Source organism: Petromyzon marinus, unplaced genomic scaffold (genome assembly GCF_048934315.1).
Source record: "Petromyzon marinus isolate PM22_M1 ecotype Great Lakes invasive population unplaced genomic scaffold, UKy_Petmar_22M1.pri1.0 PM_G_Scaffold_96, whole genome shotgun sequence".
Taxonomy (NCBI): Eukaryota; Metazoa; Chordata; class Hyperoartia; order Petromyzontiformes; family Petromyzontidae; genus Petromyzon; species Petromyzon marinus.
This window is the reverse complement of record NW_027423053.1, coordinates 159,399-231,487: the sequence shown is the minus strand read 5'-3', so window position 1 is coordinate 231,487 and position 72,089 is coordinate 159,399. Positions and strand designations below refer to the sequence as shown.

The 72,089-nt window shown below is 51.8% G+C and overlaps 2 protein-coding genes and 1 long non-coding RNA gene across 4 annotated transcripts in view; 2 read left to right on the top strand and 1 right to left on the bottom strand.

Annotated features, from left to right (window-relative positions):
- Positions 1–23,589: 23,589 nt before the first annotated feature.
- LOC142922445 (uncharacterized) lies at positions 23,590–36,888 on the bottom strand. Of its 2 annotated transcripts, none has more exons than XM_076063245.1 (7): positions 36,737–36,888; positions 35,850–35,970; positions 35,281–35,471; positions 32,813–33,195; positions 30,757–30,919; positions 25,970–26,128; positions 23,590–24,653 (listed from the first exon to the last, which is right to left on the bottom strand). In XM_076063245.1, the coding sequence occupies exons 1-7, from the start codon at positions 36,825–36,827 to the stop codon at positions 24,406–24,408; spliced, it is 1,356 nt and encodes a 451-aa protein (XP_075919360.1). In that variant the 5' UTR covers positions 36,828–36,888; the 3' UTR covers positions 23,590–24,405. The 2 variants fall into 2 exon arrangements, with proteins under 2 accessions (XP_075919360.1, XP_075919361.1); XM_076063246.1 differs by having other exon boundaries at positions 25,970–26,395; positions 36,737–36,887.
- Positions 36,889–50,119: 13,231 nt separating this feature from the next.
- Positions 50,120–55,034, top strand: LOC142922444 (uncharacterized). Its single transcript, XR_012940059.1, has 3 exons — positions 50,120–50,681; positions 51,618–51,959; positions 54,330–55,034. It is a non-coding gene; the product is annotated as an uncharacterized LOC142922444 (long non-coding RNA).
- A 14,272-nt stretch (positions 55,035–69,306) lies between these two features.
- The window catches only part of LOC142922443 (volume-regulated anion channel subunit LRRC8E-like), a 16,624-nt gene continuing 13,841 nt past the window's right edge, over positions 69,307–72,089 (top strand). The window contains exon 1 of the mRNA XM_076063244.1: positions 69,307–69,610. The gene's annotated coding sequence lies outside the window, so the exon portion shown is untranslated. The remainder of the gene's footprint in view (positions 69,611–72,089) is intronic.

Genomic DNA, 72,089 nt, shown 5'->3' with positions numbered 1-72,089 from the left:
GTGGTGGTGATGTTGTTAGTGATGGTGATGTTGGTGGTGGTGGTGATGTTGGTGGTGGTGATGGTGGTAGTGATGGTGGTGGTGATGTTGGTGATGGTGGTGGTGGTGATGGTGGTGATGTTGGTGGTGATGTTGGTGGTAGTGGTGATGGTGGTGGTGATGTTGGTGGTGGTGATGTTGGTGGTGGTGATGTTGGTAGTGGTGATGTTGGTGGTGGTGGTGATGTTGGGGGTGGTGATGTTGGTGGTGGTGATGTTGGTGGTGATGTTGGTGGTGGTGATGTTGGTGGTGGTGGGGATGTTGGTGGTAATGTTGGTGGTGGTGATGGTGGTGGTGATGTTGGTGGTTGTGGTGGTGGTGTTGGTGGTGGTGGTGATGTTCGTGGTGGTGGTGGTGATGTTGGTGGTGATGTTGGTGGTGGTGATGGTGGTGGTGATGGTGGTGATGTTGGTGGTGATGTTGGTGGTGGTGGTGATGTTGGTGGTGGTGCGGATGTTAGTGGTGGTGATGTTGGTGGTGGTGGTGAGTTTGGTGGTGGTGATGGTGATGTTGGTGGTGGTGATGGTGCTCTTGGTGGTGGTGGTGATGTTGGTGGTGGTGATGTTGGTGGTGGTGATGTTGGTGGTGATGGTGATGTTTGTGGTGGTGATGTTGGTGGTGGTGGTGATGTTGGTGGTGGTGATGTTGTTGGTGGTGGTGATGCCGGTGGTGGTGATGGTGGTGGTGATGTTGGTGGTGATGGTGGTGGATGGAGCGTTTGCGTGAACTAAATATAAATGACGGTGTCAAAAATCATTACATGAAAGTATTTGGCCTTTAACAGGTAGCAAAGCGTTTATTTGCAAGTCAATTTAACAAATTGCACGAACGTGAACGACACAAAAACGTGTCGTAACGTGACTGATCAAACATCACGAAACGTCTGAGGCCTGCGCCAAAAACAATGTCCACACTCCCGGTCAATGTGCGCCGTCTAATCTGGGAAACGGGGGCATTACAGGAGAAAGGTAAAATTTAATTTAACAACAACAACAATAATAATATATGGACAAGTTCGGCAGGCCGGATTAAGAAGCCCAACGGGCCGTCCTTTTCCCACGTCTGGCCCAGCCCGTGTAGAGACGGAGCTACGGGATCGCTTCGTGACGCAGGAGTGAAGTGTAACGTGGCCCTGGCAGTACCGAGAGCGACTAACGAGGGGGGTGCCCTTCACCCCGCAGCGGATAGACCACGGCTGAGGCTGATGACGGACCGGTTGAGGCTCACGGCATTCCTCTGAGGCCGAATGAATCAGCCTCACCCCCCTCCGCTGCACTCCGGGCTCTCACGTAATGTATCCTGTACACGTGAGACTGTGCACAATATCGAATCGAACGTCTCTGAATGTGGATTCAACTGTTGCCGGTTCCAACGTGCAAGCCTCATCTCCCCTCTTACACCAGGCACTGCCTCCGTGCGCTCTGCGCCGCAGGAGCCGAAGCTTTCTGATCGAAGCAGCGAGTTGACCTTCTCCTTGTGTAGAGGTCAACCCTCGATTCGTCATTTGCTTCGCCTTCTCTTGCTGCCTCCAAGATCTGGAACTTACTTCCCTCAACCATCTGTCCACGTCCAAGCTAAATATATTTCCTCCTCTTCTCTGCCTATGGCCGTCTCTCTCTTAAAATACCGGACAAATATCACGCCTCGTTGTTACCGGTTAGGTGCACGCGTCTGTTGTGGTATAGCGTCGTGAGATTCGGTTGTATGTAGATGCTCTCTAAATTAAAAATCGTGTTAACTTATTCTGTACAAGCTACACCACTGTCGTCATGTATAATTATCACACACACACACCACTCGCGCTATTCGCCACGGCAGAGTTAATCGTGTAGGCAATGTCACAACAGTAGCGCAGCTACCGACCTACTCACCTACAAAGAGTGCAATATAGCTAGGAGCTGATATGATTAGTCGATTAAGTGAATTGACTAAACTTATAACTTTTGTGTGCATGTATGTTGTTGAACTTCTTTCACGCTGTACGGTAGTTAACCGTGCCAATCAGAGGTGTGGGGGAAGGACAAAAGACTAAACACAAAAAGCAGTTAAATTTTGATTTAAAGCTTCCGTGACTGCAGTAATTCATATTCTTAGCTCTTTCGGTAAAGTCACGTTGAAGGGAAACAATAAAATAATAAAATATAGCTAGGAGCTGATATGCAACGGTCGTTGGTTTTTCACACCTGATGATGACCGTTTGCGTTATGGTCGAAATGTCGTGAGAATTTTTATTGTTTTATATATATTTTATTATTTTATTGTTTCCCTTCAACGTGACTTTACCGAAAGAGCTAAGAATACGAAAAGCAGTTCTAAAGAAATGAGTTTTAAATCTATATTTGATTAAAAAACAGCGACCATTTCAGCATCACGCTTCCCGAAGGTAGGAAACCCCCTACAAGCCACGCCCAGCATGATACAACAGATTATGCCGCGCCCATAACCTCCCATCCAGTGGCACATATGCGGACAATTTTTAAAAAAACTAATTGCTATCCAATTTGTCGAGTAATGAAACCGATATATTTGGTTGAGTGATCGACGACTTGAGAAATATGATGATATCCCAGCTCATTATAACTGCGGTCATTTAAGAGATGGTCAAAGCAAAATTCATCACCAATTCATGACACAAATTTATAAATTCTTATATATATGAAATATTTTACTTAATTAAAACCATGCGATATTATTTCTTTCGTTATTGAGCTGCGTGAATTGTAAAACATGCACTCCATTGATTTAAAATATCCGTTTAAAAATTGTATCCTTTTAGCAACTTGATCAAAACCTATTTACGATTTCGCATCTTCATGAGATCAAAGATGAATCGGCCCACTCTGAAACACAAGCAAAATGAATATCTGAATATGAATGGCGTGACCAAATAAAACATATGCTGGATCGTTTTGGTGAATGCTACACTAACAACAATAATAATTTCTATACAACGTCTGGCTCGCGTAATTACTCTGTGTGGTTCATAAGGTGGGGCGTGTGCTGCTTTGATGATGGCAATTCAACCCCCGACCCACCACCCTCCCCAACAACTCGCTCCAACCATTCTGCGGTCATGATTTGGGACTGTGATTCCATTTGCAAGTAAACTCACATTTCAACAATGAGGATTTGAAAGCATTAAGCATTAGATCTGTCTGCATGTTTGCTCTGTTGTAAAGATGATCCAATATGAACACAATTGTAGTACAACAGCTCTGTTGCTGTTAGGGACCTAACAATGTTGAAAACTGGCCAAAATTGATTAAACGGCCCACTCATGGTCCAGAGTAGAACTCGGTACCACCTAAGGTAGCAAGACTTCAGTCGTACCCATTTATTTGGATGGAAAATGAAAGTAAATTACTTGATAGTCTCACTCATTGCATTTGTTTATCACTGGCCACGTAGAGAAATTGAAACTGCTCAATGTAGGCCACCTCACGTGGTACCGACAAAGGAGACATCTCATGGGCTATGAAAAAATAAGAATAGGTTGTATCCTTTCTGGCAATAAAACAGATCTTAAGATTCATTGAAGAAGGTTTCTGTTTGGTGTTTGAACATCTAAACACTCGTTTTGTTGCCAAAAAAGGATCAAATCTATTCTTATTTTGTCATACTTTGATACCGACAAAACGGTCTCATTTTGAAGCGTCTCATGGACTATTGGATGGGGAGTAAAAAACCGGCGCTAAAAGTCAGTGCCGACCTCTCCTGTCGTGCCCAGTGACGTCATCACGGGCGAAGTTCACCGCGCGAAGTCAAACGCCGCTCGAAACGCAAAATCATCGCTCGGTGAACATTTCCGAGGACAAACAAACGCATGCCGGGAACCGTGTGGGTTTGTGTTTCTTGTCTCCTCTGTGCAATGTGGGGGAGGGCTTGATCCAGGAGTGGATTGACAAAAGCGCTGTATGCATACTGCACAGGCTACGCTAACGTCACATTTAGGCCCATGGACCGAACAAACGCGTCTCTCCTTCTCCATCCGTCTCCACTCTCTCTCTCTTCCTCTCTTCACTGCTGGCCTGTAGGTTTGGGCCGAGCGAGTTCCTGCCGGGGATTTGGCTTTTCAGGAGCTGATTCCCCCCGTGGCTTTGTCGGCACGAGGCGACCGCGCGGAGTGTCAAGGGCTCCACCGGGCCCCAAGCCGCTGCCCCAGCACCACGGTAGTAGCCAAACCACCGGTGCTCGGCATGGCCTGCATGAAGGTCCTGCTGGACCTCATGTTGCGCACGGGGTACAACATTGTGCAGGAGAACGGACAGAGGAAGTTCGGACCACCGCCCGACTGGCAGGGGCCCCCTCCCGCCCATGGCTGCGAGGTGTTTCTGGGGAGGATCCCGCACGACCTCTACGAGGATGAGCTGGTGCCCGTGCTTGAGACGGTGGGGAAGCTCTACCAGCTCCGCCTCATGATGGGTTATAGCGGAGAGACCCGCGGCTATGCGTTCGCTACCTACGCGACGCTCGCCCAAGCCACGGATGCCATCAAGAAACTCGACAAGGTAGAGATCCGTCCCGGACGCCGCATTGCAGTCTGCATCAGCGTGGACAATCGCCGCCTCTTCATTGGGGGGCTGCCAATGGACAAGAAGCGAGCGGAGGTGATGATGGCGATGAGCGGTGCCACGAAGGGCGTGGTGGACGTCAAAATGAGCGTTTGTCGCTGGGACAAAACCCTCAACCGAGGCTACGCGTTCATCGAGTACGGGAGCCATCGCGCAGCCGCCATGGCCCGGAAGAAGCTCCTTCGAATCAACTTCCGGCCATGGGGCCGGACCATCAAGGCGGAGTGGGACACGGCGGCTGCGGCCGCGGCGGCGGCAATGGAAGACGAGGACGAGATGGAGGCGGCGGTGCCAGACCTGCTGCAGCCGGAGTGCACGGGCACCGGCAAAGCCGCACACAGCCAATTTGAGGGCTGGGGGGCACGCACGCGGCTGTGGTGGGTACCTTTTCCACCTGCGGCCCATGCCCATTGCTCTCGAGGCGCTGCCGGAGGCGGCCATGCTGTCGTGGGAGGTGCGGCTGCGGATGCTGTGCCGGACCGCTGGCGTCAGCTACCCAATCTTCGAGCTGCACGCTCACTCGGAGCCCGGGATGCCCGTGGGCCTCCTCTATAAGGTGTCGGTTCCCGGGGTGGGAGAAGGCGCCATCATCTTCCCCAAATTTCTGAGCTCAAGCGTGGAGGGAGCACGGGAGGTGGCGTGCCAGCTCGCCTACAACATCCTCACCAAGGCGAATCCTCCTGGCGGTGGTGGTGATTGGCGGTGGTGGTGATGGTGGTGGTGGTGATGGCGGTGGTGCCGGGCTGCACTGTGGTCACCGGACAACGTCGAGCGGCGGCAGCATCAGCGGCGTCGTCGTCCCACGGCCGCTGCTGTCCCGTGAGCGACAGGGCGCTTCCGTGGCCGCTGGCGGTGGCGGCACCATAAAGGGCGAGGAGGAGGAGGTGGTGGTGATGGAGGGGGAGGGCGATGAAAAGGAGGAGGTGGATGAGAAGGAGGAGGTGGATGAGAAGATGGATGAGAAGGAGGCGGTGGATGAAAAGGAGGAGGTGGATGAGAAGGAGGAGGTTGATGAGAAGGTGGATGAGAATGTGGATGAGGAGGCGGTGGATGAGAAGGATGAGGGGAAGGTGGTTGAGTAGAAGGACGAGGTGGAGGGTGACTTTGTGTGGTGGTTTATAACCACCACCCCCTGCTCCGATGCCATTCCCACACGGGAGGGGGGCAGCCGTGGCTCCCCCTCACACTTGGAACCAGGTACATACACAAATACATACACACATACACAATATACATGCACACATATAAACACATACACAAATACATGCACACATAAACACATACACAATATACATACACACATATAAACACAAACACAAATACATACACACAAACACATACACAATATACATACACACACATAAACACATACACAAATACATACACACATAAACACATACACAATATACATACACACATATAAACACATACACAAATACATACACATATAAACATACACACATATACATACACATATATACATACACACATATACATACACACATATATACATACGCATATATACATACACACATATACATACACACACAAATACATACACACATAAACACATACACAATATACATACACACATATAAACACACATATACATACATATACATACACATATATACATACGCACATATATACATACACACATATATACATACACAACAACAACCGCCATTCGCCACTAAGTGGCGGTGACGTCACCACGACGCTTGTGCCAGGCTATGTGCACCCTGAGGCCACGTGAAGTGTCGAACGCCCGCTGGCAGGAGGTCACGGGGCAGACCCAGGTGCCACGGGTCGACTGACTGAGATGACTGGCTGATGCACCACCTGTGCCCCCTACTGTGCCAACCTGCTGTGCTTTAGCCACCCGGCACTCCGCTCGTTGTTCTGAGCGTCGCTCCTCCGTCCTCCGTTGTTGTTGGAGGGCGACTGCCTCCAACTGCCCAGTAGCATCCTTCACGAACCTCCTCCACAGAGGCCGATCTTGACACCGCTGGTACCAGTCATCGGCAAGTCCACTCAGCTCCACGTCCTCCTGTACCGCATCACTCCATCTCTTCTCTAGCCCGTGCCGCGCCCGCTTAGCCCCCTCAATCCGGCCAAACAAAAGCTGTTTTGGCATGCGGTGGCTGGGCATGCGGGCTACATGACCCAGCCATCGCAGCCTTGCCTGCCGGAGGAGCTCACCGATGGGACCCTGCCCAGATCTTTCAAGGATTTGTGAGCTCCTCACACAATCCAGTCTGGTTAAACCCAGGATGGATCGTAGGCAGGCCAGCCTAAATGTTTCTAACCGGCGAAGATGTTCCATTAGAGGGGTCCATGTTTCGCAAGCGTAGAGAAGGGAGGGAATGACCGTGGCCGAGAAGACCTGAAGCTTAGTGCGGAGCGACAGACCAGGTAGCTTCCACACAGCGTTACGCAACCGATGAAAAGATATTGCCGCTCGACTGATTCGGAGTGAGACCTCTGCTGTTAAACTGGAGCCAGTCATAAGCACACTGCCCAGGTATGGGAAACTCTCCACTCTCTCCACAACTGCCCCATCATCGATTGGGAGTTGTGGGGATGGAGTGTCCGATGGTACAAAATACCCAGGCAGGTGCTTAGTTTTGGTGGGGCTGATGGTAAGGCCCCACCTCTTAGTGGCACGTTCCAGTCTCAGCAGCAGCGTCTCCAACTCCTCCTCTGACTGTGCAGCTATTACCAAATCATCAGCATACATAACGTGGTTGAGCAATAGGGAGCCATCCCTTGACCGCACCCGGGCATCGATTAGCCTCCCATTATATCTGTACCATATGGAGATTCCCCCGGTACAGCTATTGAAGGCTTCACGAACTACGTGGTCAAAATAGATGTTAAATAATGTGGGAGCCAGAGGACATCCCTGTCGCACCCCAAGGTGTACAGGGAATGGCTCTGACTCCCGGCCACGTAGTTTTACCCGAGCCCGCTCACCATCATTAAGGTCCTTAATGATCGTGAGCAGAGGGTCAGGTACTCCAAAAGCACGAAGAACGACCCAGAGCGCAGGCCTACTGATGGTATCATAGGCCTTGACCAGGTCAATAAAGCAGAGATGTAGGTCTTGTTGGAATTCCCTACACCTCTGCTGTAGCAGACGGACAGAAAATCTGGCATCCGTGCAGGACCGCCCTTTCCTGAAACCGCATTGGGGCTCCGCAAGCCTCTCCTCAGCATGCCTGGCAAGGCGATGCTGAATAATCCTTGCCAGGACCTTTCCCGGCACACTGAGGAGTGAGATGCCCCTGTAGTTGTTACAGTCTGTGCGGTCCCCCTTCTTAAAAAGGGGGACCACCAGGGCATCCTTCCAATCCTGCGGAACCCGTCCAGTGGTCCAGACTGTTGTTATGATGTCATATAGGGCAGTATGTGCACAAACGCCACCCTCCCTCAGCATTTCGCTTGGGAGATCATCTCTGCCCGCTGCCTTTCCTGGTTTCAGACTCCGGATCGCCTTCAATACTTCCTCAGCAGATGGCACCTCAGCCAGCCACTCACAGGGGGTGACTTCTTCCAATATTTGAGGCACCGCAGCCTCAGCAGGGTCATCCTCACCTTGTGCCACGATGTTTTCCTGGCTGTGGGATTTTCCCTCCCCCAGGACCTCACAGAAATGCTCAGCAAATCTGCGAACCTGTTCCTGGGGGTCGGAGATTGGATCACCGTTTTTTCCCCTAATGATGGTAATAGGTGTGGCACTGCAGGTTACTTTTTTGATGGAGTTAAATAGAGATTTGTGATCACGGGCCACTGAGGCAGACTCCATCTCCTCAGCAACCCGCGACCACCACCCATCCTTGCAGCGCCTCACGGCTCTCCGAACCTCCGAGTGAAGGCTGCGGTAAGCCTCCTCATTCTCTGACGTGGGATTCTGTAGCCGATGACAGTGGGCCTGTCGCTTTTTCTCAACCATCCTGAACACCTCCTCTGTCAGCCAGGGTCTCTGGGGAGGTCTGGACCGCGTACCCAAAGCAGCCATTGCAGCTGCATGAGTCACAGTCCTAAACCTTGCCCATTTACCCTCGACATCAGGAGGAGTCGGGGACGATGCCAATCCCAGCCGCAAGCGATGATGAAATTCTCACTTGCAACTTTCATCAGATAATTGAGACCAGGCCACTTTATGTTGGAATGGGGTCCTGGGTGTACACCCACCACCGGAGTGGAAGAATGGCAGGGGCATCTTACAGATGACTAGTCGATGGTCAGAGGCCAGATCAGCTCCACGGTAGGTCCTGGTGTCAAGGACATGGGCTCGCATTTGCTGGTCCGTCACTATGTAGTCCAGCAGATGTTCTTGCTTGGACCCGGCATGCATCCATGATGTTGTGTGGATGCGCCGATGCCGGAACAGCGTGTTGGTAATTACAAGCCCATGGGCTGCACAAAAATCTAGCAGCCTCCCTCCACGGATGTTCGTCTTCGGTGGGGGCATAAGTAACGACCACCACTCCTCGCCTCCAGTTGATGGGAAGGCGAGCCCAAAGTAGCCTGGGGCTTAGAGCTTCCCACACCTCACCCGCACGCTCCCACGCCCCCTTCATTCTTTTGTTCAAAAGAAGAGCCACACCCTGTTGTTTGGCAGTCTCCACCCCTCATGGTGGCAGGAGCCAGAGCCGGTCCACCGGACCTCCTGAATGCCACAGAAATCCAGGTGGTACTGGTCCAACTCCCGATAGAGGAGTGGCAGCCTCTCCTCCACAGTGAGCATTCGAACATGCCACGTGGCCACACGTAGTGGCTTTACGTTGTTTCTGGAGGAACCCCGAGGGTAGAGATTCAATCTCCTGGCTGGCCACGTGGAATGTTCGAACATTCGCTGCGGAGGAGATGCTGCCACTCCCCTATCGCAAGGTGGCCCGGCACTGCCTGCATCTCTGCCGTATTTGGGAGGTCCGGTAGACTGGCGCTGGCTCCTGCCACCATGAGGGGTGGCAGCATCAGTTGTCTTGGGCTCTGGCTTTGTTCTTCGTGCTATTGGACTCTCTGCTCACGATCATTAAGCACCTTCATGATGGTGGGCTGGCCCGGGTAAAACTACGCGGCTGGGAGTTAGAGCCATTCCCTATTCACCTTGGGGTGCGACAGGGATGTCCTCTGGTTCCCACATTATTTAACATCTATTTCAGCCACGTAGTTCGTGAAACCTTCAATGGCTGTACCGGAGGAATTACCATCAGCCCGACCAAAACTAAGCACCTGCCTGGGTTCATTCTTTGGTTCTTTCGGTAAAGTCACGTAGAATGAGAACAAAATAATAAATTGATAAAATAAAATAACGCAATAAAATTCTCATGACGTTTTGGCCACAACACAAGCGGCCTTCATCAGGTGAAGGGACGAGACTGTCTGGAGGACAGCGCTGGAGCGAACACAGCCAAGCTCAGACCGCGACCTTTAAGCTGTGTGAGAAGAAACAGAGTGCCTTGACAAAGGAATTAGCATAGAATTTAGCATTGAAATAGCTGAGTGATTAGCTTGTGAGTTGTCACAGAAATGGCTATGTTAAAGTCAAAGCATACACATTCACAGAGGCACCTAGTGCAAATCAAACAGGAGAATTTAGTATTGAAATAACTGAGGGATTAGCTTGTGACTGGTCAAAGAAATAGTTATGTTAAAGTCAAAGCCTACACATGTACAGATGCACCTAGTACAAATCAAACAGGAGAATTTAGCATTGAAATAACTGAGTGATTAGCTTGTGACTGGTCACAGAAATGGCTATGTTAAAGTCAAAGCCTACACATCTGAACTATTAACAGTAACTTGGTATACACTACACTATATAATGAATACTACATAGTAAACCAATAAAAAACTAAAATATAAATTACCTCAATGTTATCAATAAACTCTATATATTCTCCAATCAGCTAAGCTACCAACAATAAGTCGTTATATATCACAATGCTATATGGCGAAAAAATGGGTGGATTCTTACCCTCAACTTTAGCACCACGGATAGCTACGAGCCCCGTTCAGACGGACGAGTTCATCCATGGTCGGAACGGAGGAGGGGGAGAGAGACAGCTGCGAGGCGCTGTTATACTCCATGTTGTAAACCATACCATTTACCGTGGTGTGAGAGGTATTAAGAGTCAATGCCAGCGAAAGAGCTGCGGTCTGAAGGTCATCGTAAAATACAATTAATTAAGAACGGAAATGGTTTAAAACATCTTTCCAATGGTTACTAAGCCAGAATCCATCTTCTCGGTTGAAATTGTCTCTGTGCTTGTATATGTGAATGGCTTCATGAACGAATCTCTCATGGTAGCCGGTTGGTTTGCAAAGAACCTCCGTCTTGGAAAAGTCAATGTCATGTGAGCCCACTGAATTATAACAGTGATCTGCCACGGCAGAGGAGTTCGTTCTACCGTGTTTCAATTCTGCTTTATGTTCGCGGATGCGGTCCGAGATATGTCGTTTGGTTTCTCCAATGTAGCTACTACCACAGAGGCACTTTAGTTTGTAAACGCCCGGGTACTGTATGTCTGGAACAGCATCTTTTACAGATGGAACCAGATCACGGATTTTATGTACTGTGTTGAATCGGACCTGGATCTTGTGTTTATTCAGGATTTTGGAGATCTTTTTAGTGACCACTGCAATGTAGGGTAAGGTGATGGTTTTGAGTGGCTCCACAAGAGGATCCTTCTTCATGACTGGAGTGATGGCTTTGCGGATTGTGTAGTCGGAGCAACCATTAGCCCTGCGAGTCTGGTGTGCGTGCTTGAATTCACTGGTAATGTGTTCCTGGACGGAAATGCATTGGGCTCTATGGTATAGAGTCTTGATGAGGGAGTTCTTCTGGGATGGATGGTAGTGGGAATCCGGTTTCAAGTAAGCATCTGTATTTACACTAACCTCTGCTGCTGCAACTTCTCTCAATGCAAAACAAATTCTAGCTAGAACTTGCTTCGCTCTTATCTCGGAAAAAATCAGACTTACACGCACCGAACTCGATCAGTTAGACAAGACACTCTACAAATCACACTTAACATTGACAGCAACAATGTCTACATCGGATTGGGAACATGTAGACAATATGACTACCTCTTCAGCTGCCACTATGTCGACCAAATGTAGGGACAATTTGATTTGCAAATTCAATTACCTCCAGCAAAAATCGGATCCACACACCGAAAAGATAGACGTCAACAAAGTCGTAATTAATCGCATAGAGTCTTGATGAGGGAGTTCTTCTGGGATGGATGGTGGTGAGAATCCGGTTTCAAGTAAGCATCTGTATGGGTAGCTTTCCTGTAGACAGAGGGGCTCATTGAACCATCATGTCTCCTTTTAATTAAGACATCCAAAAAGGGTAGTTTGCCATCTTTTTCGACTTCCATGGTAAATCTGATGGCTGGGTGTATGGAATTGATGTGGTCGCGGAATTGGTCTAGAGCAGGCTGGCCATGTGGCCAGATGAAAAAAGTGTCATCCACGTACCTCTTCCATAAGATCGGGCGTAGAGTGGCAGTCTGGATGGCGTCAGTTTCAAATTTTTCCATGAATACGTTGGCTACAACCGGAGATAGGGGGGAGCCCATTGGGGTGCCCTCAGTTTGTTTGTAGAAAGTTCTATTCCAGGTGAAGTATGTGTTGGTTAAGCAATGTCTCACCAGAGAGGGTACATCAGTATGCAGTCCTTGATGAACCAGGTCTTCAATGATAGCGATGGTGTCAGGTACCGAGACTTTGGTGAACAAGGACATCACATCAAAACTGACAAGCAGGTCGTCTGGGGACAGGGAAATGCCTTTGATTGTCGATACCAGGTGAGTAGCATTTAGTACCGCAGAGGTGTTTTTTTCCAGTGAAAGGTCGCAGTATATCAGCAAGAAAACGTGGCAGTTTATAGGTGGGGGAGTTGATAGTAGAGACGATGGGACGAAGGGGTGCATCTTCTTTGTGTATCTTTGGAAGGCCATATAATCTTCGTGGTCTGGCAGCAGAGGGTTTCAACGAGAACTGTTTGGTCTGATCAATTAATGCTGTTGAATCAGAGATGATTTTGTTCGTTTTGGTAACCAGGCTGTTGGTGGGATCTCTTTATTTTTGCATAGCTGCCATCGTTGAGTGGTTCTTGAATTTTGTTGTTATATGCTGTTTTGTCCATGATGACAGTGCCATTGCCCTTGTCGGCTGAGAGGATGACAATATCATCTCTCTTTTTTAATTGAGATAATTCAAAGCGTTCATCTTTGCTGATGTTGCTGGGTGGCAACTTAGCGTTTTGGAGGGTTGCAGCGATTTCAGATCTTGCTATGTCTGCAGAGATGTGACTCAAGCCCTTGAGTGCAACGTCAACATGGACAATCATATCATTAACCGGTATGTGTCTCGGTGTCACAGCAAAGTTTAAACCTTTAGCTAAAACGGATTTCAGACCATCAGAAATGGAACTGTTACTGTGATTAATTACGACTTTGTTGACGTCTATCTTTTCGGTGTGTGGATCCGATTTTTTGTTGGAGAGGTGATTGAATTTGGAAATCTAATTGTCCCTACATTTGGTCGACATAGTGGCAGCCGAAGAGGTAGTCATATTGTCTACATGTTCCCAATCCGATGTAGACATTGTTGCTGTCAATGTTAAGTGTGATTTGTAGAGTGTCTTGTCTAACTGATCGAGTTCGGTGCGTGTAAGTCTGATTTTTTCCGAGATAAGAGCGAAGCAAGTTCTAGCTAGAATTCGTTTTGCATTGAGAGAAGTTGCAGCAGCAGAGGTTAGTGTAAATACAGATGCTTACTTGAAACCGAATTCCCACCACCATCCATCCCAGAAGAACTCCCTCATCAAGACTCTATACCATAGAGCCCAATGCATTTCCGTCCAGGAACACATTACCAGTGAACTCAAGCACGTACACCAGGCTCGCAGGGCTAATGGTTGCTCCGACTACACAATCCGCAAAGCCATCACTCCAGTCATGAAGAAGGATCCTCTTGTGGAGCCACTCAAAACCATCACCTTACCCTACATTGCAGGGGTCACTAAAAAGATCTCCAAAATCCTGAATAAACACAAGATCCAGGTCCGATTCAACACAGTACATAAAATCCATGATCTGGTTCCATCTGTAAAAGTTGCTGTTCCAGACATACAGTACCCGGGCGTTTACAAACTAAAGTGCCTCTGTGGTAGTAGCTACATTGGAGAAACCAAACGACATATCTTTGACCGCATCCACGAACATAAAGCAGACTTCAAACACGGTAGAACGAACTCCTCTGCCGTGGCATATCACTGTTATAATTCAGTGGGCTCACATGACATTGACTTTTCCAAGACGGAGGTTCTTTGCAAACCAACCGGCTACCATGAGAGATTCGTTCATGAGGCCATTCACATATACAAGCACAAAGACAATTTCAACCGAGAAGATGGATTCTGGCTTAGTAACCATTGGAAAGATGTTTTAAACCATTTCCGTTCTTAATTAATTGTATTTTATGATGACCTTCAGACCGCAGCTCTTTCGCTGGCATTGACTCTTAATACCTCTCACACCACGGTAAATGGTATGGTTTACAACATGGAGTATAACAGCGCCTCGCAGCTGTCTCTCTCCCCCTCCTCCATTCCGACCATGGATGAACTCGTCCGTCTGAACGGGGCTCGTAGCTATGCGTGGTGCTAAACTTGAGGGTAAGAATCCACCCATTTTTTCGCCATATAGCATTGTGATATATAACGACTTATTGTTGGTAGCTTAGCTGATTGGAGAATCTATAGAGTTTATTGATAACATTGAGGTAAATTTTGATTTAAAGCTTTCGTGACTGCAGTAATTCATATTCTTAGTTTTTTCGGTAAAGTCACGTTGAAGAGAAACAACAAAATAACAATATATATAAAACAATAAAAAATTCTCACGACGTTTCGACCATAACTCAAACGGTCATCATCAGGTATGTTGGTTTGCATAAATTTATTTTTAAACGGCACATTTATTTATTTATAAAAAACGTTGGCGTCACGCGTAGCGATTTGGCAGTTTGCCCAGGACTAGTCCATCTATTTTTTTTTTGAAAAGAGGAGGGGGGAGACGAAATTTTTTATAATGTATGCTGTCTGAAAGCCACTGTAAGCGTGAACAATCAATTAAGAACTGAAATGGTTTATCAAATCTTTCCAATGATTGCTAAGATAGAATCCATCTTCTCGGTTGAAATTGTCTCTGTGTTTGTTATTGTGGATAGCCTCATGAACGAATCTCTCATGGAAGCCAGATGGCTTACAAAGAACCTCCGTTTTGGAAAAGTCAATGGCATGTGAGCCTACTGAATTAGAACAATGATCTGCTACGGCCGAGGTGTTGGTCCTACCGTGTTTAAGGTCTGCTTTATGTTCACGAATGCGGTCCGAGACATGGCGTTTGGTTTCTCCAATGTAACTACTACCACAGAGGCAACTTAGTTTGTAGACACCAGGGTATTGTATGTCCGGAATCACATCTTTTACAGACGGAACCAGATCACGGATTTTATGTAATGTGTTGAAACGGACCTGGATCTTGTGTTTATTCAAGATTTTGGAGATCTTTTTTGTGATCCCAGCAATGTAGGGTAAAGTGATGGTTTTGAAAGGCTCCTCAAGAGGGTTCTTCTTCATGGTTTGAGTGATAGCTTTGCGGATTGTATAGTCGGAGTAACCATTAGCCCTAAGAGCTTGGTGTACGTGCTTGAGTTCACTGCTTATGTGTTCCTGGTCGGATATGCATTGGGCTCTATGATACAGAGTCTTGATGAGAGAATTCTTCTGTGATGGATGGTGGTGGGAATCCGGTTTCAGATAAGCATCCGTATGGGTAGCTTTCCTGTAGACAGAGTGGCTCATTGAACCATCAGGTCTCTTTTTAATTAGGACATCCAAAAAAGGTATCTTGCCATCTATTTCGACTTCCATGGTAAATCTGATGGCTGGGTGTATGGAATTGATGTGGTCGAAGAATTGGTCTAGAGCAGGCCGGCCATGTGGCCAGATGACAAAAGTGTCATCCACGTACCTCTTCCATAAGGTTGGGCGCAGAGTGGCAGTCTGGATGGCGTCAGTCTCAAATTTCTCCATGAAAATGTTAGCTATAACTGGAGAAAGGGGGGAGCCCATTGGGGTGCCCTCAGTTTGTTTGTAGAAAGTTCCATTCCAAGTGAAGTATGTATTGGTTAAACAGTGTCTCACCAAGGGGGGTACCTCAGTGTTTAGTCCTTGATGAACCAAGTCTTCAATGATTGCAATGGTGTCAGGTACAGGAACCTTGGTGAATAAGGAAACTACATCAAAACTGACAAGCAGGTCGTCTGGGGACAGGGAAATACCCTTGATTGTCGATACCAGGTGAGTAGAATTTTGTACCGCAGAGGTGGTCTTTCCAGTGAAAGGACGCAGGATTTCAGACAAAAAACGAGCTAGTTTGTAGGTGGGGGAGCTGATAGTAGAGACTATGGGACGAAGAGGTGTATCAACTTTATGTATTTTTGGTAAGCCGTATAATCTTGGTGGCCTGGCAGCAGAAGGTTTCAACGAAAACTGTTTAGATTGATCAATTAATGCGGTTGAATCAGAAATTATTTTGTTGGTTTGTGTGACGAGGCTGTTGGTGGGATCTCTTTTTATTTTTGTATAACTACCATCGTCGAGTAATTCTTTAATTTTGTTGTTGTATTCTATTTTATCCATGATGACAGTAGCATTGCCTTTGTCAGCTGAGAGGACTACAATATCATTCCTCTTTTTTAATTTATATAATTCAAAACACTCATCTTTGCTGAGGTTGCTAGCTGGCATCTTAGCGTTTTTGAGGGTTGCAGCGATTTCAGATCTTGCTACGTCTGCAGCGATGTGACCCAGGCCCCTGAGAGCAACGTCTACTTGGGCAATTATATCATTAACTGGTATGTGTTTAGGTGTGACTGCAAAGTTTAGACCTTTAGCTAAAACGGATTTCAGACCATCGGAAATAGAACTGTTACTGCGATTAATTACGACTTTATTAACGTCTAACTTTTTGGTATGTGGGTCCGGTCTTTTGTTGAAGAGGAGGTTAAATTTGGAAATCAGGTTTTCCTTACATTTGGTCGACATAGTAGCAGCTGAAGAGGCAGTCATATTGTCTACATGTTCCCAATCCGATGTGGACATTATTGCCGTCAATGATAAGTGTGATTTGTAGAGTGTCTTGTCTAACTGATCTAGTTCTGTGCGTATAAGTCTGATTTTTTCTGAGATAAGAGCTAAGCTAGTTTTGAAAAGAATTCGTTTCGCATTAGAAGAAGTTACAGCAGCAGAGGTCAGTGTAAATGCGATTGGTATTACCCCAGAGTTGCGGCATCTCTTCAGGAAGGTGAGAGACTCGATCAGCTGAGCTTTCTTATCCCGGAGTTTGTTGAAGGATCTTAAAGTTATTCAGTAGGCTCACATGCCATTGACTTTTCCAAGACGGAGGTTCTTTGTAAGCCATCTGGCTTCCTTGAGAGATTCGTTCATGAGGCTATCCACATATACAAACACAGAGACAATTTCAACCGAGAAGATGGATTCTATCTTAGCAATCATTGGAAAGATTTGATAAACCATTTCAGTTCTTAATTGATTGTTCACGCTTACAGTGGCTTTCAGACAGCATACATTATAAAAAATTTCGTCTCCCCCCTCCTCTTTTAAAAAAAAAATAGATGGACTAGTCCTGGGCAAACTGCCAAATCGCTGCGCGTGACGCCAACGTTTTTTATAAATAAATAAATGTGCCGTTTAAAAATAAATTTATGCAAACCAACATACCTGATGATGACCATTTGAGTTATGGTCGAAACGTCGTGAGAATTTTTTTATTGTTTTATATATATTGTTATTTTGTTGTTTCTCTTCAACGTGACTTTACCGAAAAAACTAAGAATATGAATTACTGCAGTCACGAAAGCTTTAAATCAAAATTTAATCGCCTCTACGGGGAGGGTTTTCACATAACTTTAAGATTCTTCAACAAACTCCGGGATAAGAAAGCTCAGCTGATCGAGTCTCTCACCTTCCTGAAGAGATGCCGCGACTCTGGGGTAATACCAATCGCATTTACACTGACCTCTGCTGCTGTAACTTCTTCTAATGTGAAACGAATTCTTTTCAAAACTAGCTTAGCTCTTATCTCAGAAAAAATCAGACTTATACGCACAGAACTAGATCAGTTAGACAAGACACTCTACAAATCACACTTATCATTGACGGCAATAATGTCCACATCGGATTGGGAACATGTAGACAATATGACTGCCTCTTCAGCTGCTACTATGTCGACCAAATGTAAGGAAAACCTGATTTCCAAATTTAACCTCCTCTTCAACAAAAGACCGGACCCACATACCAAAAAGTTAGACGTTAATAAAGTCGTAATTAATCGCAGTAACAGTTCTATTTCCGATGGTCTGAAATCCGTTTTAGCTAAAGGTCTAAACTTTGCAGTCACACCTAAACACATACCAGTTAATTATATAATTGCCCAAGTAGACGTTGCTCTCAGGGGCCTGGGTCACATCGCTGCAGACGTAGCAAGATCTGAAATCGCTGCAACCCTCAAAAACGCTAAGATGCCAGCTAGCAACCTCAGCAAAGATGAGCGTTTTGAATTATATAAATTAAAAAAGAGGAATGATATTGTAGTCCTCTCAGCTGACAAAGGCAATGCTACTGTCATCATGGATAAAATAGAATACAACAACAAAATTAAAGAATTACTCGACGATGGTAGTTATACAAAAATAAAAAGAGATCCCACCAACAGCCTCGTCACACAAACCAACAAAATAATTTCTGATTCAACCGCATTAATTGATCAATCTAAACAGTTTTCGTTGAAACCTTCTGCTGCCAGGCCACCAAGATTATACGGCTTACCAAAAATACATAAAGTTGATACACCTCTTCGTCCCATAGTCTCTACTATCAGCTCCCCCACCTACAAACTAGCTCGTTTTTTGTCTGAAATCCTGCGTCCTTTCACTGGAAAGACCACCTCTGCGGTACAAAATGCTACTCACCTGGTATCGACAATCAAGGGTATTTCCCTGTCCCCAGACGACCTGCTTGTCAGTTTTGATGTAGTTTCCTTATTCACCAAGGTTCCTGTACCTGACACCATTGCAATCATTGAAGACTTGGTTCATCAAGGACTAAACACTGAGGTACCCCCCCTGGTGAGACACTGTTTAACCAATACATACTTCACTTGGAATGGAACTTTCTACAAACAGACTGAGGGCACCCCAATGGGCTCCCCCCTTTCTCCAGTTATAGCTAACATTTTCATGGAGAAATTTGAGACTGACGCCATCCAGACTGCCACTCTGCGCCCAACCTTATGGAAGAGGTACGTGGATGACACTTTTGTCATCTGGCCACATGGCCGGCCTGATCTAGACCAATTCTTCGACCACATCAATTCCATACACCCAGCCATCAGATTTACCATGGAAGTCGAAATAGATGGCAAGATACCTTTTTTGGATGTCCTAATTAAAAAGAGACCTGATGGTTCAATGAGCCACTCTGTCTACAGGAAAGCTACCCATACAGATGCTTATCTGAAACCGGATTCCCACCACCATCCATCACAGAAGAATTATCTCATCAAGACTCTGTATCATAGAGCCCAATGCATATCCGACCAGGAACACATAAGCAGTGAACTCAAGCACGTACACCAAGCTCTTAGGGCTAATGGTTACTCCGACTATACAATCCGCAAAGCTATCACTCAAACCATGAAGAAGAACCCTCTTGAGGAGCCTTTCAAAACCATCACTTTACCCTACATTGCTGGGATCACAAAAAAGATCTCCAAAATCTTGAATAAACACAAGATCCAGGTCCGTTTCAACACATTACATAAAATCCGTGATCTGGTTCCATCTGTAAAAGATGTGATTCCGGACATACAATACCCTGGTGTCTACAAACTAAGTTGCCTCTGTGGTAGTAGTTACATTGGAGAAACCAAACGCCATGTCTCGGACCGCATTCGTGAACATAAAGCAGACCTTAAACACGGTAGGACCAACACCTCGGCCGTAGCAGATCATTGTTCTAATTCAGTAGGCTCACATGCCATTGACTTTTCCAAGACGGAGGTTCTTTGTAAGCCATCTGGCTTCTATGAGAGATTCGTTCATGAGGCTATCCACATATACAAACACAGAGACAATTTCAACCGAGAAGATGGATTCTATCTTAGCAATCATTGGAAAGATTTGATAAACCATTTCAGTTCTTAATTGATTGTTCACGCTTACAGTGGCTTTCAGACAGCATACATTATAAAAAAATTCGTCTCCCCCCTCCTCTTTTAAAAAAAAAATAGATGGACTAGTCCTGGGCAAACTGCCAAATCGCTGCGCGTGACGCCAACGTTTTTTATAAATAAATAAATGTGCCGTTTAAAAATAAATTTATGCAAACCAACATACCTGATGATGACCGTTTGAGTTATGGTCGAAACGTCGTGAGAATTTTTTATTGTTTTATATATATTGTTATTTTGTTGTTTCTCTTCAACGTGACTTTACCGAAAAAAACTAAGAATATAACATTGAGGTAGTTTATATTTTAGTTTTTTTATTGGTTTACTATATAGCATTCATTATATAGTGTAGTGTATACTCAGTTACTGTTAATAGCTCAGATGTGTAGGCTTTGACTTTAACATAGCCATTTCTGTGACCAGTCACAAGCTAATCACTCAGTTATTTCAATGCTTAATTCTCCTGTTTGATTTGTACTAGGTGCCTCTCTGAATGTGTATGCTTTGACTTTAACATAGCCATTTCTGTGACCAGTCACAAGCTAATCACTCAGCTATTTCAATGCTAAATTCTATGCTAATTCCTTTGTCAAGGGGTGCCTCTGTGGATGTGTATGCTTTGACTTTAACATAGCCATTTCTGTGACCAGTCACAAGCTAATCACTCAGCTATTTCAATGCTAAATTCTATGCTAATTCCTTTGTCAAGGGGTGCCTCTGTGGATGTGTATGCTTTGACTTTAACATAGCCATTTCTGTGACCAGTCACAAGCTAATCACTCAGCTATTTCAATGCTAAATTCTATGCTAATTCCTTTGTCAAGGCGCTCTGTTTCTTCTCACACAGCTTAAAGGTCACGGTCTGAGCTTGGCAGTGTTCGCTCCAGCGCTGTCCTCCAGACAGTCTCGTCCCTTCACCTGATGAAGGCCGCTTGTGTTGTGGCCGAAACGTCGTGAGAATTTTATTGTGTTATTTTATTTTATCAATTTATTATTATGTTCTCATTCTATGTGACTTTACCGAAAGAACCAAAGAAGAGGAATCCTTGCAGTCACGAAAGCTTTAAATCAAAACCTGCATGGGTATTTTGTGCCACCAAACACTCCACCCCCCGTTGTTGATGAAGCAGATGTTGAGAGAGTGGAGAGTTTTCCATACCTGGGCAGTGTGCTCATGACCGGCTCTGGTTTGACAGCAGAGGTCTCGCTCAGAATCGGTCGACCGGCATTACGAGAAGAGACGGAGTGCTGTTGGATTTGGAGCTGAGTGTCTCAATCGGTCTCTGTGGAGGAGGCTCGTGTAGGAATCTGCTACTGGGCAGTTGGAGGCAGGCGCCCTCCGTAAGTTCCGTTCGGCACTTCACGTGGCCTTAACGTGCACACAGCCTGGCACAATCGCCGTGGTAACGTCACGGCCACTTAGTGGCGAATGGCGGTTGTGTTTGGAGATCTGAAGTGTAGCAGTTAGCGCTACGCTGCACCACGAACCTGACGACCCAAGTTCGATTCCCACTCGCATCCAACATCGGTGACGATTATTTGAACCGGTCTAGGGCCTCCCCTAGGTCGACTCCGCCTCAAATGAGTTCCTGGTGCGGTGTGTAAACATCGCCACTGGGGAGACAAAGGCGGCTGGGCGTTGTGTTGGCCACCCACCCCCTTCGTGTGCCATGCCGGCCTTCATAGGTGCTCGCTAACAGCACTTGCCCCAACGGTCTGTTAAGGCTACACGGGGGATCTTTGTCTTTTTGCGACCCGGTGAGTGTGTGCAGCAAGTGTCTCTGCTGGGCGTATCAGAAGGCAACGAAAATAAGGACAACTTGGCAGTCACACAGACACAGTGACACACATGCGCAGAGACAGACACACATGCAGAGACACAGACACACACGCAGAGACACATAAACACACACGCAGAGACATAGACACACACAGACACATGCAGAGACAGACACCGATACAGACACATAAACACAGATACATGCAGACACACGCAGAGACACACACACACCGATACAGACACACACAGACACACACATAGACACACGCAGAGACAGGCGTGTGTTTGTTGGGATGGTTAAAACAAAGCATTGTTGTTGTGTTTGTTGTTGTTGTTGGGGAGTTTTTGGTGTTTTCACTTTGGGAGTTCATAGATGAGAGATGTAAACATCTCTAATAAATACATCAGTCAGTGGGTTCATAATGGCCATGTCAGAGACACTGACACCCTGGGTTCAAGCCCTGGGTCTGGGTGTCTCTCTCTCTCAGTGGGTTCATAATGGCCGTGTCAGAGACACTGACACCCTGGGTTCAAGCCCTGGGTCTGGGTGTCTCTCTCTCAGTGGGTTCATAATGGCCGTGTCAGAGACACTGAGACCCTGGGTTCAAGCCCTGGGTCTGGGTGTCTCTCTCTCAGTGGGTTCATAATGGCCATGTCAGAGACACTGACACCCTGGGTTCAAGCCCTGGGTCTGGGTGTCTCTCTCTCAGTGGGTTCATAATGTCAGAGGCACTGAGACCCTGGGTTCAAGCCCTGGGTCTGGGTGTCTCTCTCAGTGGGTTCATAATGGCCGTATCAGAGACACTGACACCCTGGGTTCAAGCCCTGGGTCTGGGTGTCTCTCTCTCTCAGTGGGTTCATAATGTCAGAGGCACTGAGACCCTGGGTTCAAGCCCTGGGTCTGGGTGTCTCTCTCAGTGGGTTCATAATGGCCGTATCAGAGACACTGACACCCTGGGTTCAAGCCCTGGGTCTGGGTGTCTCTCTCTCTCAGTGGGTTCATAATGTCAGAGGCACTGAGACCCTGGGTTCAAGCCCTGGGTCTGGGTGTCTCTCTCACTCAGTGGGTTCATAATGGCCGTGTCAGAGACACTGACACCCTGGGTTCAAGCCCTGGGTCTGGGTGTCTCTCTCTCTCAGTGGGTTCATAATGGCCGTGTCAGAGACACTGACACCCTGGGTTCAAGCCCTGGGTCTGGGTGTCTCTCTCAGTGGGTTCATAATGGCCGTGTCAGAGACACTGACACTCTGGGTTCAAGCCCTGGGTCTGGGTGTCTCTCTCAGTGGGTTCATAATGGCCGTCTCAGAGACACTGACACCCTGGGTTCAAGCCCTGGGTCTGGGTGTCTCTCTCTCTCAGTGGGTTCATAATGGCCGTGTCAGAGACACTGAGACCCTGGGTTCAAGCCCTGGGTCTGGGTGTCTCTCAGTGGGTTCATAATGGCCGTGTCAGAGACACTGACACCCTGCATTCAAGCCCTGGGTCTGGGTGTCGTGGGTTCCATGCCGACCCTGATGCCCGCTGCTGCTGCTGCTGTATAGACTTTGTCTCTGTCCCTTTTGTCGCGTGGATTTTTTTCCGGGCCCTCTGGTTTTCCCCTCCACATTTGAGAAACGTGAGTTGTCGAGTATTTGTCAACTGCTCTAAAGGTCCACGTGATGATGACGACGACGATGATAATAAACCGAATTGCTAGAGCTATGATTTGTAACGGCCAGGTCAGGGCCTTCTGAAAGAGAGCTACGCCGCATCTCAATGAGGGCCTTACCCGGCAAAAATAAAACGTTCCGTTTATAGTTCAAGTCCCGTGCACAACATCACGCGTCCACCTGTATAGAGGAGGAGGAGTTCCAGCCCAGGTAAGTGAACTCGCCACCTTTATTATCGTCACCACCACCACCACCGCGATGTCTCCAGCAAACAACGAAACAGCTGCCATGCCCCCTTCAGTCTGGGGGCAGGCAGGCAGGGAGAGAGGGGACGTTGCCACGACAGACCACGTGACCCACAACCAACGCTGGGCCACGTGGCGACGTCAAACAGAACCGTGACGCGCAAAGCGCCCCCACCCACCCCACCCCCCCCCCCCCCCTGGGTGGGGGCAAGTCGAACGGACGATGATTCTCTGTCGACTCTCTCGGATCGTTCTGGAAGATGCATCGTGCACGCGCCCCAACAACGCACACAGCCTCACCACCACCACCACCCACCGGGCCATGGATAAAGTTGTGCGAGTCTGGTGAGTCTTTGGGTCTCTGTGTGGTGAGTCTATGGGTCTCTGTGTGATGAGTCTGTGGGTCTCTGTGTGGTGAGTCTTTGGGTCTCTGTGTGGTGAGTCTATGGGTCTCTGTGTGATGAGTCTGTGGGTCTCTGTGTGGTGAGTCTGTGGGTCTCTGTGTGGTGAGTCTATGGGTCTCTGTGTGGTGAGTCTGGGTGTCTATGTGTGGTGAGTCTATGAGTCTCTGTGTGGTGAGTCTTTGGGTCTGTGTGGTGAGTCTATGGGTCTCTGTGTAATGAGTCTGTGGGTCTCTGTGTGGTGAGTCTGTGGGTCTCTGTGTGGTGAGTCTGTGGGTCTCTGTGTGATGAGTCTGTGGGTCTCTGTGTGGTGAGTCTATGGGTCTCTGTGTGGTGAGTCTATGGGACAAACTCAGAAATATCCAGCGGCGGCAGGCATCGTCAGGGGTCGGGATGGAACCCACGACCTCCCGCGTGCCAGGCGAGGTGGTCGACATCTCCTAACCACCGCGCGGTGTGATTGGTGTGGCGACGACTTGGGGAGCGGCTTTCATCCGGCGGTGTCAACCGGGGGCGGGGACGAGGTCCTAAAGTTCCGATTTCTGCTCCATCGCGGCGGTGGCGGCGGCGGTGGCAGCGGTGGCAGCGGTGTCGGCGGTGGTGGCGGTGGCGACAGCGGCGGTGGCTACCTGCACTCGGCAGAGACAATATCAGGCTTGGGGACCAGGCCTGGGGCGTTCCCCCCTCGCTCGTTCGCCGGGGAACGAGAATATCACGCAGGGTGGGGAGAAAACACTCAGGAGGCACGGAACTCGAAACAACAGCCAGCAGCAGCAGCATCATCAGGCCCGATGATGATGTTGATGATGCCGGTTGTGGTTGTTGTAATTACCGGTGAGGTGTCACCAGGTACTTGAATTGTGAACGTTGTCGTGGGTTTACTCTACAACACACTACCGGTTAGTACTGAACAAGTATACTACACTGTACACTACACTGTACACTACACTGGACAGTACACTGCACTGTCCACTACACTATACACTACACTGTACACTACACTATAAACTCGTAACTAATTGGCACGTTTTGTTTACGTGACACTAAACCTGACTAATTGGCTGCGTCAGGTGGTGGCGGGTTTTACGACACAGCGTTTATATATTGACGCCACTTAACACAAAAACAAATTCGACTTTGAACACAATGGGAATATTGTGTTCATGTTGTAGCAGCAGGAGGAGGCGGAATCCACAAATGTACGGTCGGGGGTACGGGGGTCAGAACGTTACAACAGCAAACACGTCACGCAAACTCGTCACGCTGACATGTCACGCGCCGTCGGCACATGCCAGGTATAGCAAAGGTTAACAAATCAATAAAAATAAATATAGACAAATATTGTGTATCTTACCAGGTAAGCCCCCCGCTGTGCTACTACGTCACTTGTTTTGTAGAAGCTACACCGGCTACCACAAGTGACAGCTCAACTCAGTGGCTTATCGTCATCATCGTCATCATTATCGTCATCATCGTCATCATTATCGTCATCATCGTTATCGTCGTCATCATTATCGTCATCATCATCGTCATCATCGTTGTCATCGTCATCATCATCGTCATCATTATCATCGTCGTCATCATCATCGTCATCATCGTTGTCGGGTGGCAAATAAGGAGCAGCAGCCAAATGGCTCTGAACGCGTAGAGACACAGGAAGTGTCAGGGTCGGGATAGGACCCACGACCTCCTGCGTACCAGGCGAGGTAATAATAATAGGGTTTTTCCCCTTTTTGGTACTGGCAAAGGAGGTCTAATGATGTAGATGATCCAGGCGAGGTAGTTACCATCTCATAGCCACCGTGATGACGATGATGATGATGAGGGAGACACCGCAAACTCCAAATATACGGGTGTCAGGGGCGGGGAAGTAGCCCACGCCCTCCCGTGTACCAAGCGAGGCAGTCAACATCTACGTAGCCACCGCAACGCCACCGCCGCTCACCGGGACGCTTGCCGGCGTTCCGTCTGCCCTGCACGGCGCACACCAGCAAGGGGAACAGCACCAGCACCGCCAGCACCAGCACCGTCATGGCCACCGTCAAGCTGATGGGGTAGATAGTGCTGCTGCTGGCGTGGAGCGTCGCCTCGTCTCCCGTAGGCACTGTGGACGAGGGTGAGGAGGAGCGGGAGGTGGATGGGGTGGTGGTGATGGTGGTGGTGGCGGCGGTGGTGGTGGTGGCGGCGGTGGCGGCGGTGGTGGCGGCGGCGGTGGTGGTGGCGGCGGTGGTGGTGGCGGCGGTGGTGGTGGTGGCGGCGGTGGTGGTGGTGGCGGTGGTGGTGGCATTGGTGGTGGTGGCGGTGGTGGTGGTGGCATTGGTGGTGGTGGTGGCGGTGGTGGTGGTGGTGGCGGCGGTGGTGGTGGTGATGGCTACGGGATTGGGGACACGAGGAGATTCGGTGAGACGCGGGGAGATAACGGGGAGATACGGGTAGACATGGGTAGGCAGACACGGGGAAACAGAGAGACACAGTGAGACAGATACAGACAGAGAGACAGATACAGACAGAGAAACAGAGAGAGACTGACAGAGAGACACAGACAGAGTGGGATGCTGAGCAGTGTTGTTGGATGAGGTTAGTGAGGAGGAGGAGGTTTTGGTCTTAATCACTTCTCTGTGTATGTGTGTGTGTCTGTGTGTGTGTCTGTATGCTGGGCTGGCTGAGTCATGTAGCCCGCATGCCCAGCCACCGCATGCCGAAACAGCTTTTGTTCGGCCGTATCGAGGGGGCTAAACGGGCGCAGCATGGACTGGAGAAGAGATGGAGTGATGTGGTACAGGAGGACGTGGAGCTGAGTGGACTTGCCGATGACTGGTACCAGCGGTGTCAAGATCAGCCTCTGTGGAGGAGGCTCGTGAAGGACGCTACTGGGCAGTTGGAGGTAGTCGCCCTCGAACAACAACGGAGGGCGGAGGAGCGACGCTCACAACAACGAGCGGAGCGCCGGGTGGCTAAAGCACAGCAGGTTGGCACAGTAGGGGGCACAGGTGGTGCATTAGCCAGTCATCTCAGTCAGTCGACCCGTGGTACCTGGGTCTGCCCCGTGACCTGCCAGCGGGCGTTTGACACTCCACGTGGCCTCAAGGTGCACATGTCCTGGCACAAGCATCTTGGTGACGTCACCGCCACTTAGTGGCAAATGGCGGTTGTTGTTGTCTGTGTGTGGCTATCTGTCTGTGTGTCTGTGTGTGTCTGTCTGTGTGTCTATTCAACACCGCCTTGCCAGGCATGCTGAGGAGAGGCTTGCGGAGCCCCAATGTGGTTTCAGGAAAGGGCGGTCCTGCACAGATGCCATATTTTCTGTCCGTCTGCTACAGCAGAGGTGTAGGGAATTCCAACAAGACCTACATCTCTGCTTTATTGACCTAGTCAAGGCCTATGATACCATCAGTAGGCCTGGGCTCTGGGTTGTTCTTCGTGCTTTTGCAGTCCCTGACCCTCTGCTCACGATCATTAAGGACCTTCATGATGGTGAGCGGGCCCGGGTAAAACTACGTGGCCGGGAGTCGGAGCCATTCCCTGTCCACCTTGGGGTGTGACAGGGATGTCCTCTGGCTCCCACATTATTTAACATCTATTTCGACCACGCAGTTCGTGAAGCCTTCGATGGCCGTACCAGACCAGAGGAATTTCCATCTGGTACAGACGTAGCGCCATAGATGTGACGGCGGTGCATCGAACCGTCAGGGGAGGGGCTGCAGCGGCAGCCCAAGAGGGGAGGGGCTGCTGGGGGCTCAGGACCCCAGACAGCCCCACCCCTCGGTGGGCAGGAGGCACCAGAGGGGATCTCCCCAGCCGATCTGGAGCCAGGCGCAGCCGAAGAACGAAGACTGGCGGCAGCTTGATAGGACCCTGGACCCCCTCGCCCCGCCGTCCTTGTGCAAGGCGGTAGTTGGTGACGTCACGTCGCGCTCGCCCTCCGGCACGGACAGGGGACCGGGACGGTGACGTCATGTCCCCCTGGGATATTTAGGCTGGGACCCCGTGACGTGTTCCGAGGTCGTTGGCGGGGAGCCAGGAACGTGTGAAGTTGGGAGTTGGGACCCAGGGTAGGGGGAAATTAGCACCAGGCTAGAGTAGCCTGTGGGTGTGCTAGGGACCTCCCCAGTACCCTTCCCCTGGGGGAGCGATGGGACCCAGGGTAGGGGGAGATTAGCACCGGGCTAGGGTAGCCTGTGGGTGTGCTAGGGACCTCCCCAGTACCCTTCCCCTGGGGTGTGGAGTGTAGGCAGTGAGCGTGCAGTACACGGAGTCGTGGTGTGTGAAGAGAAGTCTTTAATAAAACAACTGGCGCAAGCCCCTACATGAAGATCTTCCTCCGAGTCGTCATTTACGCCTCAACACTTGTAAGGGCCGGGACGCCGTGCGGGCCGTTGGTGGGACTCTGGGCCAGTGGTGGGACTCTGGGTCAGTGGTGGGACTCTGGGCCGGTGGTGGTGGGACTCTGGGCCAGTGGTGGTGGGACTCTGGGCTGGTGGTGGGACTCTGGGCCAGTGGTGGGACTCTGGGCCAGTGGTGGGACTCTGGGCCAGTGGTGGTTAGACTCTTGGCCGGTGGTGGGACTCTGGGCCAGTGGTGGGACTCTGGGTCAGTGGTGGGACTCTGGGACTGTGGTGAGACTCTGGGCCAGTGGTGGGACTCTGGGCCAGTGGTGGGACTCTGGGCCAGTGGTGGGACTCTGGGCCAGTGGTGGGACTCTGGGTCAGTGGTGGGACTCCGGGACTGTGGTGAGACTCTGGGCCAGTGGTGGGACTCTGGGCCAGTGGTGGGACTCTGGGCCAGTGGTGGGACTCTGGGCCAGTGGTGGGACTCTGGGCCAGTGGTGGGACTCTGGGCCGGTGGTGGGACTCTGGGCCAGTGGTGGGACTCTGGGTCAGTGGTGGGACTCTGGGCCGGTGGTGGTGGGACTCTGGGCCAGTGGTGGTGGGACTCTGGGCCGGTGGTGGGACTCTGGGCCAGTGGTGGGACTCTGGGCCAGTGGTGGGACTCTGGGCCAGTGGTGGTTGGACTCTTCGCCGGTGGTGGAACTCTGGGCCAGTGGTGGGACTCTGGGCCAGTGGTGGGACTCTGGGCCAGTGGTGGGACTCTGGGCCGGTGGTGGGACTCTGGGCCAGTGGTGGGACTCTGGGCCAGTGGTGGGACTCTGGGCCGGTGGTGTGACTCTGGGACTCCCGGCCCCACGCCCTTGTAAGGGTGAGGTCCGAGGCAGCCAGAGTCTGGACCCGCACCTTGGCTGGGTGGGGTCAGGGGTCGCCTCCCTTAGGGTGGTCACCTTGGCTGGCTGGGGTCAGGGGTCGCCTCCCCTAGGGTGGTCACCTTGGCTGGGTGGGGTCAGGGTAGCCTCCCCTAGGGTGGTCACAGCGGAGGAGCCCACGGCGTAGGCAGTGTCACGGCACGCTAGGAGCAGGCCGTGTGCCTAGGCTGTAGCAGTGTATCAGAAGGACTGTGGGAGTGCTGTGTTGTAATAAAGGAGTTTCCTATCCGAAGTGTCTCCGGAACCCATTACACAGATAAAATGGGAGGCTGATCGATGCCCAGGTGGGGTTGAGGGATGGCTCTCTATTGCTCAACCACGTTGCGTATGCCGATGATCTGGTAATAGCTGCTCATTCAGAGGAGGAGTTGGAGGCGCTGCTGCTAAACCTGGAGCTTGCCACTGAGAGGTGGGGCCTTAACCATCAGTTCCACCAAAACTAAGCACCTGCCTGGGTATTTTGTACCATTGGACAATCCACTCCCACAACTCCCAATCGGTGATTGAGTTGTGGAGAGAGTGGAGAGTTTCCCATACCTGGGCAGTGTGCTCATGACTGGCTCCGGTTGGACAGCAAAGGTCTCACTCTGAATCAGTCGAGCGGCATTATCTATTCATCGGTTGCGTAACGCTGTGTGGAAGCTACCTGGTCTGTCACTCTGCACGAATCTTCAGGTCTTCTCGGCCACAGTCATTCCCTCCCTTCTCTACGCTTGCGAAAAGTGGACTCCCCTAATGGAACATCTTCGCCGGTTGGAAACATTTACGCTGGCCTGCCTACAATCCATCCTGGGTTTAACCAGGCTGGATTGTGTGAGCTCACAAATCCCAGAAAAATCTGGACAAAGTCCCATCGGTGAGCTCCTCCGGCAGGCAAGGCTGTGTTGGCTGGGTCATGTAGCCCGCATGCCCAGCCACCGCATGCCTAAACAGCTTTTGTTAGGCCGGATAGAGGGGGCTAAACGGGTGCGGCACTCGCCCACCCACTCACTCACCCTCCTACCCACTCAACCACTCACGCACCCACTCACTCAACCACTAACCCACCCACTCACCCACCGACTCACCCACCCACTCACTCACCCACCTACCCACTCAACCACTCACGCACCCACTCACTCAACCACTTACCCACCCACTCAGTCAACTACTCACCCACCCACTAACGCACCAACTCACTCAACTACTCACCCAATCACTCACCCACCCACTCACTCACCCACCCAATCACTCGCCCACCCAATCACTCACCCACCCACTCACTCAACCACTCACGCACCCACTCACTCAACCACTTACCCACCCACTCACCCACTGACCCACTCAACTACTCACCCAATCACTCACCCACCCACTCACCCACCCACTCACCCACCCACTCACTCACTTACTCGCCCACTCACTCAGCCACTCACCCACCCACCCACTCATCCACCCACTCACTCAGCCACTCACCCACCCACCCACCCACTCACCTACGGCGCTGTGCGGTGGAGGGACGGAGACACACGACGGTGGAGACCACTCCCCTGTCTTCCACCGTGGGTAGCGAGCTACGACTCTCACGCGGACGCAGTACTCATCCTTGCCGCCAGGCGGAGGCACCGGGTGGCGGTAGCGGCACCCAACAAAGCGCTCCTGGCAGTGGCAAGCAGAAGGCTTTAGTGTGCCTGGTTATGTGGATGACACATTGGTGGTCTGGGCACACAGCAAAGATACACTGAACGCATTTCTAAATCGTCTCACCATGAAGCTGACAGAGGCTGACAGAACTCCAACATTTCTTTACCCAAACAACCAAAGAGTTGGCATTTCTGGACATTCGGCTCAGACGGGGTAGAAGTGACACAATAACACTCAGTATTTACCAAAATAAAACTCGTACTGACGCCTATCTGAATGCAGAGTCACAACCTTCACCCCGCAACAGAAATCTGCTCTTGTCAAGTCGCTCATTCATCGAGCTAAGAAAGTGTCAGATGGTGACAGTCTGAGAAGTGAAATTGAACATGTTAAAGAAGCGCTGCAAATGAACGGTTACGATGATGCACAAATAAAGAGGGCATTGAATACCAAAACCACATCAAATAACAAGAGCATTGAAACCGCCCAAGTAATTAAAACTATCAAAATACCGTACATTGCGGGAGTAGCTGATGAACCCGCCACATGTTTGGGAAAACAAAACATCCGAGTCAGATTTGGCACGGTACATAAAATACAGAATTTAATATCTGCTACAAAACATGTATTACCGAAGCTATCAACAGAAGGTGTGGTACAGGATTAACTGCACGTGTGGTAAATGTTATGTTGGGCAAACAGGACGAATGATCAGCACGAGACTAAAAGAACACCAGAGAAACATTAAATTCTCCCAAACACAACTGTCAGCAGTAGCAGAACACGCGTGCCAACAATGACACACTCCATTGATGTTGAAGTTTTGTGCAAAACTAGCTCCTACTGGCCAAGACTAATTAGAGAATCTATCGAAATTGAAAGAAATCGAAATAATTCTAGATTTAAAGCTTTCGTGACTGCTAGGATCCATACTCTCGTCCTTTCACCTGATGAAGGCCGCTTGTGTTGTGGCCGAAACGTTGTGATTTTTTGTTATTTTATTTTCACCTACGTGACTTTACCCAATAGAACCAAATCGAAATAACTTTAACCGTTCGGATAGCTACCGCCTTAGTGCTGCGTGTAAGCGAATCATCAAATAATACATTAGTTAAATGCATGCCTACAAAGGGCGGCGTACTTCAGCAGGGATTATTGTTGGTAGGGCTATTTTATTCAACACAATAGACAGGAAAGACAAGTGCAAAGGGCTTGCATAATGCACATGCCTCATGTGCCTTGCCTCAGTAATCACTCCACCCCCCCCCCACCCATGATTGTGCAAGAGCGCAGAAGGGTGGTCACCACATCTAGGCCTCTATATAAGGAACGAAACAGGAAGACTTCACAAATCTGTCTGTCGCCTGATGAAGCTTGTTGTAATTACCGGCGAAACGTCACGGTACTCAGACTGTAAATGTTGTGGCTTGGCTCTCCAACACACAACTGGTGTGCTGTACTAGTACACTACACTATACACTACACACTAGTGTTGCACTAGTGACGAATTGGCACGTTCTGTTTACGTGACAACCCTTACTAGTTGGCTGTGTCGGGTGGTGGCGGGTTTTAACGACACAACATTTATATATTTACGCGACCTAACCCAAAAACCTCTTATGGATATTGGTCGCGTACGCCAACTACGTGTTAACCTGAGCATCATCATCATCATCAGTAGTACTAGTAGCATCACCACTCACCCACTCAACCACCCACTCACCCACTCAACCACTCACCCACTCACCCACCCACCCGCTCACCCGCTCAATCACCCACCCACTCACTCACCACTCACTCACCCACCCACCCACCCGCTCACTCAGCAGCTCAATCACCCACTCACCCACCCACCCACCCACTCACTCACCTACCCACCCACTCACCTACCAACCCACCCACTCTCACCATGCTCGTCACGCCCCTCCGTGTGGAGACCTCTGCCTGCAGGTGGTACAGCACGTCACACTGCGCCATCCTCCTCCTCCACCCACTCCTCATGGAGACCCCCACGGAGAGCTCCCACGCCTTCGGCTCTCCCTCGTCGTCATCGTCGTCATAGTACCCATCGTCGTCGCCATCGCCGTCAGCCCCATCACCGTCGGCGCCAACACCCTCATCATCATCATCGTAGTCGTCATCGTCGTAGCCATCGTCGTCATCTTTGTAGACCTCATCCTCACCCTCACTACCACACTCCTCCTTCTCCTCACCACCATCACCACCCTCCTCCTCCTCCACCGTCGCGTTCTTGTGGAGCATCATGGTGACCGTAGGAGCGCTGAGCACAGCTGAGACACGGGGGGGGGGGGGAGATGACGTCTCACTCACACAGAGACACTCAGAGACACACAGAGACACTCAGAGACAGAGACACTCACACAGAGACACACAGAGACACACACAGAGACACACAGAGACACTCAGAGACACTCACACAGAGACACTCACACAGAGACACTCACACAGAGACACTCAGAGACACACAGAGACACACAGAGAGACACTCACACAGAGACACTCAGAGACACTCACAGAGACACTCACACAGAGACACTCAGAGACACACAGAGACACACAGAGACACTCACACAGAGACACTCAGAGACACACAGAGACACACAGAGAGACACTCACACAGAGACACTCAGAGACACTCACAGAGACACTCACACAGAGACACTCAGAGACACACAGAGACACACACAGACAGAGACACACACACACAGAGACACTCACACAGAGACACTGACACACAGAGACACACACAGACACACATACACAAAGGCAAACACACACAGAGACATAGACACACACACAGAGACACAGAGACACTCACATACAGACACTCTACACACAGACATATACACACACAGAGACAGAGACACACAGACACACACACAGACACACACACACAGACACACACACACACAGACACACATACACACAGACAGAGACACACAGAGACACTCACACAGAGACACTCACACAGAGACACACACACACATAGAGACACATAAAGAGACACTCACACACAGAGACACTCACAGACACACAGAGACACACAGAGACACACTCACACAGAGACACTCACACACAGACACATACACACAGAGACACACACAGAGAGACACACAAAGAGACACTCACACATAGAGACACACAGACACACAGAGACACACACAGACATACACACAAAGAGACTCTCCCACAGAGACAATACACAGAGACATTCACACACAGAGACACTCACACAGAGACACGCACAGAGACACTCACACAGAGACACTCACACACAGAGACACACTCACACAGAGACACTCACACACAGACACATACACACAGGCAGACACACACAGAGACATAGACACACACACAGAGACACAGAGACACTCACATACAGACACTCTACACACAGACATACACACACAGAGACACTCGCACAGAGAGACTCATACACACAGACATACAGAGACAGACACACAGACAAATACACAGACATACACACACAGAGACAGAGACACACAGACACACACACAGACACACCCACACACAGACACACACACACAGACACACACACACAGACACACATACACACAGACAGACACACACAGAGACACTCGCACAGAGAGACTCATACACACAGACATACAGAGACAGACACACAGACAAATACACAGACATACACACAGACACACACACAGACACACACAGAGACACACACACACAGACACACATACACACAGACAGAGACACTCACACAGAGACACTCACACAGAGACACACACACACATAGAGACACACAAAGAGACACTCACACACAGAGACACTCACAGACACACAGAGACACACTCACACAGAGACACTCACACACAGACACATACACACAGAGACACACACAGAGAGACACACAAAGAGACACTCACACATAGAGACACACATAGACACACAGAGACACACACAGACACACACACAGAGACTCTCCCACAGAGACAATACACAGAGACATTCACACACAGAGACACTCACACAGAGACACGCACAGAGACACTCACACAGAGACACTCACACACAGAGACACACTCACACAGAGACACTCACACACAGACACATACACACATACACACAGGCAGACACACACAGAGACATAGACACACACACAGAGACACAGAGACACTCACATACAGACACTTTACACACAGACATACACACAGAGACACTCGCACAGAGAGACTCATACACACAGACATACAGAGACAGACACACAGACAAATACACAGACATACACACAGACAGAGACAGACACACAGACACACACAAACACACAGACACACACACACAGACACACACACACACACATAGACAAAGCCACTGACTTGTCTTCAAGGGTAAGACCTCAACCACGACCCAGGGCAAGGAGATTGGTGAGGCCACCGGTGATGACGATGAAACGGTGGCTCTGACGCGCAGGTGATAGCGGTCACCGGGATGCCGCAGAGCTGAGGAGACATCGCACCGAGTCTCTGTTGTGGCAGCGCAGACGGTCCGCCAGTGGGCTCGTCCATAGCTGCACAGACAGAGACACGGGGAGGAGGTAGTGAGGAGTGGGTGAGTGAGTGGGTGGGTGAGTGAGTGAGAGAGTGGGCGAGTGAGAGAGTGGGTGAGTAAGTGGATGCGTGAGTGGGTGAGTGGGCGAGTGAGTCAGTGAGTGAGTGGGTGGATGAGTGAGTGAGTTGGTGAGTGGCTGGGTGAGTGAGTGAGTCAGTGAGTGAGTGGGTGAGTGAGTAGGTGGGTGAGTGAGTGGGTGAGTCAGTGAGTGAGTGGGTGGTTGAGTGTGTGAGTGAGTGAGTGGGTGGTTGAGTGTGTGAGTGAGTGAGTGGGTGAGTGACTGAGTGAGTGGGTGAGTGGGTGAGTGAGTGGGTGAGTGAGTGAGCGAGCATCTCACCGTTTGCTCTCCACTCTGTAGGTGACGCTGCTGGTGGCGGGGTTCACGTTAGCTGGTTCCCAGCGGAGTTGTGTCAGCAGGTCTCGAGACTCCACGCGCACATTCAGTGGGGAAGCCGGGGCTGGGGAGATGGGCAAACGGCACTCAGTGTGCGCTAACCACTGCACCACCGCTCCCCACACTCACACACAGTGCGCTAACCACTGCACCACCGCTCCCCATACACTCACAGTGCGCTAACCACTGCACCACCGCTCCCCACACTCACATACAGTGCGCTAACCACTGCACCACCGCTCCCCACACAAACACAGTGCGCTAACCACTGCACCACCGCTCCCCACACTCACACACAGTGCGCTAACCACTGCACCACCGCTCCCCACACAAACACAGTGTGCTAACCACTGCACCACCGCTCCCCACACTCACACACAGTGCGCTAACCACTGTACCACCGCTCCCCACACTCACTCACACAGTGCGCTAACCACTGCACCACCGCTCCCCACACACACACAGCGCGTTAACCACTGCACCACCGCTCCCCACACACTCACACAGTGCGCTAACCACTGCACCACCGCTCCCCACACTCACTCACACAGTGCGCTAACCACTGCACCACCGCTCCCCACACACACAGTGCGCTAACCACTGCACCACCGCTCCCCACACACACACAGTGCACTAACCACTGCACCACCGCTCCCCACACACACAGTGCGCTAACCACTGCACCACCGCTTCCCACTCACTCACACAGTGCGCTAACCACTGCACCACCGCTCCCCACACACTCACTCACACAGTGCGCTAACCACTGCACCACCGCTCCCCACGTCCACCACAACCTGGCACCCGATGTATCGACCGGCCCGGCTCACCGTGGCTGCTGCACCACGTGACGAGGTGGAGGAGGAGCAGGAGGAAGAGGAAGAGTAGGCCAAGTCTAGAGACGAGTTGACGCATCGCCATGGAGCGATATTTAGTCACGTGCAGAGAAATTCGATTCCCGGTTCGATTAACTATACTCGCATCGATTCTTAATGGGATAACATTAGGAATCGATTATTGTAGAGTAATGGATGTATAGAGTCGATTTTTATTGGGATAACATGGGAATCGATATACAGTTGATTAAGCTAATTAAATCGATTTCCGTTCGGATAACATGAGAATTAAGTGGTCGAAAATGAATCTTAATGAATCGATTCCTACTTGTATTACATGAGAATTGAACATGATCGACTATCGTGTGTGGGTGTGATGCTCACCTGTATGTGTACGTGTGTGTACCTGTGTGTGTGTACCTGTTTGTGTGTGTACCTGTGTGTGTGTGCCTGTGTGTGTACCTGTGTGTGTACCTGTGTGTGTGTCTACCTGTGTGTGGGCCTGTGTGTGTGTGTACCTGTGTGTGTACCTGTGTGTGTGTACCTGTGTGTGTACCTGTGTGTGTACCTGTGTATGTGTGTACCTGTGTGTGTGTGTACCTGTGTGTGTGTACCTGTGTGTGTACCTGTGTGTGTGTACCTGTGTGTGTGTACCTGTGTGTGTACACTATGTGTGTGTGTGTTGTGGGGGCTACCGTCCCCCGCTTTACCCACCGACTCCCCCGTTTCACTCACACCGCTACCCCCCCGGCTGCTGTCAGGTCCAGACTACCGACCCCTAATGCCTCGCCCCCCTGTACCTCTGCCTGGGATGTCGACCGCGTTTGCGTAGCTTAATTAGCGGCTCGTATGCTTTGCGCTCGCGATGCGCTACCCTGTTCAACGGCGGCGTGTCGCGGTGAGCGCGCTCGCAAAGTAAAACCCCGTCCTGCACGGGAATAAACAGGCGCGGCGCGCCCCCGTGGGATTCCCTCCCACCCACGCTCCACGCGCTTAAGCCAAAACAAACACGCCGCGATTACTTTGCTCCGATTTAACGGGCTGTTTACACAGCTGCGTATTCGCACACGCCAGGCGCTTAATTCGCTATTAGACAATTGCGCGAGTGCGCGCCCGCCACCCCGTCACACAGGCGCGCAAGCGTAAAGCGCTACTGTAGGCTATTGCGCAGGTACACGAGCGCTGGGCACCGCCGAAGATATTCGTGTAGGTACGCGCGCGCTGAACAATACTGTAAACGATCGTACAGGTACGGACACTAAGCACGTTCTACTCCCTTATTCGCTGCAAACAGCCGCGTATGCGCGCGAACACACAACACTCTGTACACACTCGTACCGATATGCGAACACCAAACACTTCGTCTCCCTCCTCGCACTCACAGTGACCACGAAACAGCTTTATCCTATTAGTGGTTTTATTCCCCGCGAGTATCGAACTAGACTGTGTGTGTCAGTACGGACCAGCAGGACCGGTCTAACCTATTTCGCTACTCCCTGATACTTAATGGACCTGTCTGCCCTCTATTTTCTCTCCGAATTTCGTCCCTTTGTCTTACCTCTCTCCCTCGTACTTACGGTCCGACCTCGCAGCGATGGAGGTCGCGGATAGATGATGCTGTAAACAGAATCTGGCTGTTCTCTGCCCCGTCTCACGGACGTGCGAGTAACAGTCAGGTGACGGCTCCCCGATCCCTCCCTCCTGTTGATCTCCAGTCAAATAAAAATGGCCCCGTGCCTCCCCAAAGCGTCCCTTTTTATGCTCCTTTCAAAGCCCTCGCACCGTCCATCCGCGGTGCATCGCGGGTCAGGCCGTTAATCCGCGGTGCATCATGGGTAGGGCCATTATTCCGCGGTGCATCATGGGTAGGGCCGTTAATCCGCGGTGCATCATGGGTAGAGACGCTAGCCCGCGGTGCACCATGGGTAGAGACGCTTAACCCACGCTGCCCCGCTCCCCACCTGTCTGCTGGTCCGTGTGTGTCTTGGGCATCTCCTCACTGCAGTTCTCAGTGGGTTCGCCGTGGTCATTTAATTCTAAGTTAAGCCACGGCGCCAAGTGCCATTTGGCCTGGGGGGGGGGGGTGCCTGCCAATTCCCTGACCCTGAGAAACCGTGGAGCACCCCCACGAGGGGGCCTCTCGGGTAAAAACTCAGGGCAGGTGCCCCCCTCCCCTCCCCATGAGGCCCTACTTGAGTGTGTGTGTGTTTAGGTGGGGGGGGGGGGAGGGTGGCAGGGGAAGTGCTGTGATGGGAGCCGGGTGGCTTCTCGTCGCAGCAGCACAGCGACGGGCCCGGTTTCGACGGAGCGGCTTCGCTGTTGTGGCACCACATAGCCCCCCGAGGTGCCAGTCCCCGTCCCGGGTTGACTGGAGCACCTCGCCTGGGTTGCTCCCACGAGGTAGCGCCGCGGGGTCCGCGGGACTCGTCCAGTCCTCGTGGCCGGCCTCGGGGGTGGTGGCTCCGTCTCCCGGAGTTCGGGCGGCGGTCTCCTCCTCCGCTCCAGCGGTTTTCCTTGGTCCTTGGCACCTGCGGGCTGGGAGACAAACTCGGGGGCGGTAGGGTTTAGGGGCCGTCGTCCCCGTCCTCCCTGGCCCGGGTCAGGACCCCCCGGGGCCCGGGGCTCCGTGGGGCCCATATACCGTGCGAGGCCCCCGGGTATGGGGGGTGTGGGGACCCAGGGGTTTCGGGGTACTCGAGCGGCGGGGTTCTCCTTCGCTGGGGACGCCCTCCATGGTTTTAGTTGCCGGACGTTGACCACCATCTCCCGGCCTCTCTCCCCCCCCTGAATCAGTACCGTCCAGGGGGAGATCTGTCGTCCCACGGTCCAGGGTCCCCGCCAGTAGGTGGTTAGCTTCCCCGCCTGCCCGGCCCCGACGCGAGGGGTGTGCAGCCATACCTTAGAGCCCGCCGAGTAGAAAGGGGGCTCCATTCGGGGTCGGGTCCCCTGCTCCTGCCTCTGGTGTGCGGCCTCGCCTTGCGGGTAGGCCCGGCCCCTCGCTCCTCGTAGGGTCTCCATCAGATGCTCCACGGGGCGGCTCCCTTCCTCCCATTGCGGTGGAGGGACACCGAACAGCAGATCTGTGGGTAGGCGAGACTGACGACCAAACATCATTAGGAACGGGGTCTGTCCCGTAGATGTGTGTACCGTGGTGGTGTAGGCGAACAGAGCATAGGGGAGGTGTTCGTCCCAGTCCCGTTGATTCGCGGCCGCCATGCGTTTAAGCTTCCTGGCTAGAGTCTGGTTCATCCTCTCTACCATCACATTTGCATGGGGGTGGTACGCCGTAGTTCGGTCCTTCTGGATCCCGAACTCCCGGCACAGCGCCTGGAATAGCTCTGCCTCGAACTCACTACCCTGGTCGGTAATGACTCGTTCGGGGATCCCGTGCTTCAGTACGCAGTGTTCCACGAACGCTCGGGCCACTACGAGGTCTGTCTCATCGGGGATGGCCACCGCTATGGGATAGCGTGTGAAGTACTCCACCGCTACGAGAATATATCGGTTGCCCCGGTGGGATCGCGGGAATGGCCCTTGCAGGTCAATCCCAACCAGTTGATTCGTTCGACTGATGCGGAACGATCTCAGGGGTACCTGGTATCGCGCTGGTTTCGGCCCGCATTGCTGGCACGCGCGGCAGCCCTGTACCCAGGCGGCCACGTCTTGTGCTAACTTGGGCCAGAGATACTGGCGACGCAGGGTTTCACGAGTGCGCCGTTCCCCGTCATGGCCCCCGAGCGGGTGGTCGTGCACCAGTCTTAGCAGCTGGGGTCGCACCTGGGCGGAAACACAGTTGCACCCCGGCTGGCCGGCCTCGGTTAACTCCCGTACCACCCCGTTCTGCACACACAACCGGGCATACAAACCGCTCCAGGGCCCTGGTAGGGTGCTCTTCTCCTCCCGCAGGGCCGCTTCCACCGCCGCCAGATCCGGATCCGGCTGCTGGGTCTGCCTCAGCTGCTCGTCGTTCAGGCTCGGGAAGGCGCAGCCGACGTCCTCCTGGATCCGTCCGATCGGGGCGGATAGGTCCGCTGGGTCCTGAGTCGTGGGCCCTGCGCTTGCCGGGCGGTCGACTGGGTCCGCGCCTCCACCTGTGGGGGTCTGTGGCGCATACCGCACTCTCTCTCGCCGGGGGGGGGTTAGGCTCAGCGGGTTCCCGGGGGTCCGTTGCCTGTCGGCAACGTCCCCCCGTGAAGCACGGGCAGGCCTCCTCCGCCCTCGTCTCGGCACACACCGCGGGTCGCCGTGATAAGGCGTCCGCGTTTGCATGCGTCCGTCCCGCCCGGTACTCGATTTGCAGGTTGTACTCCTGCAGCTGCGCCAGCCATCGGGCCATCTGCCCCCGCGGTTCCTTGAAGGTGAGGAGGAACTGCAGAGCATAATGGTCCGTGTGCACCCGACATTTCCTGCCGTACAAATACGGCCGAAACTGTTTACACGCGAAGATCACAGCGTACAATTCCTGACGGGTCACACAGTAGTTCAGCTCGGCCCCGCTCAGGGTCTGGCTGGCGTACGCAATAACCCATTCCATCCCTTCGTGCACCTGCGACAACACCGCACCCAGCCCGCTGCTGCAGGTGTCAGTGTCCAAAATAAAGTCGGTGGTAAAATCGGGGAAAGCCAGGGTGGGGGTGTGGGTGAGGTGGTCTTTGAGGGTGGTGAAGGCCGTCTGGCAGGCCTCCGTCCACTGATAGGGGTTCTTAGGGGAAGTGAGTTGGGTGAGGGGGCGTGCAATCTCGCTGAATCCCTTTACAAATCGACGATAATAGGTGGCGAGCCCCAAAAATGATCTTATCTCTGTCAGGTTCCTTGGCTGTGGCCAATCCACTACGGCGCGTACCTTGTCCGGATCGGTGCGCACCCCTGCCTCGCTGACGCGATGTCCGAGGTACCCCACCTCGTGCTGTGCGATGTAGCACTTACGGGGCTTGAGCTTGAGATGAGCCGCTCGCAGTCGCTGGAACACCTCCCGTAACCTGGACCAGTGCTCAGACAGAGATCTACTGAAAACGATCACATCATCCAGGTAAATCAGGCATTGTTCCCACTGCAAGCCCCGCATCACCAACTCCATCAGCTACTGGAACATCGCGGGCGCGTTGGTGAGCCCGAACAGGAGTACTCGAAACTCGAATAGTCCCATCGGGGTGGTGAATGCGGTTTTCGGCCGATCCTCCTCCGTCATCTCCACCTGCCAGTACCCGGACGCGAGATCGAGGGTGGAAAAATACCGCGCTCCGGCGAGGCTGTCAAAGGTGTCGTCGATGCGCGGTATGGGAAAGGCGTCGCCGAGGGTGACTGCGTTTAATTTGCGGTAATCGACGCAAAACCGGGTTGACCCGTCCTTTTTCATTACTAGTACCACCGGGGCAGACCAGGGGCTCGCCGAGGGCTGAATTATGTTATCGCGGAGCATGTCCCCGACCGCCTCTTTGATCTGGGTGCGTTCGGGTGCGCCCACGCGGTACGCGGGGAGTTTTATGGGTCGGGCGGCACCGGTGTCGATTTGGTGCTTAACGAGATCTGTGCGACCCACGTCCGAATCGTGTTCGCTGAACACGTCGGCGTACTCCCGCAGTAACCCGCGTAGCTGATCGGCCTCTCCCTTAGGTAAATCTGCCCAAGGTACGTGTAACGCGTCAAGCAGGGGAACGACCTCGGCGTGGGGAGTCGGGCCGACTCGCCAGGCCAGGTCCTGGTGGTCTTCGGGGCGACCGGGGTCCTCCGCCCAGAGTGCGAATACCGAGTCGCTGGAGTGGCGCGCGTGTAGGGGGTGCACGGTGGCTACTGTGGTGCGCCATCGCAGTATTGCCGGGGTGCCGTGGGGGTTAAACACACGCAATCGGCCCCCATCGGCGTTTACCAACGTGGCTGATCCCACAACCCCATATCGTTTTGCCAACTCCGGGTGAGGAGTTAGCATTACCTCCCCCGATGGTCGGTGCGCGGGGTCGGTGGAGGGTGTCGCCACAGGCACCAGCATCTCGGCGAGCGGCCCGATGGTGACGGCCGTCGTCAGGGTAGCGGCCACGGGTGTGAAGCGGGGGCGATTCAGCTCCCGTCCCAGGCATGGAATCTGTTCCCTGCTGCCTTCCATGGTGGCGCATCGCTGGCGGGGCTGCACGTTGAGCCCCAGCTTTTCCAGGAGGTCGGTACCTGCGATACACTTGTGCCACAGCACACTCGAGACGTAGAACTCCTGGGTGCACACCTGGTGGCCTATGCGGACCTCCAGGGTGGCCCTCCCCAGGAGCCCCATTCCGGCTCCGCTCGCCGTGTGCAGTGTGCGGTCCGGGGCCTGCAGGTGGCTCACGTCGACCCCGATCGCGCTGCAGTGTGCCGCGCTCACAAGCGAGGCCACCACCCCCGTGTCCAGCAGGATCCGGGTACACATTCCGTTGACCTGCCCTTCCACCAGCGACGTGGCCCCCGTGATTCCTGCCACCAGCTCCCGTAGCCAGTCGCCAGGAGTCACCGCGTCCACGGGCGTTGTCGCTGGAACCTGTGTGAAGATCACTCGCTCGCCATTATTCCCATTGTCGTCGATATGTGTTGGGACCGCGTCGATTGCACCCCTAGGTGGTCCATTCTCTAGGGGGGCGTTGGCGTTTAACCCTTCGGCATATCTAGCGCGGGCGATCTGAGGGCAGTCTCTCACGAGATGCCCCTGACGGCCGCACATATAACATGCCCGGGGGGGGGGGGGGGGGGGGTGGTGGCTCCGTAGTGGGCACCCTGCCCGCTCCCTCTACCCCCAGTGCGCCGCTGCCCAGACTCTGCTTCTAGTCGGGATACCCTCCCAGCTAGCCCCCCCACCGTGGAGCGCAGCTCCCCCATCTCGAACTGGATGGTCTCGACGGAGGCCTGCAGCTTGGTCTCAACGGAGGACTGCAGCTTGGTCATATCTCGGCCCATTTTGTGCTCCATCCCCCCGATGCTGGCCTGTATATCCCATCCGGGTACTGTCTCCCGGGGTCTCGGGGGCTCCCTTGCCCATCCCCTTGTCGCGATGGCGAGCTCCTCCTCCTCCTCGTCGGAGAGTAAGCTCGCCACGGCGCACTCCCGTCCCCGCCCTCGGGGCTGCGTGCGCTCACCGGAGAGCTTCTCACATTTACGCGCGCGCTCGACAAGGGTGTCGAAGGGGAGGTGCGCCCCGTCTACATTTGGTTTCCACCACGGGGTACGCACCAAATATCGCTGTACCTTCCCGGCGGCGAGGTCATCAATTATTTTCGCCTCATACTCCGGGTGCGCGATCTGGGTTAGCGCGCGCACGTCCTCGGCATAATCTCGCAAATCCTCACCGGGTTGGCGGCGGCGCGCCTCTAAGGCCGCCTGCGCCTCCTCCTCATCATACGTGCCGAAGCGTAGTTCAAGCCGGCGCATTAATTCCCCCCACTGGGTTTGTGCGCTTGCAGGCAAAGCCTCTACAAAGTCGGCTGCCCGCCCATCCAAGTGCATCTCCAGCTGCTGCAACGCCTCCGCGTCCGTCCAGCCATTAAAATTCTTTGCACCTCTGATGCTGCGGGCAAACGATTTCCATGACGGAATCCCCTTGCCCGTGAACGTGCATTTTATCTTAGCCTGGGGTGGGGCGCCTCTCTCCCTTGGAGGTGCGGGGGATCGTACCACCTCTGACACCATTATGTGGGGGTCGTCGGCCCCCGGGATCTCCCCTGCCTGCGACCCTGCCCGCGAAGTACCGACGCCCCCAGACTCTCCACTAGTGTGGGAGCTGCCGCCGCTGCGCTCCTCACAGGGCGGGGAAGGATCGCCGCACTCCTGTTCCCCTTCCTGGGCTGTCCCCCCCCCGAGTCCGGGTTTCCTGCCGGTGAGGCATCACCCTCGACCGCCCTGAGACCTGCTAGCGCTTCGCCGGCACTCGAACGCGACGCTCCCCACCCGCGCAGTCCCACGCACCAATCACACGCGGGTAACAGGGGGTTAGAGGTCGGAGGGCAAGCGACGCCACTCGTACCCACGCCGCCGATTGGGGGGATTGGATTAAATGGATTTAAAGGGGCTAAGCGATGGGCACGCGTGCGGGATGGGTATCCGCTCGCAACGTGGGAGTCCGCAGCCGAGGGTTTTTAGCGCACACACCCCACGCGGCGCCGCTCCACACACGCGGCGACCACCGCTAACAGCAAGCGCACCCACCCTTCCACTCTCTTTCCACACACTCACGAGACCCACACTAGGCTGATATTCACTCGCGGGCCCCAACCATACGCGACACTGCAAGCAGACACACCCTCCCACGCTCTTCCCACACATCCGCAAAAACCACACCAGTCCGTTATTGGATCGCCGACGATTTATTCCACCGGGTCAGCGAGCCCTTATTTAACTGAGTCAGTCGGGATTAGCGGGGCAGGAACAATCTATCTCTCGATAGTCGGCACTATACTCTACATATCCTTCTCCACTTAACCCTCTCAGGCTTTTTAAGCTAAGACCCAACTCCCTCTTTCTCTCTCACTCTTACTCACGGTTCGTCGTTACTGTCGGCTGGTCCTCGCGGCACGTCGATACGTCTCACGGACGTTCGAGTGGCTGGACTGGGGAGTTGACGGGCCGGGAGTTGACTCGAGCAGCAAGAGAGCTCTTGCCCTCGCCCTGACCCGCTTTATTCTTTCTACATCAAAGGGGCTACCTAGTGCCGACTCGCTGGCCAATCAGCTCGCTGGGATCCCTCGCCAATTGGTACGCCCACCTGTATTCCAGCATCCCCGGGCCGCTGCTTTCAGCGACGTCCGCATCTAAATTTACCTGCTCAGCGGCCATCCAACCAGAGGGCGACCCTACTTTCCCGCCGCTCGAGGCTCCGCCCTCCCCCTACCTGCCCTGCCGACCCGTGTGCGTGAGGTGCGTACTAACCGCGGTGGCGGGGCAGCCCCGCCATGAACATGTCATTTCCACTCAAGTCACGGCGCCACGGTGTGTGTTAGCGTCGGAGGAGACCGTCTAATTCCCTGGCCGCAGGAAACCGTGAAAATTATCCCTTTACGAGGGCTTCTGGGTGAAAACCTGTCAGCCAGGGTGTCTCCCCATGCGCTCTAATTGTGGGGGGAATGCGTACGTGTGTGTTTCGGTGGGGGGGTGGTGAGGTGGAAGCAGCGTCGGCCTCGCTGCTCGGGGGCGGCGAGATCGCAGGTGGGCCACCCGCCGATCGGCTCCGTGGCGGCGGCATCACATTAGTACCACCACTAGTACTACCACTACTACCACTACTACTACTCACACCACCACTACCACCACCACCACTACTCATCACAAGACTCTTCATTCTACTCATCATTCCCTCACCACCTCCTTCATTCGCTCCTCCTCCTTCCCTCGCCACTGCTGCGAGCGAAGGAACGAACGGAAGCAACAACAACAACAACGCAGCCACCACCACCACCACTCTGGCCCCTGACGTTCTCTCCATTTCATTCCTTCCCTCGTTCCTCCTTGTTTCCTTCCCCCTCCCTCCTTCCTTCCCCTTCCGTCCTTCGTTCCCTCGTTCCCTCCTTCCCTCGTTCCTTCTTTCGTTCCCTCCCTCCTTCCCCCTCCGTTCCCTCGTTCCTCCTTCTTTCGTTCCCTCCCTCCCTCCTTCCCCTGTCCCTCCTTCCCTCCTGTTTTCGTTCCCCCGTTGACTCGCTAAGAATGAAAGATAAATTATCCAGGCGGAGCGAGGCGGCCGCTGTCAAAGAACAAACCGCGGAAGTCGACTCCAGGTGGGGCGGGGCTGTCGATGTTCATTGTATGACGTCATTAACACTCGAGCGGGGCGGGGGTGTCGACAGTAATTGTATGACGTCATTAATCCGCGCTCGGAAGGGTTGGTGTCAATGTTTATTTACGGGGCGTCGTGACGTCATCTTTAGTAGAGGAGTTGTCAATGTTTATTGGCAGGCGTCATGACGTCATCTTCACTAGAGGAAGTCTGAATGTTTATTGACAGGGGTCATGACGTCATGTTTAGTAGGGGAGGTGTCATTGCTCGGAGTGTCGTGACGTCATTAAGCCCGACTCAATGTGTGGACGGCCGTGACGTAATTCTAGGTAATAGGGGAGGTGCCGCTGCTGGCTGTATGACGTCACGAAGCCATCTTGGTAAGGAGTGAGTCCCAGTGTTAATTACCTTGCAGAGGCCATCCTGGTGAATCACAATGTGAATAAGCTTGGAGAGGTGAGTCCCAATGTTATTTACCTTGCAGAGGCCATCCTGGTGAATCACAATGTGAATTAGCTTGGAGAGGCCATCTTGGTAAGGGGTGAGTCCCAATGTTAATGAGTTTGTAGAGGCCATCTTGGTAAGTGGTGAATCCCAATGTTAATTACGTTGCAGAGGCCATCCTGGTGAATCACAATGTTAATTAGTTTGGAGAGGCCATCTTAGTAAGGGGTGAGTCCCAATGTTAATGAGTTTGTAGAGGCCATCTTGGTAAGTGGTGAGTCCCAATGTTAATTACCTTGCAGAGACCATCCTGGTGAATCACAATGTTAATTAGCTTGGAGAGGCCATCTTAGTAAGGGGTGAGTCCCAATGTTAATTAGCTTGTAGAGGCCATCTTGGTATTTGAGTGAGTCCCAATGTTAATTAGCTTGGAGAGGACATCTTAGTAAGGGGTGAGTCCCAATGTTAATGAGTTTGTAGAGGCTATCTTGGTAAGTGGTGAGTCCCAATGTTAATTAGCTTGGAGAGGCCATCTTGGTAAGGGGTGAGTGCCAATGTTAATTAGCTTGGAGAGGCCATATTGGTAAGGGGTGAGTCCCAATGTTAATTAGCTTGAGAGGCCATAGATTCATCACACAAAGATCCATAGAATAATCACACAGAGACCCATAGAATCGTCACACGAAGACCCATAGACTCATCACACAGAGACCCATAGACTCATCACACAGAGACCCATAGACTCATCACACAGAGACCCATAGACTCATCACACAGAGACCCATAAACCCAGCACACACCACACACTCACCACACACAGCACACACACCACTCACTCACCACACACTCACCACCCTCACCCCACACTCACCACACTCACCACCATCACTCACCTCCCTCACCCTCCGTGCCAGGGTCTGGTAGTTGCCAGGTCCATCTCTCAGTCCGTAGACTATCACCGCAGGCCGCCTCACACCACTACTCACACTACTATTACCACTACTACCACTAGTACCACTACTATTACTAGTACTACTACCACTACTACTACCACCACTACTACCACCACCACTACCACCACCACTACTACCACTAGTACCACCACTACTATCACCACTACTACTACCACTAGTACCACCACTACTACCACCACTACTACTACTCACACCACTACTACTCCCACTACTCACACTACCACCACTACTCACACTATCACCACTACTAATCACACCACCACCACTACTACTAATCACACCACCACCACTACTACTTACACTACCACCACTACTACTAATCACACCACCACTACTCACACTATCACTACTACTAATCACACCACCACTACTACTAATCACACTACCACTACTACTCACACCACCACCACTAATCACACCACCACCACTACTACTAATCACACTACCACTACTACTCACACCACCACCACTACTACTAATCACACCACCACCACTACTACTAATCACACCACCACTACTCACACTACCACTACTACTAATCACACCACCACTACTCACACTACCACTACTACTAATCACACCACCACTACTACTAATCACACCACCACCACTACTACTAATCACACCACCACCACTACTACTAATCACACCACCACTACTCACACTACCACTACTACTAATCACACCACCACTACTCACACTACCACTACTACTACTCGCACCACCACTGCTACTCACACCACCACCACCACTACTAATACCACTACTACTACTCACACTACTACTACTCACACTACCACCACTACTACTACTCACACTACCACCACCACTACTCATCACAAGACTCTTCATTCTACTCATCATTCCCTCACCACCTCCTTCATTCGCTCCTTTATTTCCAACTGTAATTGGTCTTTATTTGGAACACATGAAAAGAAAAAGCGGGAGACAATATATGCACATTTGGAAGTATAATTGTATAAATGAGAAGTTGCCACATCAGGGAAGAGAGAAAGAGTCAGTTGGCTGGGCTGGTAAAGGAGGGAGGACAAAAAAATACCCCAACAAAATATTAATCCATTACGCAAGCGTGTTGTTAACAAGACAAATACATCGATTAAAGATTTGCACCATCTTACAGGTACGTATTCCAATATTTGTGCTTTAGACAACAAATATGTACCAATGCATTCAACTCGGCCGCACAGCAAGAAGCAGACCGCGCTATTTCTTGGCGCGCTGCCTCTGTACCTAGCCTGGCACAGCAGTCAACCCATGGCACTTTGTGGGTCTGTCCCGTGACCTGTACCTAGCCTGGCACAGAAGTCAACCCATGGCACCTGCTGGGTCTGTCCCGTGACCTGTACCTTGCCTGGCACAGCAGTCAACCCATGGCACCTGCTGGGTCTGTCCCGTGACCTGTACCTAGCCTGGCACAGCAGTCAACCCATGGCACCTGCTGGGTCTGTCCCGTGACCTGTACCTAGCCTGGCACAGCAGTCAACCCATGGCACCTACTGGGTCTGTCCCGTGACCTGTACCTAGCCTGGCACAGCAGTCAACCCATGGCACCTGCTGGGTCTATCCCGTGACCTGTACCTAGCCTGGCACAGCAGTCAACCCATGGCACTAGCTGGGTCTGTCCCGTGACCTGTACCTAGCCTGGCACAGCAGTCAACCCATGGCACTTGCTGGGTCTGTCCCGTGACCTGTACGTAGCCTGGCACAGCAGTCAACCCATGGCACCTGCTGGGTCTGTTGTTGGAATTGAATCGATTCAAAGGCAATGTGCCGAGTGGGTGTTGGAATCGTATCGATTCAGAGGCAACGTGTCGGCGGGTGGATGTTTGAATCGAATCGATTCAGAGGCAATGTACAGGAGGGTGAATGTTGGAATCGAATCGATTCAGAGGCAATGTGCAGGCGGGGTGGGTGTTGGAATCGAAAAACGTTTATTCGTGACTACGAATCGAATCGTCCATGAACGTTTCAATAAAACGCGGGAACACGAACTGCCCCGAGACCCAATCAGCGGCGAGTTTTGTGTCGCTTAGATGCAGCCAATCAGAGATAAGAATACTCCCCTCCCTCTTCGGCCCACAGCCAATCAGATGCGAGCATCACCCCTCCCCCTGACCACCCCTCTCGGCCCACAACCAATCAAAGGCGAGCATTACCCCCTTCCCCTCACTCCCCCTCCCTCCTCGGCCCACAGCCAATCAAAGGCGAGCATCATCACCCCTCCCCTCACCTCCCTTGGGCCTACAGCCAATCAGAGGCGAGCATCACCCCTCCCGCAGCCATCGGAGGCGAGTTCAGGGGGCAAGGGTCGCGAAATTTCAGAATTTGTCGATGGCCGCCTCGAAGGCCTCCACTTAGGCTGCGACTTTAACCATTTAACTTTACGACTTTAAACATTAAAGTACAAATAAACAACGACTATACAACAGCTATACAGCGACGACTAAACAACAGCACAACAACGACTATACAACAGCACAACAACGACTATACAACAGCTATACAACGACGACTAAACAGCACAACAACGACTATACAACAGCTATACAACAACGACTATACTACAGCTATACAACAACGACTATACAACAGCTATACAACGACGACTAAACAACAGCACAACAACGACTATACAACAGCTATACAACGACGACTATACAACAGCACAACAACGACTATACAACAGCTATACAACGACGACTAAACAACAGCACAACAACTTCTCCGGCGATGTCTACGATGGACAAAGAGAACTCGCGCGCCTCAGCTGCCCAAGGTTTGAGTGCTTTTGAGGGCGAATTTTTTTAAAATTTGTTTTAATTTATTTAAGTCGAAAAATGTTTTAAGTTTTTAATTTAATTTAGTCGAAATTTTTTTTAATTTAAAGTCGAACATTTTTTATTTAAAGTTTTCGTGACTGCAGCCGCCCACACCTCCTGCACCACCACCACCCCAGCCGCCCACACCTCCTGCACCACCACCACCCCAGCCGCCCACACCTCCTGCACCACCACCACCCCAGCCGCCCACATCTCCTGCACCACCACCCCAGCCGCCCACACCTGCACCACCACCACCACCACCCCAGCCGCCCACATCTCCTGCACCACCACCCCAGCCGCCCACACCTGCACCACCACCACCACCCCAGCTGCCCACACCTCCTGCACCACCACCACCCCAGCTGCCCACACCTCCTGCACCACCACCCCAGCCGCCCACACCTCCTGCACCACCACCACCCCAGCCGCCCACATCTCCTGCACCACCACCCCAGCCGCCCACACCTGCACCACCACCACCACCACCACCCCAGCCGCCCACATCTCCTGCACCACCACCCCAGCTGCCCACACCTGCACCACCACCACCCCAGCTGCCCACACCTCCTGCACCACCACCACCCCAGCCGCCCACACCTCCTGCACCACCACCCCAGCCGCCCACATCTCCTGCACCACCACCACCCCAGCCGCCCACACCTCCTGCACCACCACCACCCCAGCCGCCCACACCTGCACCACCACCACCCCAGTCGCCCACACCTCCTGCACCACCACCACCACCCCAGCCGCCCACACCTGCACCACCACCACCCCAGTCGCCCACATCTCCTGCACCACCACCACCACCCCAGCCGCCCACATCTCCTGCACCACCACCACCACCCTGGCTGCCCCCCCTAACATCACGGCCCCCCCTTCCACCGCAGCGCCGGCGGCCCCCCCCTTGCGGCCGCGGTTCGTGACGCCGGTGCGCCGCTCGGCGCGGATCCACGCGGCGGGGGGGGCGGTGGGGGGGGGGGGCGACCCCCCCGGGGAGGGCCCTGAGGGACGGCGACACGGTGGGAGGCATTGCGGAGCTGCTGCTGGCAGCGGCCTACGCGGAGGAGGAGGAGGCGGACGAGGTGGTGGTGCAGGAGGGCGCTGCTGGCAGGGGAGGGGGGGGGGAGAGGCGGCGTCACCGCACGAGGTTCCTGCTGAGGGCCAACGCGGCGCTGGGGGACAACGCCCCCCAGCAGCAGCAGCAGCTCGGGCTACTGGGGGGCTGGGCGGTGAGCGGAGTGAGATGAGTGGTGGGGTGAGCGGAGGGGAGAGTGGAGGGGTGAGCGGAGGGGTGAGCGGAGGGGTGAGTGAGATGAGTGGAGGGGTGAGCGGAGGGGTGAGCGGAGGGGTGAGTGGGTGAGTGAGATGAGTGGAGGGGTGAGTGGGGTGAGTGGAGGGGTGAGTGGGGTGAGTGGAGGGGTGAGTGGGTGACTGGGTGAGTGAGATGAATGGAGGGGTGAGTGGGGTGAGTGGAGGGGTGAGTGAGTGAGATGAGTGGAGGGGTGAGTGGTGGGGTGAGTGGAGGGGTGAGTGGGTGAGTGAGATGAGTGGAGGGGTGAGTGGGGTGAGTGGAGGGGTGAGTGGGATAAGTGGAGGGGTGAGTGGGTGACTGGGTGAGTGAGATGAGTGGAGGGGTGAGTGGGGTGAGTGGAGGGGTGAGTGAGATGAGTGGAGGGGTGAGCGGAGGGGTGAGCGGAGGGGTGAGTGGAGGGGTGAGTGGGTAACTGGATGAGTGAGATGAGTGGAGGGGTGAGCGGAGGGGTGAGTGGAGGGGTGAGTGGAGGGGTGAGTGGATGGGTGAGTGAGATGAGTGGAGGAGTGAGTGGAGGGGTGAGCGGAGGGGTGAGTGAGATGAGTGGAGGGGTGAGTGGAGGGGTGAGTGAGATGAGTGGAGGGGTGAGTGGGGTGAGTGGAGGGGTGAGTGGGGGGGGTGAATGGGGTGACTGGGTGAGTGAGATGAATGGAGGGGTGAGTGAGATGAGTGGTGGGGTGAGTGGAGGGGTGAGTGGAGGGGTGAGTGGGTGACTGGGTGAGTGAGATGAATGGAGGGGTGAGTGGGGTGAGTGGAGGGGTGAGTGAGTGAGATGAGTGGAGGGGTGAGTGGTGGGGTGAGTGGAGGGGTGAGTGGGTGAGTGAGATGAGTGGAGGGGTGAGTGGGGTGAGTGGAGGGGTGAGTGGGATAAGTGGAGGGGTGAGTGGGTGACTGGGTGAGTGAGGTGAGTGGAGGGGTGAGTGGGGTGAGTGGAGGGGTGAGTGAGATGAGCGGAGGGGTGAGTGGGTGAGTGGAGGGGTGAGTGAGATGAGTGGAGGGGTGAGCGGAGGGGTGAGCGGAGGGGTGAGTGGAGGGGTGAGTGGAGGGGTGAGTGAGATGAGTGGAGGGGTGAGTGGAGGGGTGAGTGAGATGAGTGGAGGGGTGAGCGGAGGGGTGAGTGGACGGGTGAGTGAGATGAGTGGAGGGGTGAGTGGGGTGAGTGGAGGGGTGAGCGGAGGGGTGAGCAGAGTGGTGAGTGGAGGGGTGAGTGAGATGAGTGGAGGGGTGAGCGGAGGGGTGAGCGGAGGGGTGAGTGGAGGGGTGAGTGGGTAACTGGATGAGTGAGATGAGTGGAGGGGTGAGCGGAGGGGTGAGTGGAGGGGTGAGTGGAGGGGTGAGTGGATGGGTGAGTGAGATGAGTGGAGGAGTGAGTGGAGGGGTGAGCGGAGGGGTGAGTGAGATGAGTGGAGGGGTGAGTGAGATGAGTGGAGGGGTGAGTGGGGTGAGTGGAGGGGTGAGTGGGGGGGTGAATGGGGTGACTGGGTGAGTGAGATGAATGGAGGGGTGAGTGAGATGAGTGGTGGGGTGAGTGGAGGGGTGAGTGGAGGGGTGACTGGGTGAGTGGGGTGAGTGGAGGAGGGGAATGTTTCTGCAGCTGGCTGATGGCCTGTGGTGCTGTCCACCCCCCTATCTCCCCACCCCGGAGTGCCCTACAGTGCTGCCCTTAATTGCTACTCCCAACAGAACTTGCCACAAAAGTGTGCTGAGGCTACTGGGGGTGCCTTTGTCTTTGTATAGGCTGCCTGTCCTCCTCGCATCGCGTGTCACCAAATAAATCAGAGGCCACGTGGTTTGCTGTGCGTTTCAAGCTTCATTATCCAGCCACTCCGAGCGTAGCTGCCGTCACTACACACGCCACGTGATGGGGGCACGGCCACGCCCACTGGTGGGGCACGGCCACGCCCACTGGTGGGGCACGGCCACGCCCACTGGTGGGGCACGGCCACGCCCACTGGTGGGGCCCCTCGGCGCGAGGGTTTCCCGACGTTCAATTGCTGACCAGGATCGGAGGTCAGAATGAAACTGATGTTTATTTCTGCATTCACAAACGATGAGGATCATCAACCTCGTCAACCTCGTCATCCTCCCCTAGGAGGGAGCTCGAGAGCGATGGGTGACAGGGTGAGCTCGGAGCGACCCCACAAACTTTCACCGCTTTTGCTCGACTCACCATTACCGCCACCACATGGACAAACCCCGCACGCACGCAACAATATTTACACGCCGCAAGACAAAGGTCTACCACCACCACCCCCCCCCTCTCTATCTCGCTCCCCCTACCCCATAGCTTGGAACAGACTGGCGAGCGACGTTTAGCGGCGTAGGTGGGCAGGGGGGCGCCCAGTAATCATCGCCAGCACCCGCAGCCACCTTAATCTCCCCTGTGGCGATGTTTACGATACGCACGGCGTGAAAGAAGTTCGACACGCACCACACGGCCGCCACCACTACCGCCACCGCGTGTCACTGTAGACACACATACACATAGACACAGACACACACACACAGACACATAGACACACGCAGACACATAGACACAGAGACACATAGGCACACGCAGAGACAGACACACACAGAGACACAGACACATAGACAAACACACAAAGACAGACACGCAGAGATACATAGACACAGACACACAAGACACATAGACACACGCAGAGACACAGACACACACAGAGACACAGGCACACGCAGAGACACATAGACACACACGCAGAGACACATAGACACACACAGACACACACATAGAAATACACAAACAGACACACACAGACATACTCACAGACACAGTCACACACACAGAGACACAGACACACACACAGACAGAGGCGTGTGTGTGTGTCTGCCAGGATGAGTAAAAAAAAGGTGTCGTCTGTCGACTTGGAAATAATCCCACGGGAACGCTGTCTCGAGTAAAAGATGACCGATAAAAGTGTTTTGAAGTTATATCCGTTGACTTGTGAACCGAATAAATCCCGTGTTCTTCACACACTGAGTCTCGTCATCGTTTTTTCTTTTCTTACCTATAAAAGGCATTTTTTTCTGTGTGTCCGTCTGTCTCTGTGTGGACGCACACTTGCTCGCGAATCGTGGAGTTTACTTTTAAAAAAAGTAGCCGGGTACCACGCCGTAAGCCCCGTGGTGAGCCAGCACCATTCCGTTTTCCCATCCGTAAACTTTAAAAGTTGTTAAATTAACAATTTAGTGCTATTTCGCATTATTTAAGTATTTCCTTGCTCCGCTAAAGCTGCCCGGGGGTTGCCCCTAGCAACGCTCGCGCGTCATCGGTGGAGGGTGGGGGGGGATTTCTCATTCGCGTTCAAAATGTTTTTACTTAACTTGATTCCTCTGTTTGTCGTGGTCAAATGTTGTGATAAAAATTTCGTCCACTTCCCGTCATCCAATCAATTCCACATTTTGCACACGGTACTCAGATCCGGTGAAAATGCATGCCTATATCAAAATCGGCATCAATTAATTGGCTCCCTTAAAACTATTAACATTTTGTATGGACGCCTTATTATTCATATATATTTGTGTGTAGGTCAAAAACGCCGCGGTCCCTAAACTGTGGAATCGCCTCGCCTGCTCCGTGTGAACGAGTTACGGGCACCCTCACTCCACACAAACAAAATTTGTACATTGAAGATTGATTTATAAAATAACCAATTAATTCAAGTAAGCGTTGATGTGTGAGCAGGCGCCGCATCATTGACCTACTTCTCGACGGTCAGTTGGACGAAGTTGTGACAAAAAAGTTATTAAACTTCATTCCTCTGTTTGATGTCGTGGTCAAATCTTGTACTCAAGATGTCGTCCACTTCCCGTTATCCAATCGGGTTCTTTACTTTTTAGTGCACTTTAAAATAAAACCGTTTTTAAAAGGAGTTTTTCACTATTCAAAAGCCACCACAACCATTTCACTGCTTCGACGTTTGGGCAATTATAATTGAGTTAATAAACATTCTTGTCATAACCATTTTTGTATTACTATCCGAGTGTCTACCCTTAATTAACTCCTGTCTGGTTCTCGTGAATTAACCAAAGCAGCATTACATTTTTGTGAACAGGGCTGAGGGTTCAGAGCATATACATTCTAATCTCAAATCATCAGTGACGTCGATAACTGGAACAGATGAGTATTCTTGGTTTTTTCGGTAAAGTCACCTCGTAGAAGGGAAACAATAAAATAATAGAAATATAAAACAATAAAATTCTCACGACGTTTCGACTGCAACACAAGAAGCAATCATCATCAGGTGTGAAAACCACAGCAATATTTTTTTTCATATTTTCTTGCTGTGGTTTTCACACCTGATGATGATTGCTTGTGTTGCAGTCGAAACGTTGTGAGAATTTTATTGTTTATTATTTTTTTTATTTTATTGTTTCCCTTCTACGTGGTGGTGACTTTACCGAAAGAACCAAGAATATGAATCCCTGCAGTCACGAAAGCTTTAAATAAAAAAATGGAACAGACGTGTTATATTATCTTGGCTTTGTGAAACAGATAAAAAGAGGCCTTCAACATTGATTGTGCCTTGTACCGACAGTTGCTGAGTGGTCCAGTGCCATCACCATCAGAATCCATGGTCAATCCACTGCTGGATGAGGTTCTCAAAAAGCTCTCACCATCTCCCGAGATCCCGAAAAGTATTAATCCACCCAGTACCTGCAGGTGATACTCATCAGCTGATATCATCCCGTCGTCTCGATGGGCATCCTATTGGCCGCATTCCATTCCTTGGCTGTCATTCCATCACTATCCTCAACCAACCATCGACCAACATTCCATAACAGAATTCAACTAAGGGGAGAGTATTTGAAAGGATGCGACACCCACCCATGGGATACGGGTCCATAATAGCAAATCATTACGGTTGCAGGCGCACGGCGAATTGTAACGATGGAGACACTACAGCACACCGTCGATTTGCGGTGCGACGAAATTAACTGAGCTCGATTTTTTTATTTGAAGCTTTCGTGACTGCAAGGATTCATCTTCTTTGGTTCTTTCGGTAAAGTCACCACGTAGGATGAGAATAAAATAATAAAATAACACAATAAAATTCTCACGACGTTTCGGCCACAACACAAGTGGCCTTCTTCAGGTGAAAGGAACATACCTGTCGGCACGACAGAGCTTCAATGAACATTGTGTTATTTTATTATTTTATTCTCATTCTACGTGGTGACTTTACCGAAAGAACCAAAGAAGATGAATCCTTGCAGTCACGAAAGCTTTAAATCGAAACTCTTCCAGGCTTCACGCGGGCCGGACGAGCGGCATGCAGGAAAAAAAAACCCATCACAACCATTATTAGCGCGGACGTCCAGAATAAAAAAAAACTCGTTCAAAAACCCCAAAACACGGCAACCTCCCTGGCTTTGGCGTTCCTCGGAAGACACCTGTTTCATCGACAACCGCATCAGAACACCACCAGGCCGATGCGCACCAGAATTGATACATCAGCGATTGACACGGGGACTGCGTCGCGATCGTCACGTGGACGGTTCAATCGTCGCGGTCAACGATCGCCTCGGCGCGTCGTCTCCGCGGCGTCGATACAAAAAAAACGACTTGGTGAGAGGTCAACGGCGTTTGTCCTTTTTGAAACACTCGTCCCTGCCGCGCGAGTGTGGAATTTCCACTTAGGTGTGAGAGGGCGCACCGACTGCCTGCCAGTGGTTTCACATTCAGTCCGCCAGGGGGCGAACACGAATTGGGCATCAGACAAAGCGGTGCCTTCAATAGTAGGTTCAGTTCATATTCTTAGCTCTTTCGGTAAAGTCACGTTGAAGGGAAACAATAAAATAATAAAATATATATAAAACTATAAAAATTCTCACGACGTTTCGACCGTAACACAAACGGTCGTCATCAGTTCAGTTTTATTCAATTTCAGTTTATTTTGGTATAGCCCTGTGAATTCTAGATTTGAAGCTTTCGTGACTGCAAGGATCCATACTCTTTGGTTCTATTCGGTAAAGTCACGTAGGTAAAAAAATAAAACAACAAAAATCACGACGTTTCGGCCACACCTGATGAAGGCCGCTTGTGTTGTGGCCGAAACGTCGTGATTTTTGTTGTTTTATTTTTTACCTACGTGGTGACTTTACCGAATAGAACCAAAGAGTGTAGTCCTGTGAGCCATCCGGCTCTTGAATCGGAGTGCAACCACAACAAACAAAAAAACTAAAACACGAACAATAAAAACATCTTACAGTGACTTTGTGTTGACTGTGCAAAACAGAAAATCCATGGAAAAAAAAAACAGCAAAAATATTCCTGAGATAGCACCGTACACCACCAAGGCTGTGTGCAAAAAATCCCAGTGGGATGCAAGTCAAACAACAACCACAACAACAACGACCACAAAAACTTAGATTAAGGCCATCAGTACTACAACAAAACAAACATGTCCAACGAGGTTGTTGTTGTGTGTGTGTATGCAGGGGTATATTACCACTCGGGAGACAAAGGCGGCCGGGCGTGGTGCTGGCCACCCACCCCCTCGTGTGATGTGCCGGCCTTCATCGGCGCCACTCGATAACGGCACTTCCCCCTAGAGTCTGTTAATGCTGTACAAGGGATACTTGTGTGTATCTATTATGGGGGGAGTGGTGGGTGCAGTAGCGAGACAACAGCACGATATACCCCAGCGACCCCAGTTCCATTCCCGGCTACGGCTAACACGAGTGAGGGATTCTGTTCGTCCCAGTCCTGGGTCTCCCCTGGGTCTACTCGGCTTGGGGAGACAAAGGCGGCAACCGGGAATGGAGTTGGCCACGCCACCCTTCCGTGTGCCGCGCGGGCCTTGAGATTCGCCGCCCACCCAGCAGCACGTCCCACCGGCCAATCAAGTCTGGGCCTGCAGGCGGGGGAGACGCGGTGGCTATGGTAAGGGCTGACCCCGGTGTCTTGTGCGCATGGCCAGGATTTGCATATACCACGATCCAGAGGTGGAGCCAGGGGCTGACAGGGGGGGTGACATTCTGCGTGTAAGTGCACGACACTCGGTCTGGCGAACTCCGTGCAACTGCAATGTCAGAGCGTGTCGCCAACCGATGGCGTCCGGTTCAACAGCCCGACTCTCTCTAAATCATTCTTGAAATTAACATTTGTTGAATGTCACCCCGGGCTGAAAATCCTGGCTCCGCCCCTGCCACGATCGCCACCCGCCGAGCTTAAAGGTCAAGAAGGAATTGGCTGGAGGCCCTGTCAGGACGGGAAGATTGTGTAGCACGACGGGAGGGTGGGGTGGCTGTGGGGGATGGCAGGGTGCAAGTGGTCGCGTCACCGCCCCCGTTGGGTCGTCAAAGACATAATCACGTGACATTCTCTCCTGGTTTGTTTAAGTTTCATTTATTTTGGTGTAGCCCTGTGAGCCATTTGGCTCTTGAATCGGGTGCAACCGCAACAAACAAAAAACCAAAACATGAACAAGAAAACATCTTAAAGTGACTTTGTGTGACTGTGCAAACAGAAAATCCAGGAAAAAAAAAACATCAAAATATTCCTGAGATAGCACCGTACACCACCAACGCTGTGTGCTTTAATCCCAGTGGGATGCAAGTCAAACAACAACAACAACAAGAAAACTAAGATTAAGGCCATCAGTCTAACAAGGCACGCGTGTCATTGGAACACACGGGCCGTCACGGATACGCGATTGTGTTGCCGTCACGTGACACGTCCAGCACAGTCACGTTGCAGCCCCGTGTCGAGCCATTAACAAGAAAGCAACACGTCACACGATTATGTCACTACCACACTGCCAATGCAGTAGCACCAAATAACGAGCAATTACATGCCGTAGAATCCATTGTTGTAGCGTGATCCCTGGACGAATTGCGCATTATAAATGTCAATTATTTTTTATTACAATTCCCCCATTGTAATAAGATGGTTTTTTGGGTTCTTATTTTTGTTTTTGTGTTTGTTGTGGTTGCACCCGATTCAAGAGCCGGATGGCTCACAGGGCTATACCAAAATAAACTAAACTGAACCCACGTCTACGCTCCTGGCCTTCAACACAGCGACACGAACCCTACAAGTCTTGTGGGGGGGGGGGGGGACCTCCCTTGCAGTTTGCAGTGGCACGGCTGAGACGCTTGACTGAAAGGTACTCACTTGATGACTCCCACTAGCAAAGAAACCTCGTGTGCAATGTCTCTGAAGCATCGGGAATTAACGTAGCGTTAGCCCGGCCAACAAAAGACACAGATCCCCCCCGTGGTAATCTTTAACAGACTGTTGGGGCAAGTGCCCGTTAGCGAGCACCTCGGAAGCAGAATGTTTATTTACACTGGAGAAATCCGATGAGCTATGAAGCTCTTTTTCACAGATGTCCAGTAGGCGCACGGGGTGAGAACGTTAAAACAACACAAAGTAGAACACGTGATGGTAGTGCAAAGTACAACAATGGTCAATAAATCGCCCACACACACGCAACTAAACCATCCCCGTCCTACCAGGCAAAGCCCACTGAACTGCTATTCACTTATTTTACAGACGCGATTTGGCCTATGAGGGTCGACTGACTGAGATGACTGGCCAATGCACCGCCATTGCCCCCCACTACACACACACACAGTGTGTACACACTGTGTGTGTGTGTGTACACACACAGTGTGTACACACACACACACAGTATACAGAACAATGTCCACGTTGTTGTTGCTGAGTTCACGCACCCAAGGAAGGGGGCAATGGAAAATGATGCTAAATCAACTTAAACTCCATCCCCGCTCTGTGACGTCACCACTCAACATGACCTCATCGGCAAGAAGTGCCAGCGGGAGGTGTACCTCGCTAGTGACGTCATGTCACCAAGGTATTCACGCTCCCCCAACCCCGTCAACAGCGCTCTTGTGCGTGATGTCACTTCCGCTTGGGTCACTGCCGATATCAATCCAGTGGCAATCCTTATTTGGGCAAAGCTACGCCCAGTGACTGCGGTTCATAAACATAATGTATTCGTTGTAGCCGTCGAGTTCAGCAGCCACGCCCCATCCCTCGACATATGGCCAGTTAACATTAACATAATTTATTCAGTTACAGAGCCGCTCTTTACGGGAGGGGCGTGTCTCTTACCCCGGAAGTGACGTTTGTTACCTGCTTACACGCGTGACGTCACGAGGTAACAGGAGGCTGCCGATCCACGCTTGCACTGAAATCCGAGGTGAGAAATTCTCATGGTGGTGGTTGTTGTTGTTTACCAAGGTAGAGCCTCTCTCTCTCGTAGGGATGTCAGTTGAGTAGCAGCGAGCATGGGAATCGATGTCCAGGTTGGAACTTTACAACGCGGGGCCTAGCCACGCGGGGCCTTGCCTCCTGCCCTCGCCTGATTGCATTCAATTTTCGATTTAAAGCTTTCGTGACTGCAATGATTCATCTTCTTTGGTTCTTTCGGTAAAGTCACGTAGAATGATAATAAAATAATAAATTGATAAAATAAAATAACACAATAATATTCTCACGACGTTTCGGCCACAACACAAGCGGCCTTCATCAGGTGAAGGGGGCGAGACTGTCTGGTAGGACAGCGCTGGAGTGAAAGAGCCACGAAAGAGCCACGTTCAGATACGGCCTTTAAGCCTGGTGCTGAAATTTGAGGCTTAAAGGCCGTATCTGAACGTGGCTCTTTCACTCCAGCGCTGTCCTACCAGACAGTCTCGCCCCCTTCACCTGATGAAGGCCGCTTGTGTTGTGGCCGAAACGTCGTGAGAATATTGTGTTATTTTATTTTATCAATTTATTATTTTATTATCATTCTACGTGACTTTACCGAAAGAACCAAAGAAGATGATTGCATTCACTTTCATTATCTCGCTTAAGTTTAATTTGTCTTCACCCGGCTCGCCACTTTGTAACTTTGTTTTATTGTAAATATTCACGCAGTTTTTATTTTCGTTCTTTTGTTACCAGGCCAAGCCCGCTTGAGCTGCTATACCGCTCTTGTTATCAGAAGCGACCTGCCCACAACAACACAAGGTGAGGCTTTGTCAACGTGTGTGAATGTTTTGACTTAAAACTTTGGTGACTGCAGGCATTAATATTCTTGGTTCTTTCGGTAAAGTCACGTAGATAGAAAATAAAATAATAAAAATAAATGAAAAATAAAAATTTTAAAATAAAGCAAAAAAACCCACGACGTTTCGATCGCAACACAAGTGGTCTTTATCTTATTAAATTTAATCTGTTATTTTTATTTTCTATCTACGTGACTTTACTGAAAGAACCAACAATACGTGCGTCAATGTATCTATCGGTCAAAGACGCTAAGCGCGTGCCGCTGTTGACTCTGAATGTGTGGAGGGGAACACCTTCACCACGGGGAGAGAGAGACAGAGACACGGATAGCCTCGGCTATGTTGATTGATCCTCGATTCATTACTTGGTGGAGTGAGGAAGAATTAATGCTGAGCAGATGAAGGTAGCCAGGCATGGTTCTGGTCACACCGCCACCTGTTTACTCATGGCAGTGTGTGACAGTGTCAAGTTTGTGTTTGCAGTAAAGTCTATTAACTATTGCACACGGAGGTTATATCAAAACAATAATTTATTTTTGTTTTCCTCTGGGACTCTTTATAAGAATGGAAACAGGAGGTGAACACAGCACACACATGCAGCTGAAGTCGGAACTGTTCATCCCAGCATTCAAGGACATCTGAGCCTGGATTCACACCTCTAACTTGCGATTGAACATTCATTTCTGCATTTCTGCATAACACAAATAGTATTGTTTTCAACACCCTTTGCTATGTCAGCTGAATTTAGCTCTCATAAATATTCATTTTGTAGTCAGACAGCCGAAATTGTGTGCTCGGAGTTTTGAGTTAACATTCATCTTGGAAGATATGAATGCTTCCAGGCATATTTATGACATTTGCCCTTTCATTGTGTGCCATAACAGCCCGTGGAGAGAAACCCTTCAGGTGCACTCTGTGCGAGAAGGCATTTGCACGTTCATCAAATCTGATGAATTTGAGAAAATTTTTCACTACATCATGAATATATTAATAAGTATAGACGTGTAAGTCACGTGTGCATTCCTCTGTGCCTGACGTGTAGATGGTGTGGATATGGCTCCCTATTGCTCAACCACGTTATGTATGCTGATGATTTGGTAATAGCTGCTCAGTCAGAGGAGGAGTTGGAGACGCTGCTGCTGGGACTGGAGCGTGCCACTAAGCGGTGGGGCCTTACCATCAGCCCCACCAAAACTAAGCACCTGCCTGGGTATTTTGTACCATCGGACACTATCACCCCCACAACTCCCAATCGGTGATGGGGCAGTTGTGGAGAGAGTGGAGAGTTTCCCATACCTGGGCAGTGTGCTTATGACTGGCTCCAGTTTAACAGCAGAGGTCTCACTCCGAATCAGTCGCGCGGCAATATCTTTTCATCGGTTGCGTAACACTGTGTGGAAGCTACCTGGTCTGTCGCTCCGCACTAAGCTTCAGGTCTTCTCGGCCACGGTCATTCCCTCCCTTCTCTACGCTTGCGAAACGTGGACCCCCCTAATGGAACACCTTCGCCGGTTAGAAACATTTAGGCTGGCCTGCCTGCGATCCATCCTGGGTTTAACCAGACTGGATTGTGTGAGGAGCTCACAAATCCTTGAAAGATCTGGGCAAGGTCCCATCGGTGAGCTCCTCCGGCAGGCAAGGCTGCGATGGCTGGGTCATGTAGCCCGCATGCCCAGCCACTGCATGCCGAAACAGCTTCTGTTCGGCCGGATTGAGGGGGCTAAGCGGGCGCGGCACGGGCTAGAGAAGAGATGGAGTGATGTGGTACAGGAGGACGTGGAGCTGAGTGGACTTGCCGATGACCGGTACCAGCGGTGTCAAGATCGGCCTCTGTGGAGGAGGCTCGTGAAGGACGCTACTGGGCAGTTGGAGGCAGTCGCCCTCCAACAACAACGGAGGGCGGAGGAGCGACGCTCACAACAACGAGCGGAGCGCCGGGTGGCTAAAGCACAGCGGGTTGACACAGTAGGGGGCACAGGTGGTGCATCAGCCAGTCATCTCAGTCAGTCGACCCGTGGCACCTGGGTCTGCCCCGTGACCTCCTGCCAGCGGGCGTTCGACACTTCACGTGGCCTCAGGGTGTACATTGCCTGGCACAAGCGTCGTGGTGACATCACCGCCACTTAGTGGTGAATGGCGGTTATTGTTATATGTGTTTGTCTGCGTGTGTATCTGTGTGTGTGTCTGTGTGTGTGTATGTATCTGCATGTGTATCTGTGTGTGTACGTGTGTTTTGACGATGATGGCGATGTTTGTGACGGTACGGGAAGCGTGTGTGGGCCGAAGCAGCATCCAGAGGAGCGCCATGGAGAGGGGAGGGGGAGCGAGGAGAGGACGCGGCAGGGAGGAGGAAGCGAGGCGAGGGGGAGAGAGGGGGGTCGAGAGGGAGCCGAGGAGAGAGCCGGCTGCTGCGGGCGTGCGGGCCCGACAGGGGCTCATCGCAGACAGGGACCAGTGGCGGAGAGAGATGCCCGTGAGGAGGCTGGTGAACCGGTCGGTGCCCCGCGGGGAGGACGTGGAGATGGCGATGCCCAACGCGGAGAGAGCCAGGCTGCTGACGGCGTGGGTGAGACGAGCCATTGGCGAAGAGAGGACGCTCAACAGGGAGGAGGCGGGGAGAGAGAGGCTGGAGGCGGAGAGGGCTGCGTGGGACAGACAGGCAGACGCGAGGAGGCGAGTGGATCAGAGGGTCGGCGACTCGCGGCCAAGGACTGAGGCGCAGCAAGCTCAGTTTGATATTGCCGCGAGGGAGAACGAGAGGACGGTCGACAGACTGGTGGAGAGGGCGGTGGAGGCGACGAGGCGAGAGGTGGGGAGAGCGAGAGAGGGAGGCCGCCGGGACGTGGAGGGGGGGCGGCCGCAGACGGGGGCGGCGGCGGAGCAGAGACGGACGCTGCGGCAGATCGCCGCGATGCCGGGATGTTTAATTGTATTTACTTAATGTTCATTGTAAAAAAAAAAATGTTTTATCATTTCCACCGCCCTCTGCGGGACATCGACCGCTCAAACCAAAAGCGAGATAGACACAGACAGGGAGACAGAGAGAGACATGGAGAGACAGAGAGAGAGAGAGTTGGAGACGGAGAGACATGGGGAAAGAGATGGGGAGAAATAGAGAGAGAGACACAGTGACAGCGGAGACACAGAGAGACAGAGAGATACATGGCCACACAGAGAGACGGATAGGGAGAGGCATGGGGAAAGAGACGGGGAGAAATACAGAGACACAGAGACAGCGGAGACACAGAGAGACAGAGAGATACATGGCCACACAGAGAGATGGATAGGGAGAGGCATGGGGAAAGAGACGGGGAGATATACACAGAGAGACACAAAGAGACAGAGAGAGAGATGATGTTGATGATGTTGAAGATGGTGTTAATGATTTTGATGTCGATGATGTTTTGAATGTTGTTAGTGATGTTGATGATGGTGTTGATGCAAGGTAAATCAACACCCGTTCATAATAAAAATTCATCCATCCACCACTACCACTGCTGCTTGTTGCCTGCTCCTGGTGGTGCGATTCCAACCTTCTGCAGTCCGAACCAGAAATTGCCATTGGCCTGCGAGAGTGCCGAGGCGAGTGGGGGGAGTTGAACACCCGGTCAGCCTATCCCTTGGACAATAAGTTAATGCGCACTTGTTATCGGTGTGCGACTCAAGTCTCCATTTGTCACGAGTCTTAACTTTATCACAAACTCTTAGCTTAGTGCAGTACACCTTCTTGAGGTCCTTGACTCTGCAAGTGACTCGAAATATTAAGAAAAAAAATAAAATAAAACTTTCAGTGATACTTCATGTGCTTGAGCAATAACTGAACTCTTAATTGATCAGAGCTTTTGCTTCTGCAAATCTCAACTTAAGGCTGATTGCGAGTACTACTCGGAATCTGTGCAGGACTGACGAATGTGAAGTTTGTACACGGTACCTGTTATGTAGGAATTTCTACCTTGCTTCATTAATTCTCTTAGACGCATCAAAAGCTCAAAGCTCCTGCCACTTTCACGCCTCCTGAGGATTCATGGGGCCAGCCTTGGGTCATCTTTGCTTCTGGCTCCACGGACCTCCTGGCGTTTAATGTCATCAACCCCCCCCCTCCCCGCTAGTATTCTCCCTCCGGAGGTCGTCCCAAAAAACTTGTGTAGATACAGGGCCACTGAATTGCCCCTTGGAATGTTTTTCAACTCATTAGAGCGAGCCCCCGGATGTGGTGTGTTTGTGTATGATGTCACAAAGCAGTCCTTATAAGGGCCTCAATGCACGTTGGTGTATGACGTCACAAAGCAGTCCTTACAAGGGCCTCAATGCACGTTGGTGTATGACGTCACAAAGCAGTCCTTACAAGGGCCTCAATGCACGTTGGTGTATGACGTCACAAAGCAGTCCTTACAAGGGCCTCAATGCACGTTGGTGTATGACGTCACAAAGCAGTCCTTATAAGGGCCTCAATGCACGTTGGTTTATGACGTCACAAAGCAGTCCTTACAAGGGCCTCAATGCACGTTGGTGTATGACGTCACAAAGCAGTCCTTACAAGGGCCTCAATGCACGTTGGTGTATGACGTCACAAAGCAGTCCTTACAAGGGCCTCAATGCACGTTGGTGTATGACATCACAAAGCAGTCACGAGGCCGTCCCCCGGCGCGACAAACGAGGTTTCCTCCTCCTCCACCCCCCCCCCCCCACCGAAATCTTTGGCCTTTTCGCGGTGAGAGCGTGGAGCGGTTTGCAATTTTTGCAAAATTTGGGCACAAAGCGGCGGTAATACGACAAATCTGCAAACGTCACCCACCGACGTGGGGGTTGGCCATGTTGCGCACGCACGCAGTTTTGTTGGGGTCCGTGGCTATCCCCGGACTCGCTGACGACGCGCCCCAAGTAGCGAACCGATGTCTGCAGGAGGTGACACTTGACTGTGGTTTAAACGTAAGATTGGCCGCCCGAACTTTGAACAAACACCGATCGCGGCCGCTGCAGCTGCTCCTGGAACGTGCGTCCGAAGACGATCACGTCGTCCAAATAAACGAGGCGCGAGTCCCATTGGAGGCCTGCTAGGACCAGCTGCGTGAGTCGCTGGAACGTGACAGGAGCCGAGTGGAGTCCCATCGGGAGACAATTAAACTGGAACAGAGCCCGAGGTGTTCTTAGCTCTTTCGGTAAAGTCACCACGTTGAAGGGAAACAATAAAATAATAAAATATATATAAAACAATAAAAATTCTCACGACGTTTCGACCATAACACAAACTGATGATGACCGTGTGCGTTATGGTCGAAACGTCGTGAGAATTTTTATTTATATATATATTTTATTATTTTATTGTTTCCCTTCAACGTGACTTTACCGAAAGAGCTAAGAATATGAATCACTGCAGTCACGAAAGCTTTAAATCAAAATTTAGAGCCCGAGGTGTTCAGAACGCAGGATTTGGTTTAGAGCTCTCATCAAGAGGCAACTGCCAACACCCCGACGACAAGTCAAGTGTGGTAGAAAACCCACACAGCCGACAGGGCATCCAATGAATCGTCCAACCGTGGGAGCGGGTGTGCATCTGCCACGGAGATCTTGTTCAATTGGCGTAAATCCGCGCGAAGCCGCAGACTCCCATCGTGTTTCTTAACGGGACCAACGTGAGCTCCCCTCGTCGACCGCAGTGGCGAACGTGGTCCTCCTCCTGACGACTGAGCCCGTGTGAATTCTGGCGTACGGAAGCGGCGTTGCCCGTGTCAATGCGGTGCTGCCATCAGGGACGTGCGGCCAAAGTGTCATATTTACCCTGACTGAAAATGTTTTGAAAATTCGCCCCGCCGCTCGCCGGATAAAATCGGAATTCTTGCAACGCAGCGCGTCCATCCATGATTCGCCCGGCTCGCTCCTCCGCTTCACCGTGGCCACGAGACATCTGTGGTCGCCTCGCCGGCCTTCCCGCGACACGCGGCCACTGCGTGGGCCAGAACGGTGCCCGCCTGGACGACCGCAGCACCCAGGCCGACGTTGAACACTCTGAACGACTACGTATGCATAGTCACACCGTTAGTGTCAGTAGCATAACTCTCAACCACTTATCAGTGCCCTACCTTATTACAGACCAACTCAGACCTTACTGATCACCCCGTGGCCCTTATAAATCTCAACGTTCATCCTATACATTATACTACACTATACACTACACAGCTGTCAACCCCTTATCGGCGCTCTGCCTTATTACAGACCAATTCAGACCTTGTCGATCACCCCGTGCCCCTTATAAATCTCAACGTTCATCCTATACATTATACTACACTATACACTACACAGCTGTCAACCCCTTATCAGTGCCCTACCTTATTACAGACCAATTCAGACCTTACTGATCACCCCGTGCCCCTTATAAATCTCAACGTTCATCCTATACATTATACTACACTATACACTACACAACTGTCAACCCTTTATCAGTGTCCTACCTTATTACAGACCAATTCAGACCTTACTGATCACCCCGTGCCCCTTATAAATCTCAACGTTAATCCTACCAAGTCCCATCACAAGGAAGAAACACAAACAAATCGACACGGATTTGTATTGTTGTTTGCCCGTATTGAAACGGCTGTACGCCCGTACGGGCCTGAGAACTCACTTTGCCTGCGCAAAGACCACGACGGGGTAAAAGCGTGATGGGCTTCTACAGCTCCGCAATAGTCGAGTGTGAATAGTCGCCTAATAGTCGCTATTGGCTATCAGAGGTTCTCCCCAACAACCAGTCAAACAACGTTTGGGCGGTCATCTTGGGTAGGGGGGTGTGTGGTGGCTTCTCCCTTACCAAGATGGCAACCCCCCTCCCACCACGAGTCACGTGGTGTTGATATTTTGTGGGTGTTTTTTTTAATTGGTCAGCTCCATTGCACGTGACATTTAACTTTATTTCATAGCCCGATTAAGGCCCATGGTAAATAGCATAGACTAGATAAGGCGCTGCTGCGTTTCAGACTATACCAAGCATAGCCCGGAAGAGGGGGAGGGGTATGAAAAGCATCAAAACTCAAGACGCGCTGAATAAATGTAGCGAATTTGTTTGATGTTTAATTATTTCATCCATAGCGAAAAGAAGCAAGAGGGGCTCGCTGGCGTTAGTGAACGGTTGGGTTTGCTGTGTACCCCCCTAAATTAAAACAATTTAAGTTTGCCGGTGGCATTCACCCCTCCCTCGCCCGCTGCCCGTGTTGGTTTCGCCCACGACCCTCTCCCTCCACCACCAAAGTGTCGCGTTTTGGCGGGAGAAGGCGGCTGTGTGTTCTGAGGAGACTAACAACCACCACCACAACATCTATAATCATAAGTATAACTACTACTATAATAACAATAACATCTACAATCGTAACTATAACACTAATAATAACATCAACAACTTACAACAGCAATAATATAAACAATTACAATAGTAATAAAAACATGAACTGCTATAATAACTAATACTGTAATATCAACAACTACTACGACTATAATAAAACAAAAACGTGAACGAGAGCGAGCAACACAACGGGGGCGGTGAGTGAGAGAGTGGAGCCGACCTCTCGCCCTCACAGCCTGAGGCCCACAAAGACGCGCGGGCTCTGTCAGCCTCACGCAGCCCATCAGGGAGACTACACGGGGAGACATTTGTGTTGTGTCTGTGTGTGTGTCTGTGTGTGTGTCTCTGTGTCTGTGTGTCTGTGTGTGTCTCTGTGTGTGTGTGTCTCTGTGTGTGTGTCTCTGTGTGTGTGTCTCTGTGTGTGTGTCTCTGTGTGTGTGTGTTTCTGTGTGTGTGTGTCTCTGTGTGTGTGTCTCTGTGTGTGTCTCTGTGTGTGTGTGTAAGCCTCACGCAGCCCGTCAGGGAGACTACACGGGGAGACATTTGTGTTGTGTCTGTGTGTGTCTGTGTATGTGTCTCTGTGTGTGTGTGTCTCTGTGTGTGTCTCTGTGTGTGTGTGTGTCTCTGTGTGTGTGTCTCTGTGTGTGTGTCTGTGTGTGTGCGTGTCTCTGTGTGTGTGTCTGTGTGTGTGTCTCTGTGTGTGTGTATCTGTGTATGTGTGTCTCTGTGTGTGTGTCTGTGTGTGTCTGTCTCTGTGTGTGTGTGTCTCTGTGTGTGTGTCTGTAAGCCTCATGCAGCCCGTTAGGGAGACTACACGGGGATACATTTGTGTTGTTGTCTGTCTCTGTGTCTCTGTGTGTGTGTCTGTGTGTGTGTGTGTCTCTGTGTGTGTGTCTCTGTGTGTGCGTGTCTCTGTGTGTGTCTGTTAGCCTCACGCAGCCCGTCAGGGAGACTACACGGGGAGACATTTGTGTTGTCTCTGTGTGTGTCTCTGTGTGTGTCTCTGTGTGTGTGTCTCTGTGTGTGTGTCTCTCTGTGTCTCTGTAAGCCTCACGCAGCCCGTCAGGGAGACTACACGGGGAGACATTTGTGTTGTGTCTGTCTCTGTGTGTGTCTCTGTCTGTGTGTGTCTGTGTGTTTCTCTGTGTCTGTGTGTATCTGTGTGAGTCTGTGTGTGTGTGTCTCTGTGTGTGTGTCTATGTGTGTGGGTGTGTCTGTGTGTGTGTGTCTCTGTGTGTGGGTATGTCTCTGTGTGTGTCTCTGTTTCTGTGTGTCTGTGTGTGTGTATGTGTGTGTCTGTGTGTCTCTGTGTCTGTCAGCATCACGCAGCCCGTCAGGGAGACTACACGGGGAGACATTTGTGTTGTGTCTGTGTGTATGTGTGTGTGTCTGTGTGTGTCTGTGTGTGTGTCTCTGTGTGTGTGTCTCTGTGTGTGTGTCTCTGTGTGTGTGTCTGTGTGTGTGTCTCTGTGTGTGTCTCTGTGTGTGTGTGTCTGTCTCTGTGTGTGTGTCTCTTTGTGTGTGTCTCTGTGTGTGTGTTTCTCTGTGTGTGTCTGTGTGTGTGTCTCTGTGTGTGTGTGTCTCTGTGTGTGTGTCTCTGTGTGTGTGTCTGTGTGTGTGTCTCTGTGTGCGTGTTTCTGTGCGTGTCTCTGTGTGTGTGTCTCTGTGTGTGCGTGTGTCTCTGTGTGTGTCTGTGTGTGCGTGTCTCTGTGTGTCTCTGTGTGCGCGTCTCTGTGCGAGTCTCTGTGCGAGTGTCTCTGTGTGCGTGTTTCTGTGCGTGTCTCTGTGTGTGTGTCTCTGTGTGTGCGTGTCTCTGTGTGCGTGTGTCTCTGTGCGAGTGTCTCTGTGTGTGTGTCTCTGTGCGAGTCTCTGTGCGAGTGTCTCTGTGTGCGTGTTTCTGTGCGTGTGTGTGTGTCTCTGTGTGTGCGTGTCTCTGTGTGTGTGTCTCTGTGTGCGTGTGTCTGTGTGTGTGTGTCTCTGTGTGCACCTCTGTGTGTGTCTGCCTGTGTGTGCATGTGTCTCTGTGTGTGCGTGTCTCTGTGTGCGTGTCTGCCTGTCTGTGTCTCTGTGTGCATCTTTGTTGCCTGTGTGTGTGTCTGCCTCTGTGTGTGTCTCTGTGTGTGTCTCTGTGTGTGTGTCTGTGAGCGTGTCTGTGTGTGCGACTTTGTTGCCTTGTGGGGAGCGATAGTGTAGCGGTTAGCGCGCTGCGCTATGAACCTGGCGACCCGGGTTCGATTCCCGCTCACGGCCAACACCAGTGACAATTATCTGAACCGGTCCCGGGCCTCCCCTAGGTCGACTCAGCCTCAAATGAGTACCTGGTGCGGTGTGTAAACATTGCCACTAGGGAGACAAAGGCGGTCGGGCGTGGTGCTTGCCACCCACCCCCTCGTGTACCGTTCCGGCCTTCATAGGTGCTCGCTAACAGCACTTGCCCCTGCAGTCTGTTAAGGCTATATGGGGGATCTTTGTCTTTGTTGCCTGTGTGTGTGTGCGAATGTCTCTGTGTGCGAGTGTCTCTGTGTGCATGTCTCTGTGTGTGTCTCTGTTGCCTGTGTGCGTGTCTCTGTGTGTCTTTGTTGCCTGTGTTGGTGTCTCTGTGTGCGTCTTTGTTGCCTGTGTGTGTGTCTCTGTGCGCGTGTCTCTGTGTGTGTCTCTGTGTGTGTGTCTCTGTGT

Excerpts from the sequence above, each read along its gene's own strand:
- LOC142922445 (XM_076063246.1), bottom strand. The coding sequence starts at position 36,827 with ATGGCGATGCGTCAACTCGTCTCTAGACTTGGCCTACTCTTCCTCTTC. Across the intron at positions 35,971-36,736 it reads CACGTGGTGCAGCAGCCACG|CCCCGGCTTCCCCACTGAAT; the intron begins GTGAGCCGGGCC and ends CCATCTCCCCAG. Across the intron at positions 26,396-30,756 it reads TCCACCGCACAGCGCCGTAG|CCATCACCACCACCACCGCC; the intron begins GTGAGTGGGTGG and ends CCAATCCCGTAG.